Source organism: Aythya fuligula, chromosome 1 (assembly GCF_009819795.1).
Source record: "Aythya fuligula isolate bAytFul2 chromosome 1, bAytFul2.pri, whole genome shotgun sequence".
NCBI lineage: Eukaryota > Metazoa > Chordata > Aves > Anseriformes > Anatidae > Aythya > Aythya fuligula.
The window spans coordinates 149,833,273-149,905,361 of record NC_045559.1 but is presented as its reverse complement, the minus strand read 5'-3'; the positions used below and the strand labels follow the sequence as shown (position 1 = coordinate 149,905,361).

Genomic DNA, 72,089 nt, shown 5'->3' with positions numbered 1-72,089 from the left:
AATAGCATGTATGAGTTTAATCTCTTAAAGCTGTTCCATTTTTACACTTTATTAAGTAAATTTACATGTAGAGTGGGGTCTGGGATAAATTTCATGATATGTGCATTCAAATCTTTCTCCAGGAGCCATGTGACCAAAAAAAAGTATAAAAAAGCATGTTTAACTAATGGTCTGTAGATACCCATGGAAAGGGTTAAAGCAATAAAGAGCTGGTCTTTTTGATTCCTTGTAAACTTAAAGAGGTCTGGCAAGGAGATACTCTATGCTGGTAAAGCAGACTGCTGCTTTGCTCTCTTCTCTTTGTTTGGTCCCTGCAGTCCACAGCAGAGGCCCAGGCTTTCTCCTTTCATATGCCCCGAAGCTCCTCAAAACCCTGAGCTTTCAAGCAACACTGGGTTGGTACAGACACAAGACACACTCACATCAAAAAGGATGTGGAACCATGCTTAAACACAACATAGACTTAATTGTCATCTCATAGGAGCTCAGGGTTATACTTCATTTGACAATTTTAAGCAAGTTTTTTAATGAGCACTAGCATGAAGCTCACCCCTATATGGAAGCTTTTGAGACAACCATAGGAATTGCCATCTGTATGAGAGAAACTCTCCTTCTCCTGCATATTAGGGGTCAGGAGCTGTCATCAGGGGCCAGTAATAATTAGATCAGCACCTGCCACTGGACACCTTCTCAGACACAACCGTATCACATTTGGCTTTAAGGGTTCATCTGTTATATTATGCTGTGGCAGTTGCTCTGAGTTAATGACTTGTCGCCACCAGAAAGGAGAGGAGTCACTTCCCTGTCCTGCTCCCTTCCCAACAGAAAATAAATAAATAAATAGATAGATAAAATAAAAATGGTTGGCTTTGTGCTGGATTAAGACACTGAATTTATTTCCAAAAGCTCAGCAGGAGGACCATGCATGACAGAGAAGGAAGCAATACAGACAGAAAAGGGAGCAAGGCCTCTTAACAGTGGTGGATGTTAAAAACATTCACCCCATCCTGTGAAAACTAAGTTTTGAATGCAGAGAAATGAGTGTCTTCTAGCCTAGCAATTTTAAAATGGATCTCGCCCAACTGCAATCCAGGGCAATTTAACCAAAAATTCAGTGCATTCATTTAAAAAGCTAATTGCAGAGAGATACTAAATTTATTGAGATCGCTAAAGGCGAAGTGCATCAGTGCATTAGGATTGCTTTGTCAGTGCCTAACCCTATCTGTATGAGGAACACACCCTAAAACCCATTTCTCTGAAAAGGATGCTTTTAACTTTCCCTTTTTGCCTTTGAAATAAAAATCTTTATTGATTCTGGTTATCACCTGGAAGACATAATTTCACTTAATGGACTTGAGCTGTTCCCACAACTCCCCTAAGCAGTTTTTATAAAGATACCTCATCTTTGTTTTGCTCACTGTCCTCTTTCTCCTGATACTTTTCTTCAATGCTGTATAGTCAGGCAGAATACTACCAGTTAGTCAAATTGCAGTGCAGATGACATTCCATCGGCCAGAAGGAAGAAGACGAATCACAGTCTGGTATAGACGCATACCAATATCTAATTAGTTGACATTTTGAGAAATCCTGAGAGATTTCGGAAGATGGGGATAGGAAGTAGAATAAGGGAGGGTGCTAATAGATTTTTATTTAATTATTTATTTATTGGCAAAAGACTCCAAAGAAAGCAACTGATGGCCCCATCTTTGAGTATTTTGAAAACAGGCACGGGTAGAGCATTTTTCTATCTCTAAGCATTTTCCATCTCTACTCTCTGTGATGCTGCCAAGGAACACTTCAAAGTTAATTAGAGAATATTTGTAAAGCACTTTGAATATTCAAGTGCTGTGTAAGTACCAAGGTATTATTAACTATGATTCAAATGAATTAGGGAAGAACTTAAGAATCCAGTAGCACTGAGCAGGTAGTGTTGCTAGGCTGGCTTAGAGGAGAGAAGTGCTGGGGGGAAGAAAAGGGCTTCAGAGGTGTTCTGCAAACTTACCTGAGACACGTGTAGCAACATAAGGATCTGGCCATCCTAGACAGGTTCAATCATTAGTCACTGGATTAGCTCATAGGTATAATTCTCCGTTACTACACATTCTTAAACAGAAACCTCTGCAGCTCTTTGGCAGCTACCAGCTCCTAGCTGGGAAGGATCAGCCATCCCTCTTTGGTGCTCTGTTCCAGTCCCTGTTCCTATAGTGGTTAAAGAAGCTGGGCTTCTTTTTGAATAACAATTTTTGTGTTGATTCTGATGGTATATACAGAGCACCCCATATAGTCCCATCCAAAGGGAACTTCACTTCTCCTGGGGCTCCTGCGTAGCTGTGCTGAGGACCTCATCTCTCACCCACCTGAGAACACAGGACTAGAAGTAGCAAGAACTCCATGACACTTTCTGTGTTTGTTTGTCTTATTTTGTTTGTAACTCCCCATCACCCTACTGACTTACAAAACTCAGCAGTGGGCTGCAGTTCACTGAGGGAAAGAATCCAGAAGACTTCTAAGTACATGTAAGGAAGGAGCAGAACTTGAGGCCCAGCAAAAAGCACTTTGTTACAGCAGTCTGCTTCTCCATAAATGTTTGGGAAGTTCACTCTTTTGAATAGATTTGGTTCCTTTGAAATCCCTCCAGCCTGGTATGGTCTTGAATGCCTGGTGACCTGCAACATTTAATTTTGAAAAACTGTTGGTTTCTGTAGTTTCTTGGAGTCATGGAGGCACAGGTAAGCCATTTTACACTACCTTACTCTTCAGAGAAACATGGAGATCCTCACGAGATGGATTATTCATCTCCTGCCTGTGTAAATGTGCCTTCCTGTGAGCACAAAGATTTTATGATCCGTGAAATAGCTAGCAATATTTAAAATAAGACCTTTTATGCTTAATGAAAATAAAGTGCCTAACTTTAGGTACCCAGTATAAGTACGTAGAAATATGCTTTTGTGCATAGCCTGTTGTAATTTTCTGTTCTTTTTTATACTCTGCTATTGCTGTCAGTAATTTGGGGTAAATTCAAGGGAGAAGGGATAATAGCGTTAATCGAACAAGCAAAGAAACATCCCTGGAAGCACATTAAAGTCATTAGACAAAATTTTGTTTTATGTAAACAATGAGACAAGAGAAAGGTGATGGGCAAGACTGAATACTGTTAACATCAAGATGATTGCCACTGATTTTAACAGTATGTAAAGTTACCTAGGCTCCTGCAGGTGATGAGCACTGCCAACATTTTCATGCTTAATATTAAAAGACAAGAAATTGAATTTTATATATATAAGACTGGATGAAAATGAACTGTACATGAAGTCTCAGGGTTAAGAAATGTGCTCGTATAGCTGCTAATTCGTTTTACGTCTTTTCTCAGAGAGCAGGCAAGCGGTGTGCCCACACAGGTTGCTGGCGGACTACACTTGACGAAGGAGTGTCATGCCTGCATGGTGCGAGCTGGAAGGCTGCCACGTGCCTGTGCGTCAGCTTCGAGCCATGAGGCAGCAGGCGGAGATCTGAGCGCGTTTCTGCCAGAAGGTGACAGTCCTCAGCCTCTGTCACACGGCCGGCTGGTGCCTTGCAATTCTTTCTGAGCCTCTCCAACTGACAGCCCAGGTTTCACTGCTCCAGGTGATGAGCCCTGGATATTTTAAACATCCAGCAGTGCTTAAATAATTCATTCAAGCCTTTTAACACTGTTAACACTGATGGAAAGTTGCCCTGGGTTGTGAATCACTTCAGTTCTGGTAGGGCTTCAAAGGGCCTGGTCTGCAGGACTGAGAAATGCTATATTATTTTCCTGCTGGCAGAAAAGGCAAAAAGTCTTGACCTGATGACAGAGCAGACCTCACTGCGCACAAGGTTGGGAGATCCTCAGTGTAACCCTTGAAAAAGCAGTTGTAAGTGAACCCATAAAACGGAGAGAGGAATTATTGATGTTATCAATGGGAAAACAACACTACCTTTTCTTTTTGCCCACATTTCTGAATGGCAGTGGACACTGGAGCCTACATGATGTGGAAAGAAGAGACTCCTGCATCTTTTGGGTATGGCTGTTCCAATGTAATGCCTATTAAGGACGCTATTAAACCGTATGAAAGTCAGGGTTTGAGTTTTAGATGTCTTCTAAGAATACCAGCATAACAGTAGCTAAAGCTGTGGCAAGCTTTACCTGAAGAACTATTAACAAGTTGATCTCTCTATATATTTATTTATGACAAAACTACCATAATGATTCATATTTCCGGCATGCTAATAATGGCTTTGCCATTTGATTGCGCTCCATTTCGTATTAAATATTAGTGTAATATTTAACAGGAACAAAAAACAACAGCTTAGCATTATGCAAAAGCTGGAGACAAACATGGGTATTTCTCCTGAGAAAAACTGGTTCTGGTGTTGACAGTTCTTCACTGGCTAGGCAAACTAAAATACAAGAAGATTATGAGATAAAGAAATGTAATAACACTGTATTTTAAAAATCTGACTAATGTGTATAAAGAAGTGACTCCCTTAGGACAGTAGACAATGTAAGTTCTCATACGCCAGAGTGCATACAGAGGTAAGTATTGCTAAATACTGCAAAAAATTATGAGCAAATAAACATTGATGTGAACAGGTATTATATTGCCTTGTTTAAAGGACAAATTAAATTTTCAAAGGCAATATATTAAAAAAAAAAAAAAAAAACAAAAAAAACTTTGGCTTCATTTAAAACACCAGAAGAATGAAACACTGGAAGGAAGAAGAAGGGAAAATTGGATCAAGCAGTCACTTCCAACTGAAAGAGCAAACAGCATTTTTGGTGGAGAACCAGAATTACTTATTTTCCTGTAAGGAGCCTTGGAAGGGGTCTCAGAAGCCACCTTCTTGTATGTAGTCTGTGACATCTCTAATACTCCATCACAATCTTCCTTTAACCATATGACTACACAAATCTTAATTCTAAGGCAGCTAAGTGATCTGCATGTAGTTCTTTGAAAATTATTAAGACTTTTTTTTACTAGATTAGTAGTTACTTGTCCTTATGATGTTAATATTATACTTTTAAAACAAATTTTTATTTTAAAATTTGGTTATGATTTTGTTTTCTTCTAATGACACTTTATGGGGTCTTCAGTATTCAGGTAAGTAAAACACTTCAAATTTTACTGAAGTAGGCTATATCTACACAGCTCCCTCTTCATTAACTTCATATTATCCATATTGGTTAAAATTATGAAATAAGAGTGGCCATATTGTCTCAGACTGGAGGCCCCTTCAGCCTGTATCCTGTCCTTGGCATGAACCAGAAGGGGATGGCCAAGGAAGTACCTAAGAGCAGGACAAACATGTAGGATGCTTCCTCCATATACTCTCCAACTTTTTGTGACCTGTAGATTTGGTATGTTTAGTACCTATCAATAGTATATATTGAATAAGCACGTAATAACAGTCACTTGTCAGAACTACAAGGTCTCTCTGAACCCATAAATTGTTAGTGGTTACGAAATCCCATCAAAAAAAAAAAAAAAAAAAAAAAAAAAAAAAAAAAAAAAGATCCTGCAGCTTAATTATACTGTGTGCCAGGTTTTGTACTGGAAGAGAAGAACTGAATCCTATTCACCTTCAGCACACACCTGTTTATAGACTTCTGCCTTAACCCCCTCATTTCTCTTTCAGAGACTGCCAGAGTCCCATTTTACAAAGAAATCTTTGAAAGAAAACTTCCTCAGGCTTGTAGCTCTTCTCTGAACTTGTTCCAGTTCCAGTTTCTCATTTCTTCTGTCTGAACATTTTTTGCATTCTTCCCTATTTGAGATGAAGCAGATGAAACATGAAGCAGATGAAGCAGAACTGTATGTAGATGAACCATGGAGCAGGGCATAATGATGTTCTATCTTATTCTCTGCTTCTTCCGCTAGAAATTGTTGATATTTTACTTGGTTTTTGAGCCCTATCATGCATTGATTTGATGTTTTCATCAATAATCCAACATGGAATCTTTGGGTATATATATATACAGAGATATATATAGATATATATAAATATATATAAATAGATACATATATATAAATATATTTTATAGAGAAAATGTATTCATTCTAATAAAATGTCTAATTGTTAGACTTCAGAATGATGAAATTATTGCTCTGAAATTTCTAAGGTGTAATTTTTAAAATAAATAGTGAAGATTCAATTTATAGAATTAAGGACAATGGTAGAAGATACAGAGTTATCCCACATAATGTTTTCAAAGGACATAGCAATGAATGATGCTTCAGCTGTGTTTACACAGAGCAACAGTCACATCTAGTGGCCACAAAGTTAATTATTTCTATATATTTTGCATAGCTAATCTAAAAGACATTTTGTATATTAGCAGATGTTATTTTCTATTTAAATGGTATTCATCTTAATACTATTTGAAATACCCATCTAAGAAAGATGCACATATATCTGAGTACAAATACCTACTTTACAATTCTGAATTATGTTAGGGCAAAAAATGCTACAATTGTAAAGGATAGAAGAAGCAATTCAGAAGGCATTTAAAGATGTCATATGGGCAAAGTGAACCTGATTTTGTATGGGAGCAATGGGTGATGCTATTTATGAACCCACTCAGATAGGACAGGTAAAATGGTCAGATATACAGAAATATTAAAAATTTGGGGTTTAAGAACTTTGAAAGAAAAAGCACCACCCTAAGGCTTGCGTTATATGACAGCAAGCAAATATGTACAATGTTTTATTGATCACATAAGAGCACATAAGAGCATATGGACAAAAAACTTTCCTCTCTTTTGTTAGAACAAGTTGCTCTTCTGGTGGAGTACAAATCTGACTGGGAAAAGAGAGGAAACCTTTCCATAGGTCGGACAGGAAGGAGTTATGTGGCTACAACTCCAGTGGATTTTTTCAAAGCACAACAAAGGCAGGAGGGGGTTCCACATGATCCAACAGCAGAGCCTTACAGACAGGCACGAAAGAAGTTGAAATGCCTACTAGTAAGAGTCACCATTGCAGAAAGTGATAGGACTAAGTCCAGCCATGCAGACGGATGCAGTGTTAAATCTCATGCTCTTTCACCAACCTGCATGTAGTTTACCCTGCACACCACAGAAAACAACCTGCATGGTCAGGTCTCCTCCATAAGCCTGTACTGGGTTTACACAGCAAGGTTTTGGTAGCAGGGGGCTGCAGGGGCAACTTCTGTGAATACAGACCCATGTGGGAGCAGTTCTTGAAGAGCTTCTGCCTATGGGCAGCTCCCGCAGGCTCAGTTTTGGAAGGATGACATCCCATGGGAGGGATCCCACGTGGAGCAGGGGCAGAGAGGGACCACGAAGGAGTGGCGGAGATGAAGCATTAGGGACTGACTGCAGCCCCCATTCCCTGTTCCCATCTGCTGCTTTGGGGGAGGACATACAAGAGGTGGATGGGGGGAAGGTGTTTTTAGTTTACTTTTAGTTTCTTACTACTCTAGTCCATAGTAGCTGATAAATTGCATGAGACTCCCTTATGCTGAGTTTGTTTTACCCATGGTGGTAACTGGTGAACAACCTCCCCGTCATTATCTCAAGCCTTGAGCCCTTTTCATCGCATTTTCTCCCCCTGTTACCTTGTGGAGGGGGAATGAGAGAGTGGTTGTGGTAGAGTTGAGCTAGCCATCAGTGTGAAACCACCATAAGCCTCTGGACAGCCTTTCCAGGAAAGGCATGCAACATTCACCACTGTTCACATCAGCATGAGTTTCATTCTTTTGGACTACGTGACATTCCATGAGGATGACTTTCCCAAATTTTCTCTGCCTTATGACAAACTGATCAATATCACCAAAAATGCAGTACATGTAAACTACTCGGGGATTTCAGATATAGGATTTGGGTAACACATCTAGACTCTTGTTCTTGTTATAGGACTGTAAGTACTCCTGTAGTGTGTAGTTCGGTGTAAAACAGCTATACCACACAGGGAATAATATTCAGCTTTTCTGGGAACTGGAATTAAGCCACAAAAAGAACAGAAGGCAGTCAAACTCTTTCCATTGTTCCTGTGAGCTCTGGTTTGAGGGTATTATGTTTTCTAGCACATGAAATAAGTTCAAGGAAAGCAGGTCATTTCTGGGTCAGGCTTACTTTCTGGGTCAAAAGCAAAGAAAAAAGTTCTGAATCACAGTGGCTATTAATAAGATCAATGTAACTGTGAAATGAGATATGCCAATGTACATTTGTAGCATTGGCAGCATGAAACGTTACACTTAGATTTGTCTAATTTACTCCTTTGTCTAGCTTCATTTAGTGATTACAAAAAAGTCACAGTTGTCTGAAGTAGTAAATACAGCACTAGTTCAAACATTTCTTGATTTATTTTTTTTTTTTTACTTATCACATAAATGAGGAAAGGAAACTTATTCCTTGCACTGAACTTGGTATGACATTTAAGAGAGTCTGCCCATCACTGGTGCAGTGCAGGGCACTAGCACAAGAAGTAGCAAGAGCAGGTGTTGCACTGAGGTTCAGAAATATTTCCTGAAACATGTAACAGACCTATTAATCCCTGCAATCATTTGCATTTACTTCTTTTGCAGCATGAAACTGTAGCAAAGGATGAAGCCATGTGGGAGACACAAACAATACACAGGCAGGCCCAGCACGTCAGTAGTTTTTACTATTTTGTCTGTAGTTCTTTCCTTTTCTCCATTTTAAGGCATTGCACTATGTTCATGATAAAGACACACTAGATAGAATACAGCCAGAGATGTAATTTATGAATGTCTGAACATTTGAACATGTTCATAAATCACCAGTGCTGCCAAAGGCTGGCCCCTGAGCTTCTCACACAATGTCTGGTTGAATTCTATGATTACAAAGCCATATTTTAAAAGCTCATTTTAAACTTTACCACATGCAACTGGCCATGAGTGGCAACAATACGTAGAAAAATAAAACTGCTTAATTTTAAGTAGATTTTTTTTTTTTCTCCTGGCCTTACTAACAATGGGCGTGTTTCTTCTTCTCTGTTACTCTGTTCGCAGTTGGTTTATAAGGTCAAGCCTTGGTTTCATAGGCTGTATTTTTCACTTAAACTTTCAGGTTTTGTCCTTTAACATAAGAGCTGTAAAGCTGCTGGCAGAGCCTTTGTGCTGTTTTTGTCTTGCATAGAGTTAATTTTCTTCGTGTAGGCTCATGAGGTGCTGTTTTGTATTTACAATGAAAATAGTATTGATAACACTGATGTTGTTGCAGAGCAGTGCTTACACAGAGCCAAGAACTTTTCAGCTTCTTGTGCTGCCTTGCCAGAGAGGGGGCTGAGGGTGCACCAGGAGCTCGGAGGGGACACAGCCAGGACAGCTGGCCCAGGCTGGTCAGAGGGATGTCCCATACTAAATGGATGGCAACATAAAACTTGGGGGAGTTGTCTAGGGGGGCTGCTATTGCTCATGGACTGGCTGGCCATCTGTTGATTGGTGGCGAGCAATTCTGTTCTGTATCACTTTTTTTTTTTTTTTGTCTTTTTTTTTTTTTTCCTTTATTTCCTGTTAACCTGTTAATCCACAAATTGTCACACATTTACCTTTCTGATTCTCTCCCTCATCCCACTGCGGGGGAGTGAGCAAGTGGCTGTGTGGGGCTGAACTGCCTGCCAGTTTAAACCACAGCAGATCTACTCAGCCATGTGACCAATGACCAAACTAAACCTGATGTATCTCAAATTCAGGATATTCTTTATCCCACCAGTAAGAAACATGAACAAGTTTTAGTTCTGAATGTTTGCTGCCCTCAAGAGGAGAACTTTAATAAATATATGATTTGTGATACTACTCTGTTAGAACTAATAACTGAGGGGTGGTTTTTATATTTTGCAAAACAAAAGTGCATCCCAGTCACTACATCACTGGCAGAATATGTCTTTTCTGAGTTTTCAGAGCCTGAAACAAGTAGCTTTGGAGTTATTCTTATTTTTAAGCCAGATAAAAAAAAAAAAATCCATATGCCATGTAGCTGAAACCCCACCACCGCCACCATAGACTTTCAGGTGGAGCCTAAACAAGCATGTGGAAGGCATATCCATGCAGGGTTACTTAATAGACAAGCCTCGTCATGTTTAGGAAATAACCTGAACTGAAAATAGTAAAGGGTTCAGAGAATATTCACAAACATCACTTATGTTTGTCTGGGATACTGATCAGATGGACACATTAACCACCCTTAGGTTCTGAAATATATTCTTCAGGCATAGGGTAAATAACCCAGGAAATGACCCTGAGGAGCCATGTTCTTACTATCTTCTGGAAAGAGCTCTATGCTCTTCAAAAAAGATATTTCCTGGAAGTAGTCAAAATCTTTCCTGGGATTCTCGGCGTTTTGTTCTTTTAGCAACATTCTACCAGTGGATTTCTAAATTTCTTTTAGGTTCCTATTTAGTGACATCATTGTCTTTCCAAGAAAATGGAAGAGTAATAAACAAAAAATGGAATCATAGAGAAACTTAAGAAAAACAATCAAACAAACAAAACAAACAAACAAAAAAGTATTAGTTTGAAGATTTAAGCTCATCTATTCATTTATTTACTGGAGGCAGTGGCAAGTCTTACATGTTTTAGTTCATGGGGGACCTCAGCAGAAAATGTATCTGACATGTGCATCTGTAAAACATGGAGATTAAGTGAACAGTACCATAAAAGTCAAGAACAGCATAGATTATGCTGCTCTTTGTCACCCACTGGAAAAGGGGGGGGGGGGGGAATCAATTACCTTGTGCAGGACCTTATAGTTTTCTCCTATGCTTCCTTTTCTCTTATGCCATGACTTTCTTCATGTCCTTGAAGAGAGCCAGTGAAATCCCTGCTGAGGGCTACTAATTGTGTTCAGGCATTCATTAAAAAAAAAAAAAAAAAAAAGGAAATTACTTACAAGATGTTAAAAGTTGCTACCTGCTGTGACTAGTTTGTATGAGGTTGTAGTTGCCTCCATTTGTAAATGGAGGTAAACTCCCACTGAGTTTGCCACTGCATGTGGCAAAACAAAAAAAAAAGAAGGATTTAAATGGGGGAATGGACAGCACTATCCTCACGGTAAGAGCTGCTGCTATTTGGGAGACTTCTCACAAGACACCTTTGTATTAAAGGAAATTCACTGTGACTTTTCTTACCTTGATGCAGTTCTCTTTTTATTTCTTTCAAGACCAGCTTTACTTTAAGCAAATTCCTCAGTCCTGACTACTGGAATCCAATAGCTGCTCCCCATTTCCTATTCACATAAGCCAAATAAGATTTGTCTCAGATTTGTCCCTTATGGAGACAAAAGCTAGAACTTTAGAGTTCAGAATATCTACACTTTAGTTAAGGTTCATCTATAATAAAAAGCACTGTCAATAATGTTGTAAAAGTAGTTATGAGAAATTTTCTATATACTCTTTGTTGGCTTACTGCACGGTTTCTGTCTAAGAAAATAGTTTCAGATGTCTCATGTATTTACATCTAAATAAATAAAGCATTTATAAATCAGAATCTCTTAAGTTCCATCATAAGATATATGAAAATATTTCATATACGTATGCAGACACATGATATATTTTTCAGCCTTTCCAAGATGGGGCTTTAGAATTTAAGCATTTATGGGAAAGCTTTGAAAACAGCTTGTAAGGATGTGTGCTTTACATTTCAGCATAAATAGGCTTGAATTGCTATACTTAATTCTGTAAAATTGTAACTTGCACAAGAGTATTTACCTTCATAAATTTGAAAGGAAACAAAGCTTTGGTGTCTTACAAAATCCAAATAATTAAAAGCATAAAAACACACAAATGACTCTCATTTAACAGAGTATGTGCTGCTGCAATGCTGGCTGCTTGGGCAATCACCCTGTTAATATAATATTCCTGTGATTGCAGAAATTTAATATAGCAGAAATCAATGTGAAACTGCAGGGATGAAGATGTCTTATGTCACACAAAACCAATTTGGGTCATTATGTTCATTATCTCAGAGATTTTACTCTCCTACACCCACACATCCACCTGCAGCAAAATGTGTGTGTCTTAGTGGTCTGGCCAATTCCATTTAGACATGACACAGGGGACAAGGGACATCAGCTCCTAACTACACCTCTTGGATTCCTCTTGCTGACAATAAGTGTTGGACATCATTTTATGCTCTTTAGGAGGTAGTTACCACAGCATCAAGTTTCGCTTGAGAATCTTGCTTACTTTACCAGAAACCTTAGGGAAGGTCACCACCCATGGTCTGGTTTCCTCATTTGGGTACCCTTGTGGCTACGGCATTGCTGTAACCTTGCTGCCATCCTCCTGTTATGAGTTCAAGTCTTCTGCCGAAAAGTCACCATGCTGTAGCCTCATCAGAGCTCAGGCCATCTGGTCCTGATGTAAACAACCCATTCCTTGGCGTTTACCCTTTTGACTGATATTAGTCATGTCCTTAGTTATCGGCATAACATGTTCTTCAATGTTTGGTTGGTATTGTTGCTTCTGGTGCTTTTACATATATGAATTTCCATCACAATCCACTCTACTAATCTTTATATTTCAGTTACAAATCTCTACATAGTATGCAAGACCAAGTGTGGGAAAAAGGCTTAATTCTGTTTCCAGGTTTATAGATACCTGAAAAATCAATCTGCATGCTCACCTCTAGGAAAAGCAAGTACATATTCATATCCAACAGTTTCTTTGCTCAGTTCTGCAAAGAAGTTAAAGACCCCACAGTTCTTCTTGCATCTTTCCTATACTGGTGAAGGCATGGTTCTCTCAGTTTCATTTATGTTCTTAAACAGAATATAATAATTTGGCTTTGAATGCTCTCCAGCTAGAAAACTGATCATGGAGGCCGCATTTGCCAGATCCTCATTATTCTGTGTTACACCATTTCAAACCTCAGCCATAAGTAATTCTCTCTAATTCCTTGGAAGGTCTTCTTCACATGCGAGACAAAAAATGCATGTCTAATTTTCTTATGAAAGATAAATTTCAAGAAAGTCACTTTGAGATTGGAATACAACCTCCAATGATTTGGATAATTACTTGGAAGGAATGCTCGCTATAAGTGTCAACCGCCAGCTGTGTTTGGCTGAGGCCCCTCAAGCCTCTTGTGGCTGGAGGGGTGCCAGAGCCTAATATGCTCTGAGAAATTCTTTGAGATTCTCCCCATTAGGAGAGCTTCATGTTTAATACCAAATTTCCTTATTTGTAGATATTTGATGTTACTTTGGATTTGGAATATTTCAGAGTGACACAGCAATGTACTGAAATCACGAGCACAATATAGCAATTGCAATATATTGTTGAAACACAACACAAATGTAATTACCATTATATGGTCTCTATATGGTCATTATTACAACACTGGGCGTCCCTATCACAGAGGATTAATATGTGGGTTGAAACCAGATCAAGCCAGTTGCTGTCTTCAAAATTCATTTTGTTGGTTATTCAGCTTTTATACTTTATAGGTTTGTCTGACTTGCCTACACCCTTCTCCACCCATGCTGTTTTTCTCTACTAATTATCTCAGGGAAGGCTGTTTACACAACCCAAAAACCCACTGGTACAGCTGGATATCTAAAACAAAATCACTCTCAACACCCTTCATACTAAGGTAAGTTCAGCTTTCTTTATGATAATTGGTGATCATCCCTTAAATTTGTCCCTGAGCCTTGCACACCTCTTCTGAGTCTTCTTCCGTTGCAGGGGTTTGTTGTCACAAGTTGCAATTCTCTTCTTTCCTTCTTTTTCTAAAACAAAAGAAAACAAAAATTTCATTTTGTTGGTAAGGGGTTGGCTCTGGTGAGGCCGCACCTCGAGTACTGTGTTCAGTTTTGGGCCCCTCACTACAAGAAGGACATCGAGGTGCTCAAGCGAGTCCAGAGAAGGGCAACGAAGCTGGTGAGGGGTCTGGAGAACAAGTCCTACGAGGAGCGGCTGAGGGAGCTGAGCTTGTTCAGCCTGGAGAAAAGGAGGCTCAGGGGTGACCTTATCGCTCTCTACAGGTACCTCAAAGGAGGCTGTAGCGAGGTGGGGGTTGGTCTGTTCTCCCACGTGCCTGGTGACAGGACAAGGGGGAATGGGCTTAAGTTGCGCCAGGGGAGTTTTAGGTTGGATGTTAGGAAGAACTTCTTTACCGAAAGGGTTGTTAGACATTGGAACAGGCTGCCCAGGGAAGTGGTGGAGTCACCATCCCTGGAAGTCTTTAAAAGACATTTAGATGTAGAGCTTAGGGATATGGATAAGTGGAGGACTGTTAGTGTTAGGTCAGAGGTTGGACTCGATGATCTAGAGGTCTCTGCCAACCTAGATATTCTGTGATTCTGTGAAAACAAACAAACAAACAACAAAGAAAAACTCATTAGTTACAATGAAAATAAAAGGTGTTCTCAAAGAAATGTTTAAAATCAAACAAAAAACAACCATACCTGTAATTTTGTACCAAAAGGCACCTTAGAAGACCATCAGATGTTTGAGGTTGAATCAGTACGGAACATCAGTTGCAGATTTTTGCTGAGGCCAGTGCCTTGGTAAATGAACCCTATCTTAGTTTTTCAGCATTAATCAGTTATTTTAAATCACATTATTGAGAAATTGTTTAAAGCAATATATGAACAGTTCTCCATATGAATATAATTATAGACAACTTTTAACAACTTTGTGAATGAGAGCATAGCCTAAAACCATTAGCTGGGCCTCAAGAGTCTGTGGCAAAGAACAATAAGAATTCGTTAATTTTAGCTTCTGATAACTCTAGCAGGCATATCTGAAGTAGGATTATGTGGGAGAGAAACAGCCAGCTGTTGTGACTAATGACCTCATCATTCAAGATGTATACAATGATATTATTATTTTATACTTATCAAGGAACAAACTTGGCAAACTGACCCGATTAGGTAAATAACTTCATGAAGACAAAGCTGAGGATACATTTTCCAGGAAGGAAAGATTTGCTATCAGAAAGCTCTGCACCAGCACAACCATGCCAGAAGTGTCACAGGAACCTGTCCCTGCAGCTCCTGACTGCTTTTGTGGGATAGTTTTCAGCCAGGTTCATTCCCTGATATACTCCACCACAAAGCCCCACAACCACAAGAGACTGAGGAAGCAGAATGAGAGCAAATGGCCACAGAAAGGCCAAGAACAGATGGGAACCTCTTCCTTCTGAAAGACCCATGTTGATTTGCACTTACATAGGACTCATGAGAGCCAGCGTAAAGGGAAGATGGCCAAAAGGAAATGATAGGAGTTAGGTACACCTTGATTTTCACCTCTCACAAGGACCATCTATTCCCATTGTAACCTCAGAATTAAATACCAAAGCTAACTCACCAACATGAAGTGGGAGTGAGGAGGGACCTTTACTGAACACCTCAGTAATTAATGAACTCACTTGGAATATTGAAGTCCCTCCCTTGCCTAATGTATTTTGATTAACAGCCTTTGCCCCTGGTCTAACTAGTAGGCTCATTCGTCCTTCCAACATGTTGCAACTGAGGCAAGGTTGAAAGATGATATAAGTGGGTGAAATCTGTAACCCAGAGATCAAGGTAGTTGCTTGCAAGTGAATTTTAAGAGTTCTTGTGCTCAGCTCCAATTGATACTTTGCATAGAATAATTCAGTGTTAATTAGAGAAAGAATGAAAACCCCAGTATTCCTGCATCCATGTCAATGCCTGCACTAGCAAGATACTGGGTCATGTTGCCTCTTGTTCACTTTGGGATGCTTCTACGCAAAACAGAAAAGGCTGACTCAGAGAAAACCCTGCAGCATCCAGAGCTTTTAGTCTGCAAGCTCAGACAGAAGAGAGATCAGAACACAAGCATCCAACTTCTGGATGAAACTTCAGGCAGAAGACACAGCAAGTATCCTCAACATCCTTGTCTGAAGCATGTTAGGGCTGCTCATGAAATCAAAGGGGATTGTCTCATTTCTGTGCCCTAGCAGGCCTAGCACTAACAAGGTAGAGAACTGCACAGTGCTGTCAAGACTGAAGCAGCTTTACTGATTCTCAGAAGCAGACACAGAAGCCCACCTACTCTGGTGGGAGTGGCTTTAATGCTGCTGTCCAAATCAGACTGTCCCATCACAGCAGGAAACCTGTAAACAACATCTTTGGCAGTGGTAGCACGTTTTTGCTAAAGCACATGATAGACTCTTTACCCAGTAGTGTTCAGAGAGCATGCTGTCACACATGCTTCTCATCCAGTGACCGGGAAGCCACACTGGATGGAAAATGCTCATGAGGTTTGCCATCCTCAGAGATGAAGCTGGATGGAGTACCACTTGCCTACAGAAATCAAGCTACCTGTAGCTGTTTAGATGTTGTGAGGAGGCCTAAAACTCATTTCACAGTAGAAGAATAATTAGGGAAAATGAGCAGCCATGGCTTTCACTGCTTTCAAAGACATCTGCAAATCATGTGCAACTTTCAAAATCCGGGTCCTGGGACGTGGCAGCTGTTGCTTACTCTTTTGCTTTGGCTCACTCCCCAGATTCACATACAAACAGCCGAAATGGTTCCTAATATGGGGATATGAATCTATTTAATGCAGCGAACCCAGATGAACTGCTGTATAAACTTAGATCCCAAGAGAAGCTAAATCATTATTCTAATGACCAAACCATATTGTTTCAAGAAGCTTTGAGAAAAACTCTTGAGTTTTCAATATGGCAGCTTTACTTTTGCCTTTACTTTTGCAGAACAGCAAGAGTATTACTCATTGCAAAACAAAGCTCTGTTTATTTAATTCAGAACATTAGATACAGTAAGATTAGTCAATGTTGAGAGTATTACTCTTATAAAACAAATGTGCTGCAGACTTATTGTAAAAAGCCATAGAACCAAACCAAACATTAGAAACATGAGAAGCTCAGAATTAAATGTACCATTCAAGAAAAAATCTCTTTTTTTTCAGATCTGCAAAGGCTCAGTAGGATGCACAGCCTTAACCTTAACCCAGTATCACAACACATAGCATTTGTATTAAAACATGGTTATGAGTTTTAAAGACTGTAAATTAAATCTGTTTTTTCTTTCTTCTCTCTTGGTACTGTTTCAATCTGTTAAAAGCTGTTTGGCACACCTTCCTCATATTCTGATTTTTCCTGTAGAACCTGCCTTGCTACTTGGCAGTGCACACCACTGAGTTACAGCTATGTGTACAGTTAATGTGCCCGATAATTAGATGATTTGTTTGTGATATAACTCTGAGATGAAGGCAATAGAACAGTGCAGAAATTTTCATAGTAATAAATGTCTCTGAATTGCAACATACAGCTTGTGTATTGCATGTGATATGAAATATTTTGAGAATTTGATGTACTTGGATGTCTCAAAATGTATTAGAATTGGAAATATTTGACTTCTGATGATCTGAATGTGCTGCCAGAAATGCAAGTATCTCCCATTGATTTGTATTAGCAATGACGCATAGAAGGAAAACTAAACCCAAACAGGCAATAAATTAGATGTAACCCAAGTGAATAATGATATTGTCAGAATAATTGTCTCCCGAAGTAAGATCAGTCAGTGTTTTATATAATCCTAAAAAATCTGAATATGGCTATCACACACCAGCAGTATTCTAAGAAACAGTCAATCATATGATATCTAGACATCAGAATTCAAAATTTTGACTTTTGATTGAAAGCCAAACAGGGAAGCAGATGGAGCTCCACAGTAAGTACATACAGTACAGCTTTGACTCTTATATATATATAAACATATGTATATATATAGTACGCACTTTTAAAGGCAGTGCTTTTCGGGTTTATCTTGGTATTTTATGTGAATAAAAATTCTGTAGATTTCTAAGGCTGGAAGACCTTGATGAGCTGGAAGACATTGCCAATGGCAGCCCAGAAAATAAGGAAAAAGCATAATGTATACCACTGTTTGCTGGGAAAACCAAACCAAACCAGAACTCAGAAAAGCACCAGTCCCCTTTTGTTCATGGGGAGCACAACACCCAGATAAATCCTTTTTTCTCCTCTCCCCTGAGCAGAAACCTGCCTGGGGAAGGCAAACACCAAAAGATTGTGCCCTTGCGGCCTGTTGAAGCAGGTAAGCAGGCTGGGGCCAGGCTCTGTGAGCGGAATGGATTTTCCGTGGGTTTGTCATAGGTTTGGTTTCTGTCCCTCTGCAGCTGATTTTGTTTGTTTGCAGGTTTATTAACAATCAGGAAGGCTTGGAGCGCAGCTTTAAAGACCCTCTTGGAAGCGGGCGTTTTCCCTTGGCAACCCCACCTAAAATTTTATTTTGGCGTTTCGGGTAGTCAAGGGGGGCGGGTATGAAAAGACTGGGAAGGAAGGAAGGAATGAATAAATAAATAAATAAACGAAACACACAAAGCATCTCCACATCCCCTTTATTAACAACCAGGCGGCGGCGGGCGCTGCCCCAGGCCGCGCTATCCCCGCGTCCCCTCAGCGGGGCGCATGCGCAGGGCCCGGCTCCGCCTCCCCGCCCCAGCGCGGCCCGGCCTGGGCCTGCCCTCGCGTGATGGCGGCCGCCGCCGAGGAGCCGTTCCCTTTCCACGGCCTCCTGCCCAAGAAGGAGACCGGCGCCGCCGCCTTCCTCGCCCGCTTCCCGGACTTCGACGGCCGGGGTGTGCTGCTGGCCGTGCTCGACACCGGCGTGGACCCGGGGGCGCCGGGCATGCAGGTAACGGCCGGCGGAGCGCCCTGAGTCAGCGCCGGCAGCCGGGCAGGGCAGGGCCGGGCCGCCCTCGGGTCGGGGTGGGCTGCTGGGGGGGGCGGGGGAGGTGATATTTCTTTATCGTTTGTTTATTAACGCTTCTTTATCGTGGAGCTTCTCCGTGGGTTTTTATGTCACCGCTGCTCGTGGGTTCTTGCCAGCGTGTTTCCGAGCAGAGGTGGCGAGGGAAGCCTCGAGAAATGGCCCGCACGCGACCCGCCTGGGTGTCGGGGCCTTTGTGTGAGCCGAGCGGCGCTGGGCTCTGTCCTTTGTTTGGCACGGGTTTTGTCTCAAGTGCCCTGGGGCAGGGACCTGGCCCTGGCGTGGGTTTAGTCCAGCATTCCTAACTGATGCACTTCTGAGGAATAACAGGGTTAGCGAGGAGGGTGTCTGGGGTGGGACTGAGCAGCTGCTGTGACTTAGTTCAGTGAAGCTGGAGTAAAGCTAGCCAAAAGCTAAACAAAAAGCAAACGAGGTACTCCCTGGTCTGTCCATGTCATTAATAAAAGGCAGGCTTGTTGAAGTGTATATAGATGGGATGTGCATAGTTGTGAAGTTAAACGTGAAAGCAAAATGCCTCAGAGGTCGTAAATAGGAGTGGTGAACCAAAAAAGCATGAGTTCGTGGGCAATAAGGGGATGCTTTACTTTGGCATGGATTAAAGAAAATAGGTATGGTCAAGGCTGGGATCATGAGGGTTCATAATAATCCCTTAAAGTCTGAGGTTATCTCATTTCTTTATCTGGAAGATAAAATATTAGGGAGTGAAGCAAAAGATTTGTAGAGAACTTTGGAAAAAGAAATACAACTTCCAGTGGATGAAAGTGAATTTCAGGGGGTGTTAGCTGGATGCACATTGCTGATCTACACAACGTGGCAGCTTATTGCACGGGGTGTGGGGAATTATAAGGGAAATGCAGGCAGTGCATACTCTGAAACATAGCTTCGTAAATGTTGCTTCAGAAGGAGGATGTCCTCGCTCTTCAGTGAACCAGGCAATTTACGTTCTGCCTCCCCAGAATAAGGCGGTATCCTGGGGCGAGACAGCATGCTGCACAGTAGGAGCAGCCATGTGGTGGCATGTGGTTTCCAGCCTTGGGATGACTTTTCCCTCCTGCCCTCTTCTCTGCTGCTGCTTTTTCTTGCTGTCTGACTTGCTGCTGGTTGTCAGTGTGGTATGGTGTTAGAACTTGGAGAATTGAGTCGATTGTTTAAAGCAAAAAGAGGGCACTATATGCAGCACGGTTAATAGGCATTGCATCTTTTAGTGGAAGTTACTGTCAATAATAATTAAAGGCCAAAATGAGCTGTCCTGTTTTGAGTGTAGTGGGGTTCTTAGTCAAAACAAAAACAAAGGTCATGTTTTGCTGCTCCACGGTGTCTCATTCTTAGGTAGGTTTCCTTTGCTTGTTTCCTTTGCTTGTTCATACTTCGGTTTGTCAACACCAGTAATGTAAATGCAAAGCATGCAGTCAGTTGCCGAGGGACAGAATGATTTAGGGTATGACAGAGAAGCACCTTTATGTTTACAATCTTCCCTGGACATTTGCTGCTATACAGATTTTAGTTACTGGGCTTAACAAACCTACTTGCATCAGCTGTATTTTTCTGTTGGTTTTCTTGCTTCGCTACGTAAAATGTTAATCCAACTTGTACTTATTTTCCTTTCCTTTCTGAATGTCTAGTAGCCAGTGTCCTCAAGTGAACTTTCTCACTAGACTTCCATTGCTTTGCACTCTGCGTGTTGCCACCAACTCACAGTTCAGTTTGTCGGCTTCTTACATGCTGTTTTCTTCCCCTCTCAGCAGAATCTGTTTCCTAGCATTATCTGCCAAATCCTGGCTCTTGATTCCTCATTAAGGCACAGTACCTGATGAAATTTTGTGTGGGCGCGGAAGTTTAATGGAGAGTTGTGGTTGTATATGTGTTGTCTTTGTTCATCCCCACCCTGTCATTTCCCTGTTGCTGCTGTTGCTTCTTGCTATATTTCACGATAGATAAGTTGTATGGTTGGATAAAAGTATGCTCGAATGCATCTGGCTTTGCCTTTTTCATGCAGCATCATCACAGGGAGTGGTATTCCTGTACTTTTCTTATATGCATCAGCTGCCAGGATTATACATATGCTTTATTTTTGAAGTGTTCAACTTACTTCTTCGTGTGTTTTAGAGTCAGAGTTAACATGAAACCACATTTTTGAAACTTCAATAAAAATGTATAAACAACAAAATCATTCTGTAATTAACAAGTAGATTTTTTTTTTCAAATGATTGTGGCAAAACCATGATAGTAAAAGTACAATTGTGGGTTTTTTTATGGATACTTTTTTTTTAATTTCATTGCATAGAAATTTTCAGTTTTTTGAATTTTATTGCAAGATGTATTGAAATATACCTCGTCTGTAATACATTCAGTACTTCAGGATTCTCTGATCAGACAAGGAAATTGACCAAGTTCACATTGATTTAATTTTTACCCTCAGAAACACAGGACCTGAAAAAACAGTTGAAATCTGAGTTTCACTGTAGCATTGCTATTGGTGGGCAGTATGCCAAGCAGCAGCTCATGTCCGCAGAAGAACCCGTATCAGTTGCTTGCGGTGAATGACTGACTGTCTGGATCGCTGCCACTAGGAGTTGAACCTTGGACCTTTGCAACTGAAATGCTCACTTCTCTGTGGCTGACTGAAAGACTCCGATTTGTTGATTGTAATGGCGCAAGCACACGTGTGTGTTTGGATCTGCTATTCAGCGGGAAGACAAAGAGCTGCATAGCGTAGAAATTGCACGTAGCGTTTCTGGAGTGGCTGCGAAACAACCTTCAAAACTACCCAAGCTCACTATGGCATAAATTGGTGTTCGGGCCACCTGTTGCGGTATAACTTGTCTGCTTCGCACACGTCACCTCGGATTATGTTTTCGTACTTGTTTTCTTGTGCTTTGATCACTGAACAGCTTATCTTTCAACACGCCTCTAACTAAAGTGTCTGATTCGAATAATCTGTTGCTTTATTAGTGAAGCAGCTCTTGACTTCCCTGTGAGTGGAGGCAGGCATCTGAAGGCATTAATTACAAACACAAGAAAATTTTACTTTGTGTGAAAGCCTGTGCACTGAATTGCCCAAGTGTGTTTTCCCTGCTGCGTAATGCCTGTTCAGCAGATGTTTTAGAAGGTTAACGTGGTTTTAGTGGTTTTTGTAACTCAACGTGAATTTCTACGAACAGACTAGCAGTGGTGGTTTCTGCAATGAGAGCTGTTCTGTTTGTTACCTTCTGGGAAATAGGAATCAATGCCCTGTTTGTACTTGTTGCAGTTGTTTTCAACAACTATTAAACCTGTTTTTTACTGGGGGGGGGGGTGAGGGACCATTGTTTGCTGCTTTGTGTTGATTTAAACCACAGGAGTTTGAGACTTTGGAGTACTTGTCCGTATTTGTTGAGGTGTGATAAAAGCCTGATAATTGTCTTTTTGACAGCAGGGTTGACTTATGAAATTCTTTGATCGTGTTGTTCATTTCTGGTGGCTGGAATCCACAATTCCAGAGCATGATTTGTGCAAAACTACCTGCCGTGTGCATTATGTATAGGATCAAGACTATTCATAGAGCATGAAAGCAAAAATACCAAATATTTAAGCAGTGGAAAACAGCAAGTGGTGCCACAGTCCTGAACAGGAAGCTTTTTTTTCCCCCTGCTTTTGGTACAGTTATTATATAGGAGATGTTTGTTTTATTTATCAATCTTTAATGCAGACCTGTAAAACTAGGTGCTTATGGCCAATTCCAGTTATCCTTCAAGCAGCTACTTCTGCATATGGACCAGTTTATTTGCTCAGTAAATTGATCTAATAGGCGAAGTATGTTATTACAAGAAGATAGCGTTGAATATTTTTGCCAAACGTGTAAGGGTCTTAGTCTTACTCGTGGTAACAACAGTGTAGTAGGTTCCTCTAGGTGGACAGGGCTATAGGTGTGTCAGTGGTTTCTTTATTTTGCTGTATATCTTGTAAAAAACTGTTTGCCCTGCTAACTATATTCTTTCTCAGAAGTCATTAGAAGTCAAATGGTGTGTCATTCTTCAATGCCATGTGGTATTTTCCTTCACTTCTGAAGCTCCTTGTATTGCTACTCTCTGATCCGTTTGATTCTTTCCCCTTAAAAACACATCATCGTGTCTCCCTGTGGTTGGGTAGACTTGGACTCTTTCCCAGTAGGAAAACTGGACCTGCCGTAATGTCCATTGGGGCTAGTTTTCATTTAACTGGAGAAGGCTTTGAAGCTGTGTTCCTAAATTCTGCCTAGCAAGTCAGTTCTCCTTTCTCCTCACTCCGGTAAAACTATACCTTATACAGTGTTAGGTATATATAGCTTTAGCTCTTAGCACTTCACATTTAATAAAATATGAGACAGAGTCCTTGTTACAGAAAAATAAGATGATTATAGTCTGAGTTCATGCTAGATTTATGCTCAGTTAAGACTCCAGCTTGTAACTGCATGTAGTTCAGTACCTTTCATCTTGCTAGGTTTGTGCTGTCATTACTGTAAAACTTGGCTGGAGCAGTAGGATGAAAGCAATATTGCCAATCACTGGAACATAAATGGTGGTTTTTGCAAATAGCAGTTTTGCAAATCAAGGGAAGATTTATAAGCCAGGAAGATAGGCGTGTTACTCTTAGCTCGAGATTTCACTGCTTTCAAGCTGTTTTTAAGTCCTTCTGTTAAAGATTAGGTGGTTAATAAAGTTACTTGATATTCTTATTAACAAAAAATAAAACAAAAATAATGATTTGTATGCTAGAGGCTAATTAACTGAACTTTCAATTTTTCTGTGCTTTCATTTTCAGATTACAACTGATGGGAAGCCCAAGATAGTTGATATAATTGATACAACAGGCAGTGGTGATGTAACTACATGTACCATTGTAGAACCTAAAGATGGGGAAATTATTGGTCTTTCCGGAAGATCCTTAAAGGTGAGAATTTGTGTGGTGGTACAGAGAGGCATCTACCAGCTTTTCTCTGAATTCTACGTGGAATTGATTGTAAGAGTGAATCTGTTGGTCTCTTTTCCTGTTGTTATCAAGGATAATGGTTCTGGTCTGCTGAGGGCCTAAGCTACACCAAGATTAGAAGTTAAACACTCAGATGTTTGTCCCTGTCAAACTCTAGTAACTCTTGATGACAGTGTTTCTCCTTGTTGATAGTACTATTAGTGCCCTAGATCTCTACCTAAAATGGGGAGCTGTGTTTTGAAAGTACAGTGGGCAGCAGATAAAGATGTTTTGACTGCAGTGCCACATTAATTGATAATGATTTATGATATACATAAAGTATAGTCTGTTCTGCTAAGCTCCCTTACACAGTAGTGGTTTGGTTGTTGTTTGCTTATGGTTTTTTGTTTGTTTGTAATGCCATTAGTTAACCTGTTTCTGCATTAATTTTTTTTTTAGATTCCAGCAAACTGGGTAAATCCTTCAGGCAAATATCACATTGGCATAAAAAACGGTTATGACATCTATCCTAAAGCTCTTAAAGAGAGGATTCAGGTAAGAAAGCACATTCTGCTTTTGGTGTATAGTCATACTTCACTGTTCTGATGTGGAAATTTTTCAGAAAACTACAACATGTGCCAGAGGTTGAGAGGTGTTCTTAACCTGATTTCTGTGAAGTTCGTCACATCAGGTGGTCAAGTGGTCCTCCTTAAATAGGTCCATTGAGGCAAAAAGTCTAGAAATTACTGATACCTGTTTTTCCTGTGTAGCAATTGTTTACTTCCAATATTACACTGAACCTTTTAGACATTGTGTCTCAAATCAGAACTTGCAAATGGCTTTGTAGTCTTCATACTTTGATATATGTATTGAGGAACAGAGTTTTATATTACAGAAGGAACGCAAGGAAAAGCTCTGGGATCCTCTTCACAGGCTGGCTCTAGCAGAGGCCTGCAGGAAACAAGAGGAATTTGATGCTGCTCATAGTTCTCCCTCCCAGGTTAGTATGCTTCTAAATAAGTTTGTAAACGTGTTGTTTATGATTTGTTCCCGGTTGAGAGGATTCAAATATTTTTATTACATGAGTGAAAGAAAGACACTTGTGATAATTTACAAGTACATCTTCTGGCTGATTTTAAAATAAATGGATGGGTGGTTTGATTTGCGTAAAGTTGTTGACTTGCTAAACTTGTCGTCAAATATGAAAAGAGTATTAGTTCAAATACGTAGTACCATATTTTATTAAGTTTTATTTTTAATTCTAGATGGTAGCCTCAAAAAAAAAAGTTGTTCTTAAAGTTGGAATCTTCTAAACACGCTTTCTTTTGTAAGCTAAATACTTTTTCGTTGAAGTATCAGACATTCTTTCAGGCAGTTCCATATCATTTAACAATCTGTAGAAAAAATAATGGCATTAAATATGATAGTTAGAGAAGTTGGAAATAACTATACATGCCATGCCAAGAATAAATAGTGCATTGGTGGAGACCACTGAGCTTCTAGATGTTTGTGACTTCTGTGATAGTCCTGCATTTTTGTTGAAGTAGTGGAACAAATGCATAGTGTTACAGTGATAAGCCATATTCCTTTCTGATTTATACCTGCACAGTAATGATTTTAGAAAGATTTTAGAAATATTCTTAACTGTGTTTTTATTGTCTTGTTAGGTAAATAAGCTAATAAAGGAGGAACTTCAAAATCAAGTGGAACTGTTAAATTCTTTTGAGAAAAAATATAGTGATCCTGGCCCAGTATATGATTGTTTAGTATGGAATGATGGTGAGACCTGGAGGTAAATATCTCAGCTTGTCTAAAATGTCTTGATTCACATATAAAGCAACAGGTTGCATTAAGGAGTGTGTTGATTTTTACATCCGTCTTTGTAGAGGGCTTAAAATTTGCTTTAAAGTAACCCTACTATATCATGATAAAGTTTTGATCTTAAATGAAGATAGAATTAAGTCTTACTAAAATCAATACAGTTCTGTGTTTAAACTTGAGGGATTTTCCTCTGAGGCAAAGAATAAAATTGCTTTGAGCATCCATTGGAAGTAGGAAATAAATAATTTAAAAAGGCATAAATTTCCCTGCACAAGCTTCAGAATGTATTATGTCATTTTTCTTGACGATTAGTGTATCATACAAACCAGTAGCTAAGACTTAAAATATTTGTGTACTGGTACTGAACAGCTAGCTTTCCTAAAATTTCCTCAAAAAAAAATCCATATGCTGGCTTCACTTAGAGATGTATTTTGAATTTAGTAGCATCTGAAAATCAGTTTAGAGAACTTTGTTTCTGGATCGGTGAAAGGCTGGGTTTACAGTGATCCTTATGGGTCCCTTCCAACTCATTCTATGATTCTAGGTAAGATTCCATAAACACAGGACCAGGCCTGTTCAAGCATTTGTGTTGCTCCTGTATGAAGAAGAATACCTGGAAGTATTTAGCAGATGGAAAATTACCTTTTTTGTTGTTGTTGTCAACAGAGCCTGCATAGATACAACTGAGAGTGGTGATTTAAGCAGCTGTACGGTACTGAGAACCTACAAAGAGGCTCAGGAATATGGATCTTTTGGAACATCTGAAATGTTGAATTATTCCGTGAATATATATGATGATGGAAACCTTCTTTCCATTGTGACAAGTGGAGGTAACTGAAAATAATGTTAAGAAAACTTTGTTGCAATGACTTAAGGCGGTTTATTAATATAGCACTCACTACTAAGGAATTAAAAATCGGTATTCAGATTTCCTGTGGTAAACCCATAAGGACATCATGTTACTAAACTTGCTTGCATTTTTGTTTCTGAAAGTCTTTTTATCCATATGTTTGTATACATAGTGTATTTATAGTTAGTTACACTAAGGTGTTCATGTATCTTACTGGCGTACAATTAAAGTAGTGAACTGTATTTCAAATAAGTTTTTTTTGTTTTGTTCTTAAATATAGGGTGGTTACTGAATTTCATTGCTGTCCTTTGTGCTTTTATAATTTAAGAATCTTAATTAAAACATCTGTGATGTGCACCTTAGTTTTTATTTCAGTTTATCTGAACTTCTATGTGATGGCAGATGTCACTAGCTGTAGCTCCAACTGCTCTCATCCCATGTTTGTACGTTCTGTGTACAATCCTATTTTGTTTTGGAAATATCCTGAGTGGTTAAGGTAGTATGGATGTATTTGATTTTAAAAACATTCTAATTTCTTATGAAACTGTCTTATCTTAGTAGAACTACAGAAACAGTTCTGGTTTCTAAATAAGTAATAATGTTGTGAAATTCCTTTTTATAGTTACGTGCAGTTTTAATTCTAATTCTTTTTTTAAGCCCTACTACCTGGGTATTTTAGATAAAATTTTTGTAACTTTTGAGTAGGAAAAGTTGGGCCTGTCAGGTAACTTCTGTTAGTGGAGTTAATTAGTTAATATTTCCTTCTCTTATCCTGTCTCCCTCAAAAGCTGTTTTTGTTTTGCAAATTGCTGTTCTTTACTGGCCTCTTGTCTCTTAGTATAATGCAACTCTATTTAAATGTAATTTGTATTATAGTTCAGTAAATGAAAATGGATTGAGCAACAGTGTATTAAATTAATATAAATAAAGTTCAATAAACACAGAGTGCTATGGCTTCTCATTTGCTCAGGAGCACATGGAACACACGTGGCTAGTATCGCAGCTGGATACTTTCCAGAAGAACCAGAAAGAAATGGTGTGGCTCCTGGGGCTCAGATTCTTGCAATCAAGATTGGTGATACAAGACTAAGTACAATGGAAACTGGCACTGGTCTAATAAGAGCTGTGGGTATTTAACTGGATAAATTATTAATCTCAGCAGTTTAACTTAATTGTAGAATACTGTGGAACGCTTTCTGCTTCAGTTGTTTATAGGTTGTTTTTTATTGTCCTATTTTATTACCAGCTTTAAAAAAAAATAAGTTTTCAGACATATCTTGAGACTAGAGTATAGAAGGTTGTTCAAGGACTGGGGTTTTTGTTCTTTTTGGTTATATGGAAAATGACTTTTTAATGTAATTTACTTCAGTCACTATGTTTTGTAGAGTCAAAAGAAATAATTCCTTTTCTGTAGATCGGTTTAAGGAAACATTCTTTGCTTTTCCATAACTGACTTATTCTAGATTAATATGTATTTTCATTTTTCTTTTTACTTTATTAGATGATAGAAGCAATAAAATACAAATGTGATCTTGTCAACTATAGCTATGGAGAGGCAACACATTGGCCAAATTCTGGGTAAGTGCTGCAGTGGTTAGTATAAAAAGCGTTAACAATATGGAAGTGGAATTCAAAGGTTTGGTTTTGTGTAAACGTTCTGTCATTAAGAATGAATTGTGCAGGCCCAATTGATTTACTCTTCTAAATATCTTCAAAAATTAACTAAACATATTGAAAGTGCTATGGGTTTGTAATACAAGGAGTATTTTAGAATACTAAAGAATTCTTTTGGTGGAAACACCACACAATCTGTGTTGTTTTTTTGTTCGGTGTGCTTTTTGTTTGTTTGGGTTTCGTATTTCATACTTTGGGTTTTCATATTTTAAACTTAATGTTGCTACATGATTGTTACTCCCTTTTAAAATAGAATGTATTTTTTGTGGATGACTTCAGTACTGGAAACAGCTTTGCCTGATACGGGAAGCAGAGAAAAATATTCCTCTGACTGGTCCTGCAGAGATTCTGCTTAGGAATTGTGGTGGTTTTCCTATGTAGGGGGGAAAAAACCCATATTGTTGATTAAAGACTTTTCTCTTACTTTAGGAGAATTTGTGAAGTAATTAATGAAGCAGTGTGGAAACACAACGTAATCTATGTTTCAAGTGCAGGAAATAATGGTCCTTGCCTTTCTACAGTCGGATGTCCTGGTGGCACTACATCTAGTGTAATAGGTACGTCACCACCACCTCCTCCCCAACCCATCTCGCCTCCTACACCCCACCCCCACCCCCCAAAAAAAAAAAAAAAAAAAGAAAAGACGGGATTCAGCTTCTGTCCGGTCAATCTGTGTACTTCTGTTACATGTTTGGGATCACAAATTGATTGCTATACTAAATCTAAAAAAATTCTCAAATACTACTGGCCTACAAGATTAATCTTAAGGGAGGCATTTACAGTATGGTTAGGTATAGAAATTTTAGATTATCTTCTTACACTTCAAGAACTTAGCTATGCAGAAAACAGGTGGTGGAGGCAGATGATGTAGATTTGATATGTCTTTGTGTAAAATTTGGAAAATAAATCTTTGTGGTCTGATCTATCTGAAGAGCACAGAATGTTTCTTTTTAACTGTAACGGTCTAATCACATCGCTTGCACCTTTAGTTGTTTGTAAATGTAACTAGTAAAAATATTAACAAGTTTGATTGTCATTTGTCTCCTGAAAAGTCCTGTAATACATCCTGAATTGTCAGAAATGCAGTTTTAGATGGTCTGTCTGCCTTCATCAGATATCCTGGTACGCTCTCCTTCTATTTGGAGTGAAGTGTATCTTTTTATTTTGGTTATCAGATAACCCTGTGAAATGACCTAGACAAATCCTTTTCAGAGAATAATTCTTTCAGTTGCAGTGCCACTTCTGTGACAGGCTATTACTGGCTTGGCTTTTAAAGACTTGGCTTTTCAGATGGGCTAGTATGTGTTCTTGGTATTTCAGTAGAAGAGTGAGGTACGATACTTAACTAAACCATGTAACTCTCAAGGGTAACTTTTCCTGGTTGTAATCTTGTATAAATGCTCTGGTGCAGCATTACTGCAGTACTCAAGGTACTTGTTAAATCTCTCGTGCAGGCAGTACAGCAGGTATACTTGAAGGTTTGAGAGAGACTATTTCAGGACATCTAGTAGAATTAACACTTATTGCTTCCTAAAATCTGATTTGCAATTGCTCTGCCAGTGAGCTTAGACAGCTGGGAACTGCATTGGCTTTGCTCTTACGGCACATCAACTCTGTCAATCCAGCTTCTTTGTTGTATAACTCCAGAGACTGGATTTCTTGATCTACAGTTTGCTCCTTGTCCTCCATCTGGAGTGAACAAGATGGGTTTGTTTGAGGGGAAAAACAAAATACAGTTGGCTGGATGGCTTAGTTCATGCAGCATGGATGTGGACCATGTCAAATGTGGTTCAGTTAGCCTGGTGTGGTGGTTTCCTACAGTGGTGATAGCGCTTCAGTCGTAACAAGAACAGAGTGTACGATTTGGAACAGTCACCCTGAAAGGATGTAATGTGTTTGCTTGACACTGTTTTAAGAATAAAATTTAGCGGGCTTTCAACTTAGTCATTGACATGTGTTAGGCTCTTTGGACTGATAAACAGGAATATAGTTACTGTCTCATTGCCATGGTAGTTGAGCTGTGTGGATGTGGCCATCTGTTTGAGGTGGAGTGGCTCTGAGCTGTGTGAACATGTGTGAATGATTTCATACAGATTGCTTTGAGGCAGCCTTGTAGTTTGTAACAGTATGAACAGCCAAAATTATTCTTCCCCTCCACCCCAAAAAGGGGGCGGGCATGTTAGTGATCTGTTGTGAAATAACTGCAGAAGGTGAATATGTACTGTTTTAGTTGAGTAAAAATGAAACTTTGAAATTATCTGTATTATGTAAGATTTTCTTATTGCACAGCATGGTTATCAGCGTGGCCTTTACACTTGCTTTGTAAAAAAAAAATATTTGGACTTAGTGAGATGCAAAAATGTGTGTTTGTCCATTTTAAACATTAAAAAAGTGTTTGGTAATAAACTTAAAACATTTTGTTTTTTTATTACAGCTTCAGCATACATCTAAAATGTTTTTTTTAATAGGTGTTGGTGCCTATGTGTCACCTGATATGATGGTTGCTGAATATTCTTTGAGAGAAAAACTACCAGCAAATCAATATACTTGGTCATCCAGAGGGCCTAGGTAGGTTATGCTAAAAGAAGAAATTAATTACCTTGGGGTTCATATTAGGTTATTCAAAATCTAAAAATTGGTCATTAATACCAGAATGACAATATGTCTTTCCCACAGGAAGAGCGTAGGTAACCTGCTGTTCTTGGAAAGTCTGAACATGTAGGGGGCTGCAGTCAGTCCCTAATGGCTCATCTGTGCCACTCCTTCATGGCACTCTCTGCCCCTGCTCCACATGAGGTCCCTCCCATGGGATGCCAGCTTTCCCGAACTGATCCTGTGGGGGCTGCCCACAGGCAGCAGCTCTTCAAGCACTGCTCCCACACGGCTCCGTACCACGGGTTCCATCCATCCCCCAGGAGCAAACTGCTCCAGCACGGGTCCCCCACGGGTGGGCGGCAGCTTCCCCCAGACCCCTGCTCCTGTGTGGGCTCCTCTCCACGGGCTGCAGCTCTAGCCCGGGGCCTGCTCCTGTGGGGGCAGTTTCAGAAAATTTTGACTGAGAAAACAAGCATAGCTGATGATTAAGTTGACATTTTAAGTTGCAGTTTATGTCATGCTTTGTCTTGGTTTTAATGGGTTAATGTTTTAGTGAATTAATATACTAGATGTTACCTAAACTAAATGTTACCTAAAGCTAAAATTATCTTAAGTGCATGTATAACTTGAAAATAAAGTATGCAGAAAAAATGTTTTTCAACAATTCTGTTTTTACTCCAGCACTGATGGAGCCCTTGGAGTAAGTATCAGTGCCCCTGGAGGTGCTATTGCTTCTGTTCCAAACTGGACTCTGCGAGGAACACAACTCATGAACGGCACATCCATGTCTTCTCCTAATGCATGTGGAGGCATTGCATTAGTACTGTCAGGTAATAGGCTATAATCTTTAATACAGCTGCATAATGTAAAGAGATTATAGCTTTTTTTTTTTATTATTTTTTTTTTTAGAGAAAAAGAATCTTACTTGCAAGTTTTTAATTCTTTTCCAGTAATAGCCTTATTTTTAATTTCAGGACTCAAAGCTAATGATATTCATTACACTGTTCATTCTGTCAGAAGAGCCTTAGAAAATACTGCAGTGAAAGCTGAAAACATAGAAGTATTTGCACAAGGACATGGTATTATTCAGGTACTTGCCAGCCAAAAAAAAGGAGGGGGGGAGATGAAGACCAGCATAACAGCCAGTGGAAAAGTGACAAAAAAAACAAAGTTTTCTAGATGAGCTCAGACAGCTTGCTCCCATGCTACTTGATTAGCAGATTTGATTCAGAGTGAAGAAGGGAATGTAGTGGGAGGGGAGGAGGAATCAAATATTCCTCTCACTTCTGCATGCAGTTGGTTTCTTTAGAATATGTGTTAACTAGACACATTCCTAGACTGACCAAAAGGGTGTGTGGACATAAAAGTAGGTTGTGGGTTTTTGTCACCCACATACAGATGTGGATGCCTAAATTCTGTCTTAATGTCTGAAAATGTCTTTATGCTGTTGTCAGAGAGCTGAACTTGTTTTTTATAGGCAGAAGCTGGAACTGTAAGTTCTAGGCAATGCAAATAGATACCCACGCTGGTTCACAAAGTGGTACAGCTGCAGTTTTGCAATGACCTTGCTGTGAGTGGGCCTGTAGAAAAATCTGGGCATTCATTGTATCCTGTGGTCTTTTAAGTAGCTTGGAAATCTGCAGTGTAAACCTTTTTATGATAAAGGCATTGTGAATGACACTGTCCCTGTGCATAAGCTGAGGCTCTTAAAGAGCTGCTGCTATGTTTGCCTGCAGTCACTTCTATCCTAGCCAGACAGAGGTACTGAGATTTTTCTGTCATGCTTAACGATGCCAGATATTAAGAGCTTAACCCTAAACTCATGTTCTTCTGATGCTAGAACCCAGTAGCTGATGCCTTCTAAATATATCTGTAATGCTGAGTTTTGTACAGAAGGCAGCATATTGGTGGCCATATCAAATAAAAACATTGCCAAAGAAAAATGAAATGCAGCAGTTGCATCTTATGATTTACTAATCTGTGGTAAAAGCATGTGTTAAAATGTGGTTAAAACTCTGACCTGGGAGACTGAGGCTATACTGCATCTGCTTGTTTCAGAGGAGAGTCCCCTAATCTGATGAAGGTAGCTTGCTGAAGTATAAGAGTGTAAGATTTTTGGAGTTGGTAGAATAGAAAGCGAGGTATAGAAGGGTCTCTTTTCAAAACAGAAAGATGACCTTGTCATCTGAGTTTAAGAGAATAAACAGTCAAATGCTTATTTCACATCATTATATAAATCTTACATGGGCGTCCCATCTTGTTTGTATGTTCAAGTGTTTAACTTACAGTACTGTATAAAAGGTTTAAATGCTTGACTAGTTTTTGCTCCATGTATGAGAAGGAGTGCTGAAGTGGTATTGTAGAACTGGACCTATGTCTTCAGAGTCATCTCTGGAAACCTTTGCTGTGCATCTTCTGATGAATTTATTGCAAAGGGAATTTGTCATATTGTTCCTTTAAATGTTCTCAACTATTTCAGTGTTCCATATGGCAGCTGCATGCTGAAAGTTTTGTCTCATTTTAGTATTGAATATCATGTAATGTAGAGTTAGTATGAGCCTAATAGACAGTGTGTTAGTTATTTCACTGCTTGTTGCTACATCTGATGAATGCTGCATGTAGCAGATAATATGCAATCAAGTTGAAATGCGTTAATTTAGAATGTGTTCTAACAGGTTGATAAAGCCTATGACTACCTCATTCAGAATTCATCATTCACAAGTAACATAGGCTTTACTGTTACTGTTGGAAGCAATCGTGGAATCTACCTCAGAGACCCTGCCCAGATAGCTGCACCTTCTGATCATGGGGTTGGCATAGAACCTGTCTTTCCTGAGAATACAGGTAAGAAAGAGCTTGTTTTGTATGAGGAAAAAATGGAATGTAATCTTTAAACGAAGAAAGCCATGACAGCGAGGAGCGGTAGAAGTCTCGTACTATAGAAGGAAAAAATGCAATTCTAAATTTGTTGGTAAATAAAGGCAAGCAAGTAAACAACTTTCCCATTTAATCTTAGGAGTGTTACAAATAAATATCTATGTTTCTGGTGAGTCTGTTGCTTCAAGCTTCCTGTCACTGAAAAAAAGTGTCTCTGCTCTAAAAAAAGTTTGAAGTGAAATTGTGGGACACTGGAAAAATACAGAAAAATCATCAAATATCATTAATGTTTCCTGAAATTGTAGAACTTGGGAGATACTTTTGCAGATAACTCTTGACAAAGAATTTACAAAAGAACTTAAGTAATCTCTGGATATTTAAAGACCACAAATTCTAGCTTTGCATTTCGTTCACTAGCTATTAGTGGATCAGCATACATATACCTAAAGGTAATACAGGAATTGATACACGTTTTAGTTATTTATTGATAGGGTAAGGAACTTGTGCCAGTCAAAATAGGTTTGACATCTTTTTTCCATAAACTGGTTTACCACGCTATATTTTACTAAATAACACCTGAGACTCACCTCCATGAGAAATGGAGTTGTATCTTATTCAAAAAATGAACCATATGAGAGCTTGTTACTGAGGTTAGTTCTTTTCCTGTAAACCAGTGATCCAGAAGAAGGTTGGCATGTGACAGTGTGGTGAATTTATTTAGGAGAAGAGATAATGTGAATAAGACAGGTTACTGACTCCGAGTACCATAGTTGTTTGATCCGTTGCATTGCAATCAATATTTTTTTTAAATTGACAATATGACACTGAGAAATAAACTAGTTATATACTATAATGTGTAAATATACACATCATGCTCTTCTGTAGGAAGCAAATCTGAAAACATAGATATTTGTAACGGGTGACTGGCTTGCAGCATGATATTGTTTCCCTTGTACTTGTCCTTTTGGCCATTTATGTGCTGTCTGGTGTCTTCAAGGAGACTAAGTTTGAGAGGGTTTAAGGAAGGACATAAAGGAAGACTCATGTACTCAGTTTGTCTGTTGAAGTTCTCTTTGAGCTCTTACTGCTTCTGAGGTACCTCTGTGGAAGGCACATCTGATAATAGAGAACTCTTTTCTGTACCTCACAAAGACGCAATGAAGTTAAATATGAAGTTAAATATCTGAATGTTAAGCTAAGGTCAATTAAATCTAGAAAGCATTTAATTTTTTTTTAAACATCATTAATCTTCAGAGCAGGATAAAGGTGACTTCAATAAAACACCTAAACTCCAGGGCCACGTGTTTTTATAGAAGCTATGCTTTAACCCATGTTTTTTTCAACACAGAAGCTGATTCACAAAATCAGCTAAATTGACTGTTTGCAAAGTCAGTCTATATTATGGCAGTAATTCTTTTAATAAGCATAAACCCTCACTTAGGTTGCTCTGTAATGTAATTTGATAATTAGTGTAACGTTTAGAATGAGTGTAGTTGGTTTTTATTTTATTTCTGTACATTAGGCAAGACTTTGCATCTACATAAGAATACTTACACCTGTTTCCAGGCTATGTTATAGGCAACTGAAGCATTGCTTACTAGCTTACTGACTGAGGTTTGACTGTTTTGTTAAGGGATGATAATCAGTGTTCTTTTTTGGAGAATCTGACTTCAGGGGACTAAGGAATTTGTTTGAGATGGGTACATTTTAATGGCAAATATTGTTACAGTAGAGTATGAGTACATAACTTGTTAATGAATTGTTCTTAATTTGTTTCTTGGCAGAAAACACTGAAAGAATATCTCTCCAGCTTCATTTAGCTTTAACTTCAAATGCACCATGGGTCCAGTGCCCTACTCATTTAGAGCTTATGAACCAGTGTCGACACATTAATATTCGTGTGGATCCACGTGGACTGAGAGAAGGAGTACATTATACGGAGGTATTAAAATATTGGTATTCTATTTAAGACTGTATGCTCTTCCATTTTCACATTGCCTCTATCAACTTTTTTTTAGAAGTAATTTTAAGGAAATAAAAGCTTTATGCTTCATGGAACAGAAATGCTGCCACACTCCATATTATACAGGCTGAATTCAGGGTTCAGCAGCAGTTACTTTATACAGCTTCTTACGGCAGATGTGAAGAAGATTTTAAGTATCTCTGTTTGGAAAATAAAAGTGTATACATGGAAATAAATTATTAAGTTGTTCTCTATGTATAGTTTCATCTCTGACAATTCAAAACACCCTGCAACTAAGTCAAGTAGTTCAATATTGTCTCCTGTAATTTCATTTTGACCAAAGACTTTAAGTGGCTGTATCTTATTTTGTCAGGTGTGTGGATATGATACAGCAACGCCTAATGCAGGTCCTCTGTTCAGAGTTCCAATAACAGTTGTCATACCAACAAGGTCAGTAAATCTAAGCTTTACTTTTTTTTTTTTTTTTTTAAGTTTAGTTTTGTGTACCCAGTTTACTTTTGTCATTTATTTCACCTTCTTCCTCTAGGAGTTCTTGAATTTACTACTGACACTGATAGGGAAGGGAGCAGAGCTCTGGAAAGTTTCTTGCAACAGGCTTGGACACCAGTAGTGTTCGCGTTTTGTTCTGGTCTTGGCAACCAGAAGGCAGCATGTTCTTGGTCACAATAGCAGGAGTTTTCTCATCAATCAGAATAATTTCTGACTTTTTCAAAAGAATATTCTTTGGTGTTCATCAGTCGGAGCTTGTTTTTTCACTTCTAGCTGACGGACTAGAGTCTGTAAAGGCAGTGGACGTTATTTGGCAGGTGGAAATTGGGATGAACTTCCACCATAACATTAATACAGGAAATTTAGAGTTAGTATTGTGTTATGGCCTTAACTGTTTTAAACACATCAAAGATTGTGATTATTGAATTTACTCAGTGAACAATCTGCTCAGAGGAAGAAATAAAAACTTTTCTCTAACTCATTCACAAAAATATTACTACTCACATGCCTTTGCTCCCTTCAGTGGAAAGTCACTCAACCATGAAATTCAATTTCATTGAAAACCTTTGGTTTTTATGCTTAAGTACAGCTGTGTTTCTGGCTGGGGAGACCAGGGGAGAAAGTATCTACATAATGTGGTGGAACAGGTGTTTTAAATTGTTTAGGTGCATTGTGCTGTTAGATCCTGTACTGGTACAGTTCTTGTACGCTTAACAGAAAGAATAGGGGCAATTACTACATTCTGGACACTGAACAAATAGAAGCTAGAAAAACAAATATCATAAATAATGTCTGAGGAGAAATTTAAAAACACTTTGGGACCTCGCTAACTTGCTAACATGTCTCTGTGAAGCTGTGAGTGGGCAGTATTCCATTTCTTAAGTTATTAAGATGAGTGATACTCACTATTCTGTGGAGTGTAGTAATATACCCAGCGCTGTGCTGCTGTGGCCTTGCCCCTAAGTACTGTGTGCAGTTTTGGGTGCCACAAAATAAGAAAGACATGAAACCATTAGCATCCTAAGGAGGGCTGTAAAGATGGTGAAGGGTCTAGAGGGGAAAAGAGGTATGAGGAGCAGTTTGAAGTCCTTTGGTTTGTTCAGCCCAGAGAAGAGGAGGCTAAGGGGAGGCCTCATGGTGGCCTGCAGCTCCCTCACGAGGGGAGTGGAGGGGCAGGCGCTGAGCTTTGCTCTCTGGAGACAGCGACAGGGACCTGAGGGAACAGTATGGGGCTGGGACAGGGGAGGGTCAGGTTCTGCACCCAGAGGGTGATCGGGCACTGGGACAGGCTCCCCAGGGCAGTGGTCACAGCACTGAGTGAGTCAGAGTTGAAGAAGCATTTGGACAGTGCTCTCAGAGACATGGTGTGATTTTTGGGTGGTCTTGTGTGGAGCCAGGAACAGGACTTGGTGATCCTTTTGGTCCCTTCCAATTCGGGATATTCTATGCTTCTATGAGTATCAGTGATAGCCTCAAAAGGAGTGTCACCTAACATTGACCACAGGCTCAATTTTTTCACCTTTCTAAATCTGTTTTGCTTAAATTCAGCTTTTTTTTTTTTTTTTTTTTTTTTCTGGGGGGGAGCTGGGGACTGAATATCCTCAATTATAGTCTGTTTGGAGAGTTTTTTATTTAAAACTACTTTTTTAGAAAAAAATGCTTCACAGCTTGTTTAATTACTACTGTTTTCTTTTTGATGTACAGAGTAGATGAATCATCAAGCTATGACCTTGTATATACAGACGTTCATTTTAAACCTGGTCAAATCCGAAGGCACTTCATTGATGTTCCCCAGGGAGCTACATGGGCTGGTAAGGAAAACAAGCATATTGATTAAATAAGAAATCACATCTGTCACAGTTGACAGAGTTCTCCAATCATTCCAATTTCTGCCTAAGAACTTAAGCATTTGATCCATGAGTACGTAAAATCTGTATTTGATTCTAAGCTCTTACAGGAGTGGTTTTTTGGGGAGGGTTATCTCATGGTTTCTGTTATGGTGGAATACAGTCTTCATCTTTTAGAAACGAGCAAATGCAATCTGTGTGCCTGGTTTTTAGTGTTTATGGCCATAGTATTGAAAGATAGCTTAATGTAAGGTGATGGGCAAGGAGCTCGTAATTCTGCAAGGAGAAAAAAGAATCTTTCATTTGGACCGAAGTTTACTGATAAAACTTAATTTGAAATGTAGCAGCCGTCTGTGCTATACAGTTTTATAACTTGTACTATCTGCTTAGTTCATAACATCTAGTTGAGTAATGTTTCTTTTAACTGATCTCTCTGAACTTAGTTTTCCTTAATCTGAAGGGGTCTTAGTAAATAACTGGTAGATAAACATAATTCACGTATGAATATTTTGTATGTTATGCAGTATATACTTTGGTACTGCATAACTTCTAAAACCATGAATACCTTGTGAATTTTATGTTGAATCTCCATTTCCCATCTAAAATTCATGGATGTTGAAGCAAAACTTTTCTTTTTCATCTAGAAGTGACAGTATGTTCGTGTTCATCTGATGTGACTGCAAAGTTTGTGCTTCATGCTGTTCAGCTAGTGAAACAAAAAGCATATAGAAGTCATGAGTTCTATAAATTTTCATCCTTACCTGAAAAAGGATCAGTGACTGAAGCATTTCCTGTCTTAGTAAGTTACATTGGTGGGGTGGGAGGAAGAGAGTGTTTTGTTTTTTTTGTTGTTGTTTGGTTGATGCTGATGATTAAGAAAAAAGACCAAGTCGTACATTTCTTATAGTAGTGAATGTATCTGTTTCTTCATTTTGAAAAGGTCTCTAACAGCTCCCTGACATTTTTTAATTATCCTGTGTTGCCATTCATTCTCTCTTCAGTTTTACTGCTTGTTTATACAGACTAGTTTTTTCCTTTCAAACAGGGGCTGTAACTTCTTGAAGAAAGAGAGTTCAGCATATGCTGAACTCTAGTGGTTATGGGGATAATCTCCTTAATGTTGAGGTCAAGTAATACTGGGTAACATTTATTGCTTAGATACAGTAGACTTACCTTGCTAGTTCAAGAGTCTAAAACAAAAACTGGCTGTTCAGTTATGTGAATGATCAAGTCCAGTGCTCAAGCTTGTCCCCCCTTTCACTGCTTAATTGAGAGGTGTAGCTCTAAACCCTAAGAGAGGTTGTAATTTCTGTTCAGTCCTGTACTGTGAAAAAGTCAAGAGGAAGGCACTAAGCTTCATTCATCCCACTGACTGATTGTGAATTAATTTATTGTGTTTAAAACAACCAGAAAAACAGCGCCAACAAAAAAACATTCCAAGCTTCACGTCTTCTCGAGATAGAGAGCACTATCTCTTTTTCTGATATGCATTGACATCATCTATAAACTAACTTGTCTGCCTAATTTTAAGAGTAGGAAAGGAAGATGTTACATATAAAAGCTGCATACCTTCCTTTGTAGCATATTGGGAGTAATTGGACATACTCTTTTGTTAGAACTGTCTTGTATTTTCTGGATCAAGTGTAATGTCTGGTTTGCTACCATACAAACCAATATAATTGGTGTAAATTGGGCGTGATAGGGTCATCTTTGAGTCATATTCCATTTTTTTTTTTGGTTTGGGCAGAGGGAGGCTGGGGTGAATAGAAGGAGAAGAGACTTTGTGTCTAACCTTGCATTTTTGTTACACAGGCTGGAAAAACCATTGAATTTTGTGTTGCTCGGTGGTGGGCAAGCCTTAGTGAAGTCAGCATTAATTACACAATTTCTTTTCATGGTGTACTTTGTGCTACTCCGCAGCTAAACATGGTAAGTTTTCCAGACTGTTTATTTAAAATTATTCTGAAGTCTCTGACAGAATGTTAAAAAAAAAAAAAAAAAAAAAAAGTTTTTCCTCGTTCTTGCCTCTATTTAAGTAGACTAAAAGCATGGTTATACATGAGATGCATGTTTTCTCTTAAAATTAGGTAAATAGGAGCTTAGGCCCCCACAAATGCCCAGTACCATTAGTTATGAATCTTTTATGCTTTTTCGTTATGAATCACTGGAGAGAAGATTAGAGAGGGGGAAAAAAAACAAACACCAGTAGAAAGGACGTACTAAAATGTTCTTATTGCAACTATTGCAAATGTTGTGTGAAGAAACTTTGCAGGGATCACAGTTCTTGTATTTGATTGTCTAGACCACCATTGCTAAAGCACAATACTCTGAATAATATTTTCAGAATAAAATGTCATTAAAAGTTATTTTCCACTCTGTTTGGTGTTGTATCAAGATGTGCCAGTTGGTTTGAGATTCGTTTTTTAGGGCACTTAAAGGTACAGTGGATGGACAGTATCATGACTCCATGGTTCTGTGATACCAAAGAACTAAAAAATTGTGAGAAACATCAGTATCATGTTACTTACAGTACTTTGTCTCACTGCTGTGTTGTTTGCTGTCTTGTGCAGTGTTTTTTGGCTTGACTTTCTCTCCCTTAAGAGAGGGCCACTCTGAGAGCTGAGCTGTACGACCTGCAGGAAGCAGCACCATGCATATTTCTCCTTGCTACTTTTTTTTTTATCTAAGGGTCAGAGCAAATTAGACCTGTACCACAGGTGAGGTTGAATGTATTCATGCTCTAAGAGCTGAGTAACTTGGGGGGTGGGGGGGAAAGGTTGCATTGTGCTAAGGTACCAGATCTTGAATTAGAGCAGGAGGAAGAAGAGGTGGTGTTGGTGTCGTACATGACAGCCTTTTTACTAAAGCAGGTTCAAGCTCCTCCTATGCCAGCAGTATCAGACCAGCTGAAAAGTGGCTAATAGATAGTCTTGGACCAAAAGTCTGTTATATTTTTTTTTCCTACTGATGTGTTGCTTTTTATGTCCTAGTGAATCTGTTTTTGTAAAATAGAGATAGGGTTGTGACACTTTCAAACTCAAGCACTATTACTTCTAATGTTGGTAAATAGATCTTGTATTATGTTTTCAAAGGATATATTGAATGGTCCACATCTGATGCTACAGATGCATAAAAGAATAACTGTTATGTATTTTTTCTTTAGCATGCTTCAGAAGGCATCGTACGATTTGATGTTCAGTCCATGTTGAAGTATGAAGATATTGCTCCATGCATAAATCTGAAAAGCTGGGTTCAAACTCTCAGGTACGGTTTCTGGGGAAAGTGGGAAAGCTGTTAGAATGTGGCTAAAATAGTCACAAATTAACAGTGACAGCTAGAATAACAAGAATATTCTTACAAAGTTTGGAACCATCAGTTTGGAAATTTTATTAAATATTTCAGCACTTTCTTTTTTCGGTTCCTTTTAGCTGTGAAAAAATGGACAACTATGGTAACTTCTTCCATATAAATTATTTTTCTTTAGCCAAATTTAAAAGAAATTACAGAAACTTTATGGTGCTTCTAAAGGAGAGACAGAGGTAAAAGGCATATTAAGATCTAAAGAAACAAATCCTACTGAGTTATTTGGTGTCATTTTGTTGGTGTTTTTTTTTAAGCAGGTATTTCAGATCCTGCCTAAGTTTGACCTGGGAAGATTGTCTTCTCTCTTTTTTGTTTGATTGGAAGTGTTTTTTGTAGGCAATGATAACAGTATTTATTTTGTGTTTCTTCTGTTATCAGTTGTGGCAGTTTGACACATGCTGATTTTGAGGAAAAGGTGTTTTGTTTTGTTTTTTTAATTACTAACAATTGGAAAATTACTAACAACAGCATTAACCAAAGTTGGTAGTTTCAGAAGGAGAAAGAAATGCCATACTTTTGAGTATGGCTTAAAGTAAGGGGATAGTGGATGCTGAATGGCTTCTTATGAGGTTTCTGAATTTCAAGTGCTTGGAAGCAGGGTTGCACACAAAGAGCTGACAGTATCCAAGAGAAATTTCATTAATGTCATTAAAGGTTGTCAGAATAGTATATATGAAATGTAGTTTTATATGATGTATAGGCCACCTTAATTCTCCAGTTCCTTTATTTCCAAACCAGTGGTTTTCTTATTTTTAGCTGGTGTTCTTCAGTGCTCATTATCTGAGGTGTTTGTGCTTTTTTGAACAGTAGCTTGTCCCAACTGTTTCTGAGTTTCTACGTAGACAATATGCATTAATGTTTTTCCTTTGTGGTATTACTAGGATTTCTTGTATAACTTCTCTTTTGACAAAAATTTCTGTAGCAAACAAGTATCAACCACTTACTGTGTCTTCTAATTACGATGACGCTGATCTTGCAATCTGTGAATAAATGTGCTGATTGCAACACAGATACTGGAGTTGTATAGCAACCTGTTTTTTTTTTTTTTGTCTTAATCCTGAAGTCTCTCTTTTCCTAACTGTTTCTTAAGGCTTTTAATTTTGGACTTAGATGTGCTTGCTGAGTTCTGTTCATTTCTTTTTTGGCGGTGTCCATAATGTTTCTAAGTCATCTTTTTGAATTGACATTCATTTTAACTGGAAAATTTATAGTGCTTAGGTAGTTAACATTTCTTAAAATACTGTTACCACATATGCTGTGCTATGTACTATTAGATGTGCTTCAGAATCTATTTCTGCTTAAGCAATACAGATTTTGACAACAGATACACATTGTTTAATAGTGTCTTCTGTTTTTTTATTTTAACTACAGACCAGTGAGTGCAAAAATAAAACCTTTAGGATCCAGAGATATTTTACCAAATAATCGCCAACTGTACGAGATGATTTTGACCTATAACTTCCATCAGGTAAAGTTTATGCTTGTTTTTTTCAAGTTGTTAACGAACACATAATGAACAAGTTGTTAATGAACACATAATGAACACATTTTTGCTTTCCAAAAGCAAGTTTTAACTTCACCTTTCAGTCGGAAATGAAGTCGAGATTTAAGCTCTAGAGTCCCTGCATTAGTAACTTTAACTCAGTTGTCTTTAGAATCTAGCGTGTCTTGAAGTGACTTCAGGTCAACTCTGTTCTTGAATATGTGTAATAATTATACTTGTGTTATTCAATAGTGGATGAAGTATTTTGAACTTTCTTTTCATAGCCAAAGAGTGGAGAAGTAACTCCAAGCTGTCCACTTCTTTGTGAATTGCTGTATGAATCTGAATTTGACAGTCAATTGTGGATTATTTTTGACCAGAACAAAAGACAGATGGGTTCAGGAGATGCCTATCCGCACCAGGTACGGAGTTATATATTTATTTTACCTTTTGTTTTCTGCACAGTGTGAAAGCTTCATTTTTTTCTGCTTTTCAAGCTGTTAGCTCCTAACAGTTTCTAATATTTCATTTCTCTTCACAAGAAGACATTATGACAAGTCATTGTACCTTTCAATGGTGATATTTGTATGAAAAAAAAAAAAAAAAACAATTGACAGATTTGTTACCATGAAATAGAACATTATGATTTTTCTTCCCTATTCCTCAGTTTGTCTTCTAAACAGCCTTCTAAGTGCTGAAGCTCAGTTGATTCTGTTGCTGTCTTTCAAAGACATTTTCAAAGGAAGGATTAGTCATACTGGAAGTCTACAATAGATTGATTTTTAAAGCATGACTTCTGAATTTTACGAAGTTCAGGAATTGCTTTATTTGAGCTTATATCCCTTACCCTGTATTTTTAAAGTGCTGTAAAATTAAAAAAAAAAAAAAAAAAAAAAAAAAGTCCGTTACCTGTACCTAGTGGACTACCACACCGTGCCTCTCTGGTGTTCTGCATAACAGAACAATTCTAAAGTAATTAAAAATTTACTAATCCAGGAAATAGAATCAAGCTTCCTGTTGATACTAACCTTGAAGAAGGAGATTCTGGGAGCAGGCTAGTCCTGAACAACTGTCCTTCTCAGGGATGCCTTTTGTATTATAGCATCATCAGCAGAAACATCCTAAAGGAAGCTTAGCATGCTAGCACTAAAAAAATCCATAAGGCAACTTTTTAAATTAGTAGAAATTAAAGAACATTTTCATAACTAAGAATCTGTGGAGTTTTTGTTTGTTATATAAATAGAGATGATGTTATCCACCTATTCTTAACTGCATGTATGAAAAGCTTTGTAGAATCAGGTCTGAGAGCCTGCTGGCTCTTTAAACTGCAGCCTTAGACCGTCATAGGAATGTTGGATCCCTCAGTGTGAAAGTGGTATAGAATCATATAGAATGGTTTGGGTTGATAGGGAACTTAAAGATCAATTAGTTCCAGCCCCCCTGCCATGAGCATGGACACCTCCTACTGTGTCAGATTGCTCAAAGCCCCATAGTATTAGAGATAGTAGGAAATATACTGTGATCTCAACCACGCAACACCTGAAGTTGCATAGTAACTTGAAAATGTATCAAGGCAAACCTGCAAGAGGTTTTGAGTTGAAAGCTTGAAAGTTTAGCAAGTTGTCTGATTTCTATTTGAGCAGTTAATACAGTATTATAGTAGGAATGAATGATATAATCCTATTTTGTGGTCTGAAAACAATTTTTTTTTTTCAGTTAATCCAAAATGCTGCTCTTGTCTTGATAGTGCTCTATTCTCAGGAGGTTCCAAAACTAAGCTACTTAGCATGTTTTAAATGGTTCGAGCTATTTGGATCAAGAAAAACATGACAGTTTTATTTCTGGGTTTCTGTGTGTGCATGGTGAGTGAAATATTTAATTTTGATATTTACAGTAACTTCTTTCTTTCAGTATTCTGTGAAACTGGAAAAAGGAGACTACACTATTCGGTTACAAATTCGTCATGAACAGAACAGTGAACTAGATCGCATCAAGGACCTTCCATTTATTGTTTCTCACAGATTGTCTAGTACCTTGAGCTTAGATATTTATGAAAACCATAGCCTTGCTCTCTTAGGGAAGAAGAAATCCAACAGTTTGACATTACCACCAAAACACAGTCAGCCATTTTTTGTTACGTCTCTGCCTGATGACAAGTAAGTTAACTGAGGTCCTGTTTTCTTGTCTACATCTAACCAATTGCCTCTACACCTAACTAAAATCATGCTGTGTCTGCCTGTCTGGGTTTGGTATTCCTCTTGTCTTGCTCTTTCACTGATTGGATTCTTTATTGTAGCCTCAATGGCATGTTAATGGACCTAGTTTTTAACACAGAGTTTTCTTTCTTTGAACAGAATACCAAAAGGAGCAGGACCAGGATGTTATCTTGCAGGAGCTCTGACATTGTCTAAAACAGAACTTGGAAAGAAAGCTGTGAGTATTTTAAATGGATGATGGCCTCTTTCTGAAACTTCTGAAGTGGGTAAATGGCATGCCAAGGAAGCACTTTGTTTTATGGTTTTAGTACTTGAAAGAGCAACAGTTTTAGTGACATAACACATTTTAGAAGCAGTTGTTTCATTATGAGGTCAGAATAACTTCTTAGTTTTGTTTTCATCTTACAATTCAAGTTAATTGCACCTTCTAATTTTTGATTTCTCACTCCTTGACTCTGAATCCCTATATTTCTAGAAGCAACTTTTTTGTTGGTGTGGCAGTCTTTAAGAGTGGTTTTGTTCAGTCTCCTAATCAGTATCCTTTTTGAATGAAAAATGTACATGTATTTTGTGCATGTTGGTTGTCTAATAAACAGCTATACTCTTCCTTGCATGCATACAGTTTTCAGCGAAAATATAAGTGCTTCCTTAACACCTACATGTTACTTTTACAAAGGAGGAGGCATTTTGCTGACTCAAATGCTTAAGCAGATTTTCTTAACTGCTGCACACCGATGTTGTCAACCACTAATATGACTATGCTCCAACATAATGACATAAAATCTCTGTATGTCACAGTGGGAAAAAGCAATAGGGTTTTTTTTTTTTGACTTAGAGTGCAGCTTCCTGCAAAAAAACAGTTTGCTAACTTGAATGAATCTGTAGTGCAGCAATGATTATAATAACCAGGTCACTCGTGCGTGTATCTGGTGCTAAGGTATCTAGAAGATTCCCCTAGCTCTTAAAATATTTTTCAAATACTTGGCAAAGCTGAAAATAAGCTTGAATGCTGGTGAGCTGGTATTTAGAAGTAATCCATCATATATTTCACTACTTGGAGGTGGGCACATGCTGTTAGATTTTGTTGAGTAGACAAGTTTAGTTATTCAGTCTGATTTGGTTGCAGGTAGAACTTTTGGGGAAAATTGCATGTATTAATCTTAGGTATAACTGCAAGTTAGATAATGTCTGCTAAGTATGAATGAATGAGGGGTTAAAAATACAGTGAAGTACTTTGAAATTAGGTTTAGATTTCTTGTGATTCATGCAAAGCTGCAAGTATACTTCTAATAAAAACCATGTTAAATCCATTATAGGAGTGTAGTATAGTTTACCTAACTTGAATTCTGTGCTTCCTTGAACTGTTGTTTGTAATTCTTTTCTATCTTATTTTAAAACTAGATAAAGTGTTTTTATACAGTGATTTTTGGGATGGGAAGTAGGAGGTAGTAGGTATTGCCTATCAAATTTAATTTCTTCATGAAGAGTATGAAAGAGCTTACATTGAGAGAAATTCTAGGTGAGGCCTGTTGTGCATCATACTCTGAGGCTTTACTGTTATGGTCATATTTCTTTGGAAAAAGGATGATACCAGGTAACATCAGATTCTTTCCACTGCCTTTAATAAATCTGTAGTGTGCCAGCAGACAAAAAGAGAGGAATAGGTAGCAATGTTCTCTCTATTTTAGCAAGTAGGGTGCAATTTGAGGGAAAATACACCTAATTTCTGTATATTTATAGAGAAATACAGAACAATGCCACTAAACAGTCAAAATCTGAAATTTGTATTTTTGAAGTGAATTTCTGTAACTTCATTAATTTAAGCTAAGTGGTTAACAACACTTGCTTGTTTTACAGGAATAACAGACTATACAAAACAATGCATTGTTAATTTTAAAAAGAAAGCATGCTTTAAGAGCATGTTTGGTCATAGATGTGACTTAACAGTTTAAAAATATGTAGGTTGAAAGTGTAACTATAATTGTACAGAGAAGGTGTCTCCATCCTGTGTGGTGTGTGCATGTTTTCTTACAGTATGTTATTCTAACTCCCAGGGGCAGTCTGCAGCAAAGCGACAAGGAAAATTTAAAAAGGTACTGAATGTTAGTTTTTGAAAAAGATATACTTAAGTCTTTTTTCATATGACTTAAAGAATTTGTCTACCAGTATTGATTTTTAATTTCTCTCCCTCATCTACCTCCTTAGTTCTGGGTTATTTGCTTCAGCATCTTAAATACATCTACTGGTAGAATGGCAAAACACTACTGTAATACAAGGCTAAATGAGAGGCATGTGAGCATCTGAATACTTCTGCAATAAGTGCCATAAAAATGCATGTGATGACTAGTGGTCTGAAATGATTCTTTTTGTAAGATACTCAGGAATCTTCAGTATTTGTAGTCAGGTGGCAAGTGTTTCTGCCTGCTGTATTGTGTCTGCAGGTGGGGAACTCAATACAAACGTAACACTTCACATAGAACTGAATACCTAACTGTATACCAAAACAGCTGTTTACAATGGCTTTGGTACAGTCATAGAAAAAAATATTCCAATAAGCAATCTTTCTTAGGAGGGATGAAGTTGACTGAAAAGTCTCTCAGTTCAAGATTTAGATGTATTGAAATGTAACTTGTTTTAAGTTAGTTTGTACGCTGATGTAGCAGGTAGTGGAATTCAGGAAGAAAATGTGAGTAAGATGTATTTCAGGGAGGTGGAGGGAGGAGTGAGTGATTAACACAGCAGTGTTTAGTTTTGTGCTTTCTCATACTTTTACGTTAGGTAGTACAATGTATTCCCAGCAGACAAAAGACTGCTTGTCTTTTTTTTTTTTTTCCCCTAAGATCTATTTTAACAATCTACCTTTATAGAACTAGTGGTTAGTTTTTTTTTTTTTTTCTTGTTTTGTTCTTCTGAAGTTGTGAAGCTATTTGTATTCTTTTGTTTTCATGGTACCATCTTGTGGAGTTCAGGATTCTTGTTAGAAATGAGGTGTGAGAACCACAAATGCCACAATTGATTGCAGTAACATGTTTTTTGTTGTTGTATTCTTGTTACTGCTGAGCTGGAGAACTGAGCCTGTTTACCTAATCTGGTATTGGTGTAACAACTGTGAGGGAATGTGATTAGGCTTTACAAGAAGGATTTTAACATACATTGATGTACACTGCTACAATTTTATTTTAATATGCATCTAAAAATTATGAAGATGAGTTTTGGAAAGGCGATTTAAAAACCCATGTGAACGCCTGGTTTCAAATGGATAGGAAATAAAAACTTCACTAAGTGGATCCATAAAAAGGTGGTTAATCTCTAATCATAATTTAATTTCTTTAACAAAACGTATTAAACAGATCCAGAAGGCTACATGTTCTGTTTTATTTTTTGCTTCTAGAGTAGACTTACGTTCAGATCTGAGTAGTGTACCCACCCAAACCAAAATTAAAACTGTTCTTTTTCTGGATACTTCCACCTATTATTTGCAAGAGGCATCAGCATACTGGCAGTCAATACATAAAAGCACGCTGTGTTTCAGTGCATTGATCCATGAGAGCTCCATTAATGAATAGGGTTTTTATCCAAGAATACAAGTCTTTGGGCTTCAGAGTTGACAAGTTTTGAATGTTTACCCTGTCATGTCTAAGTGTACATGCAACACAGATTTTTTTCTGCATGCTCAAAAACTTGCTTCTATATTTCTTATGTGGCCTGGCAAGTCAAAAAGGTACATCTAGATTTTTATTTTATTTTGCAGAGATATGTCCAGGCCCTCTTGTAAGATTAGGAGTGTTTATTAACAAATCTCATTTTTATTTTATGCATAGTCCTGCTCCAATGACCAATGAGTATTCTGCAGAAATGGTTTTGATTTTTGGGGTGTGGAGGGGTGTTAGCTTGCCCCTATGTGCATGATACTACCAGAAACCCAGGGTGGGCATTTCTTGCAGTTGTAAAGTGCTTCTGTTTTGCATGAAAGCAGCCTGAGGTTATGCCAGAAAATATTACCCTGATTTTCCAAAGAAGGCATTTAATTCTTTCATACTAGACAAAAACATCAATGGGTTCTTTTCACGTAATAAGCAACAGTTTTTGTCTTACTGGACACAAATTGCAGAATGGTACACCTAGTCCCTGATATTCTGCATTGAGGACTCGATTTTGTCTGAATACAACAGTAGAATCATAGAGGTATGGGTTTTTGCAAAGTATCTTTCTGTCTTCACAAAGTGCAAAACTTCTTTTATTTAAAAAAAAAAAATCCTTTCTGACAACTGAACTTTAGATAAGTGTAAAGTTCAGAATTCACAGATGTTTTTCTTTGAACTGGTCCCCACTGAGAACCCCGCTGTCTTGGCATGGGAAGCTGATTTACCCCTATTAGTACTTGTTTTCTGATGGAGCAGCACATGCTCCATTAGAAACAGCCATATGGGGAAAAAGCAGTGGTTGTGTACCTTACTTCTTTCACAACCGAACTTCTGCTATGCAGTTAAAATCTGACTCTTCCTTTTCTCCAGTTGTTGTCCTGAATGTGGTCAGAGTGGAAACAGATGATTGACTTTTTCTGGTCTGCAGGAAGCAAGTTTTTTGTTACTTTACATAATGCATCTTTTGAACAATATCATAGGATCACAAAATAATTTGGGTCAGAAGCCCATCCAGTTCCATCTCTCCTGTTGTGGGCAGGGATGCCTCCCACCAGACCAGGTTGCCTGAAGCCCTATCCAGCCTGGCCTTGAACACCTGGGGCATCCACAACTTCTCCAGGGAGTCTGTGATCTCCAACTTGAACAACCCCAACTCCCTTAGTCTGTCTTCATAGGAGAGGTTCTCCAGCCTCTTGATCATCTTAATGGCCCTCCTCTGGAGTTGTTCTAATACTTCCAGGTCCTTCTTGTCCTGCATCCAGCTCTGGGGCCCCCAGCACTCCAGGTGGGGTCTCAGGAGTGCAAGCACAATGTCCTCCCTTGCCCTGCTGGTTAAAGGACAGCTTGTACATATTTCTCCCTACTTTGCCATCCTTTCCTATGCTGTTATAGATAAATGGCAGTAGAAGCCTAATAAATATCTGAAGTCAAACGTAAGAAGAAATATGTTGGATGACTTATTTCAGCATTAGAGGTTATTCCTGTCTAACCAGGAGGCCTTCAAAAATACAATGAAGTGAATGTATCTGATCAAATTTTGTGTCAACCTGGCTGGTGACTTAAAGGAACTTCATCAATTTTCAGTTAAACAAGAATACTGCCTTAAAAGTAAGTGGTGTTATGCACACTGTTTGTGTCTTAAAGTAGATACATAAAACATACAAAGCATACAGTTTGTAGTTCTGGTTAAAAGGAAACCCTCTGAGGCTTACCAAATTGTGCACGGAGCACTCTGCCCAAAGTATGCAGTATCATGCATGCTTCCAAAGTTTTTAATGTTGCTTTTTTTTTTTTTTTTTTTTTTTAAGGATAAACAAAGGGTAGCTTCCTTGTTAGTTTTAAAGTTGCCTTCAAGTAATCCTTCAAGTAATCTTTCCAGTGTATAATATGGTTGCTCAATGCCATTCTGTCTGTAGCTCTTGTGAAGAGTTGCCTTTCTCCTTAAGCTCTGACAAGCCTTTCTGTAAAGGCAAGGGCAGTGTCCGGGATGTTCAGGTAACTCAGGGGCTGCACAGTTATCATATAGGCAAGGTGTGAGAATGGACAGGCTGTTTAGATACATAACCCTGAACACGTTGCCAAGTACCGTCAAAGGAAGGAAATCCTGAAATACTAGGAGATTTCTAGGAAGGCAGGTTTCTTTCTTAGGAAAATGTTAGTCTCAGCATAGGATCTATGTTAAAAAAGACGTAAATTACTGATTCAGATTTTCTGACTGATCTAACTTTGTAGACATTTTAAAATGTTTGGTTTGCTTTAATGGAGGACATAGTTTTTACCTTTCTAATTAGATTAGCTAGCCCCTGTACCACTGGGTCCTGACTTCTGTATCCTCTGCTGCATTCTTTTGCCTTTGTGATATGTTTTATCACACTCTGGCCTAGGTACTGTTGAGGTCTTCGTTAGATGCCTGGTCATGTACATCATACTTGAAGTGCACATGTGCAGGGTAGTTCCTGTGAAAACTACACATTAATGTGTACTGGTGATCTAAACTAGGTTTAAAAAATTCTGTAAATGTTAGTGTTGTGCTGTAATTACATTTTAAGTAACTGGAAGGATTGTCTTGGGGGGAGTACTGCAGCTTAGTCTTACCAGTATAGTTTTCAGTAAACCCTAGCAAGCTGCTGATCTGTTTGGACTGTTATTCAGGTAAAATTGCTCTGCCTCAGTATGCTTTCATAGCTTCAGAAGTGTAGTGTTTAAGTCCATTATTCCAAAGTTCTGCATAACAGTTTGTAATAGTCACCTTTATATTCATTAAGTGATTAAAATAAATTGTGACAAGATTTTATTTCATTATGCAACACTGACTTCATTTATGGGAAATGTATTCCAATAAAGCCTGTTTTGGAATAATTGGTTTGAATACCTAAATTGCCACAAGAATTGAGCAGGCAACACAATAGCTTGCATAATATTCAACAGGCTAATGGTATTTGGAGGATTTAAACTTAAGTAAGGTTCTCTGTGAAATATTCTGTATATAGACTATCTGGACATGTGCCCTCAGAGTTTGTAAAAGAAAAAAAAAAATCCTCCCACCAGCTGTAATGTCTTATAAGCAATTAAGCAATGACTGAAGTCTAATGCTGGCTTATTCAGAAACATATGTATAAGTTATCTCAGGAAGTGAGCTTCAGAGCAGTGGCTAAGGTCTGTTAGGATTTTCATTTTAATAGCTGTAGCTATAATATCACAATTATCATGTGATAATTGCTGACTAGTGTAGCATGAACTCAAACTATAGTGATATTTCATTGCTAGCATATACAGTTTTCAAAAATAAAATCTTGCTGTTGTCTGCTTAATGTGAGCACAGCTACAGGTGAAACTGGGAAGAAAGTCTGTAGCATCAAACTGGGAAAGTTAACTGTGGATGCACCAGCTATTCAGTAGGCACAACGGGGAAGAAATACTCTCTCAAAAGGAATAAATTCATGTATCCAATGGCGTCATTCATGTTCATGTTACTGCAGTATTTTTAGAATTCAGTCACCTTCATTTGTTTGTTAATTACCCCATTTGTACGGTAGAATCTCTTGACTCCTTTGCCTTTTAACCAAACTATTTGCTTTCTTTAAAAACAAAAAATTAAACTTCCAGTTCCCTAACTAATAATATGTTAAATTACTGAGTACAAAAATATCAAATTTGTTCAGTCTTAAGCTTTATTTGTCTTATACCAAGTGTGCTGTTCTGATACTTACATCCTTATATATATATATATTTTTTTTTTAAGTTAAAGGAGTTTCTGAATTCTTAGTGACATATACCTTTGCTCTCGGAATCCTTACTCACTATATGTATAGCTCAGAGTAGTTGCTTGCTATGATTTAGCTTTTCTATCGCATCAGAAAGCGTACTGTATCCTTCTCAGTATGTGCCTCTTTTCCCACCTCCAGGATGTCCTTACAGTTCATTATCATCTGATACCATCACCATCAAAGAGTAAAAATGGCGGCAAAGAAAAAGAAAGAGAACAGGAAAAAGAAAAAGATGTAAAAGAAGAATTTGCTGAAGCTTTACGAGATCTAAAAATACAATGGATGACCAAGTACGTCTGCTGTCATTACTACACAAGCATGAAGCAGCTATGCAAAAAAACTACACGCTTAATGCTAGGATAAAAACTCCAGAATCTGTACTTTCATGCTCTGTCCTTCGCTCTTCTAGGCTGGATACCCCTGACATGTACAATGAGTTGAAAGAAGCCTTTCCTAATCATCTTCCACTATATGTTGCAAGACTTCATCAGCTGGATTCTGAAAAGGTTGTTTAACGTTTCAAAACTTTGTTTGTCTCACTGCATCTGTTGTGCCTAAACAACTGAATCTTTATTCCCACGCGTTTGGTCTTGAAGTGACTGCCGTAGCTGTACTTAGTATAATAAAGCAGAAATTTCTAATTAGACTGGCAATAATATAGTAAGCCACCTCCCCAATGTGAATTCCTTAACCCTGCAGTAGAATGAAAGCCTTCGTAAAGTATGTTTGCTTATCATTTGCTCCTTACTCAGTTAAACATATGAAAAACATATAAACATGAGAAAGCAGCTTCTTTACTGCTTCAGGCTACGAGAGTATTGTTCTGAACAGTGGTACCTGAGACAAGCACACTTCCCATTGTGCTCCTTCACTGAATTGGTAATTTCCTGTAGAATTGCCCAGACAACTGGGGACAGTAACCCTTTGAAATAACACCGTTAAAGTCCATCATATGCCATTGTTGCCAAAAATGAGAACCATGAACTATTAAACAGAAGTCTACATATGTTTTTTTTGTTCATCTTGAAGATAAATGGCTTCATCTGTATGTCACTAGTTTTTAGTCAGATTTATTTCTGTTTATTTGATTCTGATTTTGCATTTCTTTCTGAAATGAACAACTGCTGCCATTATTTATTAAGAGGATTAATTTGTACTGGAAGGGGTTTTTCTTCCTGTAAAATCTGCATTTTGCATATATGTACTGTGTATTTTACAATCTATTTTCAGTAACAAATGCAGTACATATGTGTGAAATCTTGATAATGCAGACTTCTCATCGGGAGTTTCTGCATGAGAAGTTGGAAAAAATGAAGAAAAGTTCATATTGAATCACTTCATGTTATTCTGTGTGCCTTTGCAATTATCCTAGTGGTAGTAAAATCAATAATCAAGTAGTGTGATTTCATATTGCTAAATACCTTTTTATTCTTCATTTAGGAACGTATGAAAAGACTTGATGAAATTGTTGAAGCTGCAAATACTGTCATCTCTCATATTGATCAGACGGCGTTAGCAGTTTATTTTGCCATGAAGACTGATCCCAGACCTGATGCAACTACTATAAAAAAGTACCTACCCAGTAAATAATTTTCTTGCATCCTATTTTTCTAATCTGTGTACCTTGTCTCTGCTGTTAAGTAAGAATTGGAATGACTGTAACATTACTAAATAACTTATGGGTTGTTTTTTTTAGGCACAGGTAGTTTCAAGCTTGCTTGCAAGAAGTTTTCATTCTTTATTATATTTCAGGAGTGCAGGAACACTGAAGCCTGCAAATTTTTGCTTTGAAATGTTAAATAAACAAAGGTGCTTTCAGGATGTAAAGACCAAAAAACAGGGTATTGATTTTGTATAAAGCTAAATCTCAAATCAGAGGGAACACTAGGACCTTGCTATGAAGCTGGGTGTTTGGAATGCTACCTGCCTTTTCATAATACCTGGCGACCTTTCAGCTATGTATTAGAGGGCAAAATTGACAGCAGTTTTAGAAATAACCACTTGCCAAAGATTTAATTTGTGAAAGGCATGGTGACCACACTTGTGCTTATGAATATTTTTGAGAATTTTTAGTTTCGTTTTAGATATGTTCCTCTGAATTACCAGTATACATCCTTAGGAAGACAGTAATTGGAACATGACACTGTAGTGTGGAGAATAACTGGTGGATTTTGTAGTGCATGTTGAGGTGTTGTTTTAGTCACAAATACAAAAGCAACAGATTTGAAGATAAATCCCTTAAAAGAGGAGGTGCACATTTGTTTGTTATTTTAGATAAAATACAGATTTCAGTTGTAAAATGAGTCTGTCTGTTCTAACTTGCCTGAATATTTGCATATAATCCTAGAGTTGCTGATATAAAAACAAAGTTATGCCATAATACATTTCATTCTAAACATTTCTCGGGAGGTTGACCCATTAGATCATGTGGTTGAATCTAACTTCTGAAATTGAACACCAAATGCAGTGGTGCTTTAAATGCATGCAATCCCTTTGAAGTCAGCAGAATTGTATCTGCTTATGTTAGTGCTGGATTTGACTCCGTTTATAATGCCAAGAACTGTAAAGCTGTATTTCTAGATTCTGGCTTACTCAGTTTTCAAATCCCAAGTTACCCTTGCCTTAAAACACCAAAAATGTTGGGTTGGGAGAACAATTGAGCTTGTGTAATGCAGAGTATCTCTCTCTTTTCTTAAATTATTTTTATTTTGGTAAATAGCTTTATTTTTTAAATGGTCTGCGTGCTTATTTTCATTTTGTGTATGCTAACTGCTGATTACAGCTAAAGTCAGTACTGATTCTGTTCGTAATGATGTATCTGTGAAAAGTCCTTAATATTTTTTTTCTTGCTGTTTTTTTCTAGTGAAATGGAAAAACAGAAAAGTACTTTAGTGGACGCACTTTGTCGGAAAGGAAGTGCACTGGCTGACCAGCTTCTTCATCTGCAGGCCCAAGATGGGGCTGCTTCCAGTGATGCTGAAGGCAAAGATGAAGATCACGAGAGCTGCTCAGAAGCCTTGACAGAGACGTTCTGGGAAACAACAAAATGGACTGATCTTTTTGACAGCAAGGTAAGAGAGCAGAGCAGACTTTTTCTTTTGCATGTTGTATATTTAGATGATCTCTCCCAGAATTATGCACCACCTTTGTGAGCAGAGCCTCATACATTCTTCTTTTACTTTTTCATGCTGTCCCCATAAGTTGTGCTTCTTTAATGACCTTTTTCCACAGGGGTTTTGTGAAGGCTATCAGAACTGTGGTAAAAGATGGCTGTCTGCATATTAATGTAGAGGTTACAGGAGGGGCATAGAACGGTATCAGATTTCCGTGAAAAAGGTGCTTGTTTTATCAAACTGCTTCTTTCTGTACCTTTCAGGCAGTGTTTTTGGTTAACCTCTGAGCTGTTCTAGCTGTACGCAAGTGTGCAGCATCCCTACTCTGTTCAGTCCTGTATTCTGTAGCCTTCCGCACTATGGACAAGAGAAGTTTTGTGTTTTACTGTCAGTAATGTCTATGGAGGTGAAAGAAGAAACCCTTCGAAATGATTACTCTTAAATTGATTAACACAAAATTCCCTGTTATTTCAAGGTTCCTAATCTTGAGACTTAAGTTTGTCTGCTTCATTGAAGACAGCTATTGCAGAAGAAAAATCCCTTGAGGCATTATAGTGGCATTATAGTTGTACAGTTCTTAGTTTACTGAGTTGATTTTGTGTGTTTAATGGTAGAGCTATTCTGTATTATTTAATTAGTTGTTGTGTGTAACTCTACGTATGGCTGTGTTAGTGGAAGATGAAGTGACCAATGTATTTATTTATACTTCAGTTAAGTTGCCAAAGCACTTCAGCTAGTCACAAAAGAAAAAAATTAATTTCCTCGATAGTAAAGACTCTTCTTGGATAAGAACTTGTGCTTGAGCTGGCAGCCTGAACATAAAGGTTGATGGTGTCTACCTTCACTTCTCTCAGTGTATATATTCTCGTACACATACATCTTCTAAGCATTCATCTTCTTCTAATCTTTAACCAATTACAGTATCCCATGGTAGCAGATTTTATGCTTTAATCATGTTTTGTGTGACATGATTTTCCTGCTGCCTGTCTTTAAATGCAGAATTGTGTTCCAGTGTAGTGAAACCTATCCTACTTTCATCTTTTGGTTGTAAATATTATGGGAATATTTTCAGTGGAAAACTGTCAGTATAGTCATCCTGTCAGAAGCTGATCAAGAAAAGTGTTTTGGTCTGGAGTGAGTAATTCTGGCTTGAATTGGACAGATTAGGGATTTGAACCTCTCTTGGATCCATGTCTAAGTGCATGTTCAAGTTTTGCTCTGAAAATGGATTCTTCTGTATGGTTAAATTAGAACTAAATGGCCAACTTTTTTTTAACCTTGTAGTAGCATTTCATATATAAATTACTTCTGTCATATTATGCAGTTTGCTTGTTTGCTTCCCTCTTGGTATTACCAGTCAAATTGAAATCTAAACTCATTGGGGATGCTTTTAGTGCAGAAATCTTCTAGAGTGCTCAGGGTATTTTGAACCTGGTGGCTTCTGAACATGGAGAAAATGAGTCTATCACGCTACTCCTAATGACACAGGAGGTACGTCGTCCCATGCTCTTCTGCAGCCTGACTGTGTTGGACCCATACGTAGCCTCACTTACCCTACCCGTCTGGCCCATGTACATACAGTTTGTCTTCTGTGATCTCCCACAGCTGAACAAATTGCCCTGTATTGCCAGTTGTGATTACTAGTGTGAGTAATATTACGAGGGCCACAAAATGATTAGGGGACTGGAGCATCTGTTGTATGAGGAGAGGTTGAGACTTCAGCCTAGAGAAGTGGAGCCTGAAGTAGATCTTTTCAACATGAATAGACACGTGGTGCTGGGGCAGCCAGGCTCTTCACAGTGATCTCAGTGACAGGACGGGAGGCCGTGGGCAGGAACAAAGACATGTGAGTTTCTACTCAAGCATAAGAAAAAGCTTTCTACTGTGAAGGCGATCCAATGCTAGCATGAGTTTCCCATGTGGGTGTTGAAGTCTGTCCTTGGAAGTACTCAAAACCTGATAGGACGTGATCTGGGGCAACCTGTTCTAGGTTGACCAGCCCTGCAGCCCCGTGCTACCAAGCCCTTGCTATGAAAACCCAATACGTTTGCGTAGCTTGTTAGTTTCTGCGGTGCTTTTCTTCATCCTTTCTGTGATCTATAAGCCTGTGTGCTGGTCGGTAATTATGCAGTGATAGTTTCGCTATCAGTCTTTCAAAAGACCTCATGATGGATATGTCCTCTCATCTCTCCAATGATAATGTTCCGTAATTCTAACCCGAGCGGTAGCTACAAATAAAATAAGCAAAAGTCTTAAGGGAAAGAAATATATGCTGCTACTTAGTAAACTGTTCATGTGATTATTGGAACTGAGACTTAATTCTTCATGTTTTTACTTTTATATTTTCTCTTTCTGGAAACTGAAAGGGACGAGTAGTGAAAATAGTGTGAAATTACTTCGGTCTTAGTGGGATTGAGAACCTTGGTTTAAAAGGAGATAATAGTGCGCTGTAATAATTTTCACTACTAACAGATCGGGATAAAAGGACCAAGGCTGGAGTAAGGGGAATTATTTTTATAAAGAAAAGTTTGGGGTTTTTTTCTTTATTTTATTAAAGAATTTTTATGCTTGCTGCTGATCATATTCTTTCATTTCCATTTCTAACAGGTGTCGTGTTCATCTGGTAGTTTTCTTGAGATCTAGCTGTAGTTAGCAGTTACACAGTTCAAACCAGATGTTTCAGCTGTTAGCACTGTGGTTTCCAGCCAGTGAAGGAGTGTTACTTATGTTAATGTTTTTGAAATGACCACACATGATGAGTATCCAATTATGCTTTTTTAAGGATCACTATTAATCTCCAAGACTACAGAATTTATTATGGTATGGCCTGATGCAAAAAAGCATAGGGGGAAAAACGCAATTATATTCCTCTTATATTTCATTGTAAACTCTGAGAATAGCAATACATGTGTGTCATGGGCTGTTGCTTTTCTTCAAAAACCGAATTCAACATTCATAGTTCCTCCGTTCTACCCACTTCTGCCAAACTGCATCTGATGTTCAAGCTGGCTTGTCAGTGTTCATTTATTTTTATCATGACTGACAAGTTTCAAAAGTAGGGTTGTACTTAAAACTTTCTCAGCCTTCTGCTTGAACAAATATAAGTGTCTTCTGTCCTATAGACAGGCCAATAGAATGCTTTAAATATCTTCAGTGGCATTTGGTCTTCCTCATTTGTAACTTTTTATCTACACAGAAGAAGCAGTCCTGTAAGCTTCCAGCTCAGTGTTACATGCAATATTCTGCTTTACTTCTGGAGTATTTTGCTATTTTAAAAACAAATTAAGCTGCTTAGTGCATAAGTTTATTTTGAAGACTGGTAGAGGAAAATTTTAAGTTTTGAAAATTCAAGAGGAACCTTACTGTTCATGTAGCTTGCATCCTTTGAGGAGGGGAGTTTAAGAATAGTGTTGAGGACTTAATTTTGTAAAGTAATACTGAAGGCTCAAAACAGATGCAAAGATTGTTAGAATACATAACCAGGTATTGTTGCTCGAGTAAGGGCAAAAGCATCCATTCTGTTGATGAAGATCTCCAGCTGACCCGTGCTTGGCAAAATTCATCTTAATAGTAACCAAGAAAATGACTAATAGTTTTTCTGTAACGATACTCTGGGCAGACTTAGGCAGGAGTGGTAAAATGAAGTGTTTTTGGCTTGGCTGTATTGCCTAGCCTTGGATGACTGCCTTGCCTTTTGAGGAACAGAAGTTTGGAAGAAGGACAGATAAAGTTTGAAGTAATGAGTTAGGATCAGGTATAGGCCTCGTATAAATGTCCTTCAAATGAAGGAGTCCTCAAAAGGCAGCCAAGTTATTCTAATGTATGAGGTTGGAACTGAAAACATGAAGCTCTTTACTGTACATGAACATGGCTTTGGGTCATTGATGCTCAGAAGACAGAACAACTGGGTGCGAACAAATGGAAAAGAAGCACTAGAGTTACTGCAGCAATGATTTGGGTGTTTGTATGGCTTTAGATAGAAATATTGCATTGAGAGAAACATGGTGCTTCTACTTCAAAGCTTCACTTAAGTCAAAGTTCATCCAGATGAAAATAATTGCAAAGCTAAGTGAATTTCTGAAAACTGAAAGAAAATCTTTTCTGTGTTGTTTCTAAAGGTGAGCTGAGAATATCATCACACACAGATGTGTGTTTCTGCTCACCATCTAGTAAATCAAGTGCTATTACTGGTTTCACCTCTTTTCTGCTGTTGAAGCATGTGTTACCACAGAGCATTCTTAAGTTACTTTAATTTCCTCTTTTCCATTGAAGTGTCATGCTTGTCATCATTATAGCAAGTATGCAGGGAAGTTGGTGCTCTCTTGATAGTAAGTATATTGTTCACACTTTCAGCTATTGTAGTTAGATGATTTGTTTCTGAAGCTTAATTTTAAATGACACATGAAAGAAAATACTTAAGTATTCTGTGCACAAAAGCATTTCAAACACACCCAACTTGAAGCAGTTCTATTCAGCCAGTATTTGATTATGGTAACACATTAGTGATAGTGCTTTAGGTGTGCTTAGCATTGGAATGTAAAATCTGCAGTTTTTCTTCTACTCAGAACATAATTTCAAAAATTTTTGGCCCAAATCCCCAGTTTTAAACAAAACTGTTACAGAAGACTAGTAGGATTTGCCTGCTTGTTACTGGGACTGACTCATCTGTAGAATTTAGTGCCTGTTAACCTTTAAATTAGCTGTTTGGGGACAAGGAAAAAGTCATGTTTAAAAATAAGTAAACAAATAAAATACCCAGACCTTTCCATCCTGCCTTTTAAACATCTTTAGCCTGGAGTGTTTTTCATATTACTTTCAGGTGCAGCTGTCTCTTCCAACTGATCATATTCAGTCACTGTCAAAAGCTCGTTGCTGTATAGTCAATTCCATGAACTCCCTTCCCTCTCTAGAAAATGAGTAGATTTTTGTATGAATATTGTTTTTATTTGTAATGAGCCATTTGATAGAGCAGAGAGTCAGCAAAGGTAGCCAAGAAACTTTAGTTTATTGCCATAGATGTGTATGAACCTGAAAAAAATCAATCGCTAGTAATAAGCATGACAACTTCAGCATTCTTACAAGTGGTTGGGGTGTATTATCTATAGGTTATATTGTGGAACCTAGCATTGTCATTATTTGTAAGTGTAGGTATGTTTTAATGAACAGTTCAAATAATGAAGTAACTGATTATATAAGTCTGTTTTCCTTTTCCTATGTATTGGAAATGGTTTTATTAAGGAGTTTAGTATTGATGAATTTAAAACATACTGGTTTCTAAAGAGCATTTTCAGGCTTTAAAATGCTTCAGCCTTTCAGATGTCTTGAGATCATTTCAGAACTTTATAATCTAAAATATACATCTATCTCTATGTAACCATCAGTAATTTAGGCAATTAATGAGGAGCTCTGTATCCAACTACTTTTGCAGGTCAGGCATTTAGTATGCTTATTACAGGCCATTAGCTTGGGGCTAACGTAGTATTTAACAGTGATTTCCCCAAACCCATTATTCTAGAAGTGCACAGTGTTTTGTTTTTTTGTTTTTTTTTTTATTACCCTTTGTCTATAGTTCTTGGCCAATTTCTGGTCCATGTCACTTGTTCTAGGAAAGCTGGCCTTTATATTTATTGAAATTATGAAATAGTATGAAATACTGAGAGTTCATTCCTACTCGTTCATATAGCAACTGCTTTTGTATATAATATATTTATTTGCTGATGTTACATGTTCTGATAGCAGCTGTATGTTATATCTTAATAGCACTCCAGTTTACATTTTGCTTACACATATCAAGGAATCATAACCTCCATTACTGTGATACTATAAAGCTTGTGATATTTTAATTATAAGGTTTACATTAACCAATATATGCACAAGTTATAAAGTATTATTTCTTACCTATATTTTTTTGCTTGTAAATCTATACTGATTTTAAAGCATTTATTACGTTATTCTTAACTTCTGAAGTGCTAACAAACTTTTAATAGTTTTGCTTAACTTGCTTACAGCTGACTTTTTTTTTTTTTTTTTTTTTTTTGTCAAGCACTAAGACAGAAATTATCATCTTTTATCAAAAGGGCTTGGAGCATTGTTTTAAACTTTTGGTCCAGCAGAAGTTTTTTTGTTTTTCATGTAGAAATACCCGAACTTTTATTTGGCCAGAGCAAGGGTGTTTCGTAAAATGCTTTGTTTTCTTGCCACAAAAACTCTAGGAAGCCCTGTTACGAAAGAAATGCTGTCAAGTGGCTTTCCTCCTGCCTTTATCACTGATGTTCAGTAGCCATTCAAAACTTACAGGGTCAGGTAAGAGCTTTCTTAATAGAGCAGTGACATTATTTTTGGTTAGCCTCTAATATGTTATAATTGCTGAGAGCTCCAATGCGTCTTTCACTTGATTTTGGTTTCTTTATTTGTTTCTGTTTTTGTTTTGTGGTTCTATCATCTTTCCAGAAGGGAGTTTTTTTTGTTGTTTAGACCAATTGAGTCTGCTAATGGACCCACTGAGCAGTTACTCAGAAGCGTTTGTGTTTTGCTTTAGGAAAATATTCAAAGTAATTGGATTTAGAATCCAGCATGCAAAATACTTTTCCAATAGTGATATTTGGAAAATCTGTATGTGAATGGTGCTGTAAGCTCATTGTTGCATATATGTCTGTGCTTTAACTAGTAAGTATTGTATTCAAAAGCTGTTGCAGCTTAAGTGAATACTTTAACAGAACAAAATAAGTACTTGAAGATAGAAGAACGAGCAACTTGTGTTATGTTAAAAGTGCTTGGCATATAATTCAGAGCTTGAAAATCACACCTTTTCTTTCATGATAATTAAGCATGTTATTTCTTCTAGTTCAGTCTTTTAAGTGTAGATTCCACAAAGATTGTGTGTGCAATTAACATTCAGTATAAGTGTTCTGGTAGCTAAAACTAGGAAGGGTCTTCAGTCCTTACAGGGTAGGGATGTCCTTATTGCTGGAAAGTATGTACATTTTTGTATTGTAATACAAAATACTTATTTTTTAACATCCTTTGAGTGTTTCTATTAGCTTCTCAATTCTATGTTTTAAGTATACATTGTTGGAAAAATGCGACTTTATTGGAAGAGTCAGAGAGGAAAGGGAAAACTATTATACTAAGAGAGGGGAAATGAATAGTAAACTTTAATACCAGATTTCATAAGAACTTCGCTAACAACACTAACAATCCCATATTCTCCAACTTCGGTGCTGTCACTATTTGAGGGAAAAAAAAAATAATAATAAAACCTACTTACTATGAGTGTTCCAAAGGAAATACGTGAAACTCTGCTTAATTTGGCATTAATTCTTAGTGTTGTAACTGGTGAAGTAGTATGAACTGTCTGGCATCACCCTGAACACCCTGTTTGAGTGTTCAGAACCTGATTTTACGTAACTTTGAAGTAGACACATTCATTTGTATGTGCTGGTTATACCATTGACAGGTATTGTAAACTCTCTCTTTGGAGTTTGCGCTATCAAGAGGAAGCTTTCTTATAATCTGTTCTTAATACAGTATCAATGTTGAGGAGTTGGCCAAAATCTGAGGCTTGTTTTCATGCTTACCTGTCTTCATTGCTTGTTTATAACTATGTGTATACCTCTGTGTGTGTGTGTGTGTATGTATATATGTGTGTATACATATATATACGCACATATATACTCATACATATATACATACATATATCATTCAGTATATATGTTCATACTTGTTTCTGAAGTAAGTTCATTTCCTAGGAATCAAAACTCTCAATTGGGTCTTTGTTTCTGTGGGTCAAAGATAAACCTGACTGGTTCTTGATAATATATTTTTTTCAATTATTTTAGACTGTACAGTTGCCTCTAGCAAATGAAAGTCCAAAGAAGCTAGAAATGTGGTGAATAAAAAATTTGAAGTCTGTATTGTATATGATATTCTAAAGTTGGACATGTTCAGGAAGTCAGAATAGTCTCTAGGAAGTTTTTGTTTATAACTACTACTGTGAATAATCTGTTTTCCTGCAAAGAAAAATGCAAACTATTTTGTGCATATGTTTTACTTTAAGTCATTTCTGCTGCCTGAGCAAAATCATCTATTTTTTGCTAAGCCTTTGTAGGATTCAAATATTGAAATATCTAAATTGTGTTTGTTTTCACATTGTAGGTCTTAACTTTTGCCTATAAGCATGCATTGGTAAACAAAATGTATGGCAGAGGTCTCAAGTTTGCAACAAAACTTGCAGAAGAAAAGCCAACAAAAGACAACTTGAAAAACTGCATTCAGGTAAGGTCTATCTAGTAAAATAATGGGCCATCTTAATAATGAGTAAACGTTTAAAAGTAAGAGAGGTATACTCCCTTAATAAGAGAGGTATAATCCCTTTTATCTTTTAAATTGTAGAACTCGCCAAACTTTAACACTTCAGCTTCATTCAGGTTTTTGTGGTTTGGCCTTTTTTTTTTCCTTCTAGAATATCTCATTTGTGAGTAATTATCACTTTTAGCAGACTTACTTTCTGGAACTTACTGTAGAACATAAAAAAAAAAAGTTGAGATAACAGCAAAAAAGTATGTATATTTAAATCATATTATGTTGGTTTTAACCACTGCTATTGTTAGTAGTATTAATTGCAAATAATGCTAGTAGATTATAGGTGAGGAAGTAATAGGAATTACAATAACTCCTAAAAATTTTGTCCTACAAAATATTTGTGCGTTAAATTGGAAGACTGTAGATCATGTGGAATGGTTTTCCTTTTCCCCCTTCAGCATTAAGTAATTCAAAGATATCCAGGTCTCCAATCTTACCTTTCTAATTGTAGACTACATAAATAAGATGTTGATGTGAATGAGAGTGTTCGTTGGAAGGGTTTAAATAAATCCATCTCACTTTTTCTTCATGTTTGTTTTTGTTTAGCTAATGAAGTTACTTGGATGGACTCATTGTGCAACTTTCACTGAAAACTGGCTTCCTGTCATGTATCCACCTGATTATTGTGTATTCTAGAAAAGTGACAAATGTAAACCTAAAGCGATTCTATATGGGCAGGATATGAAAAGATAAGTTTGACTTTCTATTGGAACGCATGTTTTCATTGCTGAATGCTGATTATTAAATTGTGTGTATTTATCAGTAAAGGCACCTGGGTACAGCTTAATACCTGTTAACCTAACTCCAGTCATTAGGGAGTTTCCTTTTTGTGCATCCCATTGCTGGCAATGGATGTGCCAGAACTGCCAACACGAAGGATTTGGAATTTGGAATTAGGCTGAAAAAGCTTACTGCATGCACGTTAGGTTCTTAACTGTTAATTTTAACTGCAAACCTGTAAAAGCTCTGTATTTTTTACAGTAAAATGAATTTTAACGTTTGATCTTAATTTCATTTCCAATTGTATGAAGGCCTTAAAGCTACTTCAAGAGTAGCTAAAAACTTATTTATTAGACTAAAGTAATGGGACATCATTACCTGTATTGTTTGCAAGAGTTTACATTTGTGGGTTTTTTGTTTGTTTGTTTTATAAGAAAAATTCAACCTCTCAAACTGTTACGACATGTAACTAAGAATTGCTGATTCATAGGTGCTCTTGTAAATTTTCATTTTGGAGTGATTTCAGGCAAACTCAAAAATCCACGTGAAGCTGAGTATCAGGACAGGCTGATACATGTATAAAAGTGCCAGACAGTTAAATCTTAATCAGGTATTGTAAAGCTATACATATATGTTTAATAATGTTAAAAGTGTAAGACAACAGAATAAATGTGCAAGACTGAAGATCAAAAAACACCATGTGCACTCTGATACTTTAAAAGATTATTTTATAATTAATAAAAACAAATAATGAAGCTAAACGTTGTATTGGTTTCTCTGATAAATGAAACTTGCTGAAATAGAAATTCACCATACAAACTGCAGAAGTTCAGTGCAGCCGAGAAGATCAATGCTTTCTGCTAATGCCTTCCTACTAACTTACTACTAATAATGCTGTTCTTTCAATGGAGTGAAATTGGTCTGTTTGAACAAAATTGTGTGTGAACCTGAAACAAATCACTGTATCATTCTCTTGGAAGTTTTTTTTGTAACTCATAATGCAAAACTCAGATACAACTAGAGCTTTACAGACATAAATGCACAGAGTACACCATAATTCTGTATCACATTCCAAACTGCAAGGTGCTGACAATAAATCAAAATCAGTAAATGTTTTTTCTTCAATTCTCTCTTACCGTGGCTTTGATCAGCTTGACATTTGACTCTGGAAATTCTGCTAGGATGGTTGTATCAAATATACTGCTAAGTTTTTCCAAAAATTCATAGTCTGTACTGAATCTGAATTTATTTGCCCATAGTAATACTGTCCCTGGCTGACAAAAATACACCATTGTTTCTAGCAGGGGATCCAGAGCTGTATGGTGGTATACAACATCACTTGCCAGTAGGAAATCATAATGGTAAGTTGATGAAGGGAAGTCTTCACTGAGGCTTTCTCCCCATACCAGTTTTCGCACTTCGGGTTTGTGGATATTCATATTTTGTATATTACTTGAAATATTAAATGAGAGATTTTCAAGAACTTCAGGCAAATCAGTTGCTGTGACATAAGCTCCTAAAGAAAATATTAATTTGTTTTAATTCATAGGTATATAGTTGAACATACAGATACATAACTTTATCTGTATTACTTCTCTCAGCATTAACTAGGGTAGTTACTTTATTTACAAAACAGTATTTGACAATAACTTTCATCTGTAAAAAAAAAAAAAAAAAAAAAAAGTGTCAAACAGGCCTAATTTCAAGTGTTGCTTCATTGCTTTAAACTGACAGGAGCAGATCTAGGTTATATTTCATAAGAAATCCAAAGGAAATAGGAACTTACTAACCTAAGATGCAGGCCACAATGGAAACTAAGCCTGTTCCAGCGCCAATTTCCAGAACTTGCTTGTCTTTGAGGTTGAATCGTTCTTGATTTGATTCCAGATATTGAGATAAAGCCAGTGCCTAAAATATCAGTATCACATATCAGTTAAGCTGCACAACATTTACTTTGATTTTTTTATGCTGTTTTTTATACAGTGGAAAACACTGAAGGCTGTAACATAAAGATAATATGGAAAGAAGCATTGTGTCCTGTTCTTTTATATCAATCTAATTGAACAGTTCCTTTTTAGTTCCAGGTTTTGTGATTTGCTGCACACATCTATACACTTTGTGATTCTTCTCACAGCTCAAGATAAGTAGAGTTCAGGTGTGAACTGTACACAGAACAGCAAAAGAAGTTTAACAATATGCACAAAGTCATGTTATGGTTTATAATACTCTTATGCTTTATTATCATAAAATAGATTTGGGCTTCACCAGAGATTTTTGGAACTTTTTTTGCAAAGGAATTGTTTTTTAAAAAAATTATCCACTCAACACTTGTCTTGATGATACTGTAAATTTCAAAGACAATTTACTGCTGCATAGGAGAACAGAAGTATTGCTGAACAGGTGTCAAAAAAAAATAAACTGCCAATTTATTTGCTAATCATAAATAATATAAACAGATGCGAAAGAAACTAACTTGCCCTTTTGCTTCTCTTCTTTGGAGTGATGTTACTGTTTCAACTACTGTGCTTTTCATAATACAACGCTGACTACCTGCTCTGGGAATGCTGACAACTAATGAATCACCAGGCCACTTTGTGCCACTCTTGGTTTTCTTGGGAAGTTTTACCATCTGCATTCTGACACCTGATTAATTTGAGAATTGATGCTCTGACATAACCAAAATAAGCTACTGTTCCACTTAACCATACGCTTCTTTTTTATTTTGAAATTCTCTACCATTTTTTGTGAGCTTTTTCAATAAATGTTGATCTGGAAAATTCTGAAATCCTAATTTTCATGTCTCCATCAGTTGACCCTCTGTTCCAATTAAAGACACGTTTCTGAGTCTACATAAAATTCTGTTTTTTCCAAGCAGGGAGAGCAAAGACCGGAGCACACCTCTTTGCAAGTATGGTTTTCTATACTGCAAAGGAGTTATTCCAGGCTGTTCTTTAAAAGCAACATATTAAACTCCTTTATTTAATCTCTCACAATTTTCTTCTTTATTTTCCTTCCAGTAATGATGATTGTTTACATCCCAGCAGTGACTGGAAACATGGAAGAAGCTTGAATGCTTCTATCCATCTCTTTCCAAATATTTTTTTTCAATATCTGCATCCAGTTAACAAATTGATGTGTGTGTGTTGGTGTTTTTCTTTTTTTTTTTTTTTTCTCTCCTTTCCACTTAAAGGTGCACATTTTAAACAATTTACCATTTTGTTCATTTATGTGCCACAGTTGTTTTGGTCCAAACTGTATTAAATTAGCCATAATGCAGAGCTTTCTGCTGAAGACACAGCTTGGTTCTGCACAAGGAAGCCTCTGCTGTCATCTAAAGAAACTTCCTTAAGATTTGTATGCCGTTGTCATGACTGACTTTTCTGTCATATCAACCTTCTGGATGCTGTGTCAAATACTTACCCCGGGCCACACCACTGCTCCAAAGTGCTCTATGGATTCCTGGATGACGATCTGGTGGCCTACATAAGTATAGTGCTCTTTGTCAAAGTAGTGGGAAACTCTAGGAACCCAGTTCTGCAGTATTTTAAGAATTACTGGTGAATCTGTGAGAGAGAGATGAAATTTGTATTTTATATGCATGTGTTTATATGCAGCAAATAAAACACCAAATTTTTGCATCTTTCTATCTTTTTATACTAATATACTCAGTTAACTAGATAGGCCTGCTATAGGAAGAGGATGACCAAGAGATCTGGGATGCTAAGCTTCTTTTTACAAATAAAACATCTCCAAGTTCGATTTTACACTGTACATTGAAGAAATTGCAGCATTTTTTAGTGGTATCATTTTTTAATCACATGTCCACAAAAGGAGGCTCGTGAGATACACTTTTTAAGTATGTATTGAAATATATGATGCTGTTCAGTAAATGTCACTACTGCAGTTGTGCTAGCGTATCTCATCAGAGCATGGAGGCTTTTAAAATGGATTTTTAGGAGAGCTCAGCTTAACTACTCCACCTACTCCACCTGCTCTCATCAAAAACAAGGACACTCCATTCTCAATGACTGTGCTGCTGTTGGAAGCCTATTAGCAGGATGTGCTTAGATGATACAAGGATGTGTTTAGATGATAACTTCGGCTGCAGAGAAAAAGTTTGGTTTGGTTTGCATGGATTTTAATTAATGGCAGCCTGGTATCCATGGTAGATGTTCAAGCAATTTAGCCAGTGTTGAAATTTTGCAATACCACAGCTTCAATAGTGCCAACCCAATTAATGCACGTTATAATCATCTCTCTGATGTTAATTGAGAAATAATCCTCAGATACCTAAATAAAATCCAGAGACCTTTTAAAATCTCTCTCTTAATTATGAGAAAGAGTACTTCTTTCTAGATTTAATGTGATAATGGGGGGAAGTGGAAAAATAGACTTCAAAATGAAAAGTGACGGTAACATTTGCTATTTCAAGACTAAGGAAAATGAAACTGTGAGATGCAGTAGCAGTATTTAAAGTGGATTAAACCTGAGTTGGATTCTGTTGATGATGCACATGTGGAGCTGCAAGTGCAGTTTTCAGAGTCATACTGCTCTTCACAGGCTTCTTCCTCCATTACTCTTTGTATTTTGTTTGGGAACGGTAGCTGCTGCGCAGAGATCATGGCACAAGAGCTGAAATAGAGAGGGGAGGGAAAAGCTTGAGGGCACTCCATATAATATATGAAGGAGAAGAAAGTGAGAAGTTTAGGTGTGGTGGGTTTTTTTTGTTTGTTTGTGGGTTTTTTTGTTTGTTTTTTTGTTTTTGTTGTTCTGTTTTGTTTTTATGGCATGATGAGGGGGCAGGAAACCATGATGAGAGGCAGCATCCCCGTTCAGGAGGAGAATGCTGTACACACTTTCTGGTAACGAAGTCAGAGTTTTCATTTTATCATACAAACAACAGCAATTTATCATAATATTGCTAAATTGATACCGCTAATCAGTCTGAATAGTGAGCTCCTTGCACACTGAGCTCCTTGGTGTTCAGACAGGCTGAAGCAACAGCTGGAAAAGGTGAACTGCCTTTCAGTGTCTACGACTTTTTATCAGTGTCATTTCCTATGCCTCAGGACTCGGTATTCCTGTGATAAAACTGGTTAATTTGCTGCAGCCAGTGCTCTTGGTTTTGCCTCCTCATTACCTTCGCCTCTGCCTTCTCCTGCAGAACAGCTAATTGAATTGCAGTGAACGGCTAATTGAGATGCAGTGAACTGCAGTCAGGAAATAATTGCAGTGTGAAGATCGGAAGAGTGAGCTGCTTTGGAGAACAGCACGTGTGTCATGTGGCTCTGCATCTCCAGTGCACGTGGGCAGCACCCAGCATCGTTAAGGAGCTGCTTGATACCAGCTAGAGAGTGGGAATGGGGGTGGATCTAAATCTGCCTGGGGAGAAACGAAACTGCCAAAAAAATTTTTGCTTAATGTGAGTTTTAATCAGTGGTATACACACGCATACATAAATGAAACTGGATCTTGATTTCCTATGGCCAGAAGTTGTACAAATTCACCCTTCCCATGTATTGTGATGGTTGGAGCGTGCTCAGTTCTTATCCATGACTGGCCTCTGCCCATTCTCGAGAAGGCATGCTTGCATGATTTCTCCACCACATGTCCTGCAGACAGGGTTGTGTAATTTGGGTTGCATCACATCGCAGGAAGCTTCTCTGGATATCTTGTCCAGAAGGGGGAGAGGTTTGGCAAGGTCTCGGAGGCTCAGCAGTGCCTGCAGGTAGTTTTTTAAGGGGCAGAGTGACTGCTGACTTGTGTGGGTGCTTTATTTGCACACATGTTACTGACACCATTGCAATTTTTCTGTTACCTGATATATTCCTTATTGCTACTCTGTTTATTCACAAGGACAGGATTTATGTTCTGAGTCCTGTAGCAATGCATTTGCTCAAAAGTCGTGGCAGTGAGTCTGTACTGTTTAAAAAACAGAATGCTTTAAAGCAATTTGACTTCTACAGATATGTTTTTTGGTGTGTTTATTGTTTTTTCTCCCCTCAGAGGGCTTCCATCTAGCTAGCAACAAGTTCTGGCTGCACATCTTTTTTTATATAATTCAAGATGTGTTGGAGATAGGCAGATAGGAGACTGAAGATAATGCTGCAGCTACAGCATTCCCTGGCATTTGAGTGCATGCATCAATGTGTTTGGTTTTTTTCCTCTCACTTTTGATAACATGTCTCCTTAGAAAACAGCAGTGGTTTCTATGCAGCCTTACTTTTCAAAAGTATACTGCCTGTTCTCAGTAATGCCTTTTCATATATATATATATGGAGCTAGAATAAAATCTGATCATGTTATTAATGTTGTAGGAAATTTATGGGAAAATATATTAATGCTTATGTAATTGGCAAAGTATGAAATGAAAATAGAAGGATCTGTAGTAACTGGTGACTGCCGTGGCCGGGAGAAAAACTAGCTTGAAGACAGTCTTCTGAACATTTCACGCTAATGCTGTGGTGAGCCTGGAATGGTCCTTAAGTCCATAAGGAGCCTGAGTTCCTAGAGAACAGTTCTGGAGGAAAAGGATTATTCACTCTGCATTTATATATCACTTATCACAATGGGCTTTGGTTTTTGGCTGAACTTCTAGATGTTACAGCATTTACATCTTTTCATAGGTGTAGCTTTTGCAAATAGAAAGTTATTCTATTATACAGCTCGCTGACATAACTATTAGTGATGCATTTCATGAACTGAAGGAAAAATTTGTTGTTTTCTTTTTAGTTACAAACTATGTGTAGTCTGGACTCAAGTATATTAGTGTCTTGGGCTTAGTGATGAACAGCTTTGTGTTATTATTTTAAATGACAAACTACCTGAAGACAAAGTCAGTGTTGAGTAAGCTCATTGCACGTAGGTGATGTCTGCATTATTACATGCCCTTTGCGTAAGATGGTCGAGTTGCTGCTGTGTGACTAGAACTGACATTTCTTACTATTCTGATCCATATTTCATTGAAAATGATGCATCTTACAAAAAAAAAATAATAATAATATGCCAAGCAAAATCTATTCCCTTAGAAACTGTTGGCGCTCTCTGTTCACAGCTAATTTCTTTGTAAAGTGATTCTGAAGGGAGATCATCTAAGCTTTGTAGTTTCCAAAGTATTTAAACTAGTATTGACTTCATTAATGGACTTTGTCATGAACAAAATGGCTTACAAAATCACATTTGGTTTCTTCAGAACGTGAGGAAGAGAACAATTGAAAAAATTATGTCTATTTATCAATGTTACATGAAATTAACAAGGTAATAAAATAATTAAGGGTGAATTGAACAATGAATATAAACCTTACAGTTATAGTTTACCCTCTATAAGCACAAACTTTCTGCCTCTTAACCTTCATTGCTTGGAAAGAGTTTTAAATCTGACTACATGGAGGAAAAAAAGGGAAGAAAAGATAGGTTACTGAGTAATACTGTGTCACTTCAGCTGTGAACACCGCTTTGCTGAAACATTTATTTCTTTCACAAAGTTATACAGCGTTGTCCATTTTAATCTGAATTATTTGGCAAAAGCCACTTCCATCTGCTCAAATGGGAAATGCAGTTGCACTGCGTTCTCTGTGAGTTAGGGCTTAGCATGCCATGCACAAACATCAGTGTTTCTT

The 72,089-nt window shown here is 37.7% G+C and overlaps 2 protein-coding genes across 3 annotated transcripts; one reads left to right on the top strand and one right to left on the bottom strand.

Annotated features, from left to right (window-relative positions):
* The first annotated feature begins 18,461 nt into the window (after positions 1–18,461).
* On the top strand, positions 18,462–66,153 carry TPP2 (tripeptidyl peptidase 2). 2 transcript variants are annotated; one of them, XM_032208065.1, is made up of 30 exons: positions 18,462–18,644; positions 23,520–23,648; positions 24,126–24,221; positions 24,562–24,666; positions 25,334–25,458; positions 26,154–26,317; positions 27,308–27,462; positions 27,839–27,915; positions 28,441–28,568; positions 30,480–30,579; positions 31,288–31,436; positions 31,581–31,696; positions 33,282–33,450; positions 35,268–35,425; positions 35,820–35,896; positions 37,661–37,767; positions 38,448–38,602; positions 39,616–39,732; positions 40,967–41,067; positions 42,538–42,634; positions 42,934–43,071; positions 44,561–44,805; positions 45,004–45,082; positions 46,920–46,958; positions 52,415–52,566; positions 52,686–52,782; positions 53,717–53,847; positions 55,140–55,347; positions 63,544–63,663; positions 64,297–66,153. In XM_032208065.1, the coding sequence occupies exons 1-30, from the start codon at positions 18,483–18,485 to the stop codon at positions 64,384–64,386; spliced, it is 3,786 nt and encodes a 1,261-aa protein (XP_032063956.1). In that variant the 5' UTR covers positions 18,462–18,482; the 3' UTR covers positions 64,387–66,153. The 2 variants fall into 2 exon arrangements, with proteins under 2 accessions (XP_032063956.1, XP_032063957.1); XM_032208066.1 differs by lacking the exon at positions 46,920–46,958.
* METTL21C (methyltransferase like 21C) lies at positions 65,590–69,044 on the bottom strand. The gene is made up of 4 exons (XM_032202774.1): positions 68,957–69,044; positions 67,891–68,033; positions 66,261–66,378; positions 65,590–65,986 (listed from the first exon to the last, which is right to left on the bottom strand). The coding sequence occupies exons 1-4, from the start codon at positions 69,042–69,044 to the stop codon at positions 65,592–65,594; spliced, it is 744 nt and encodes a 247-aa protein (XP_032058665.1). The 3' UTR covers positions 65,590–65,591.
* Positions 69,045–72,089: the final 3,045 nt, after the last annotated feature.

Coding starts and splice junctions, on each gene's coding strand:
- METTL21C (XM_032202774.1), bottom strand. CDS start 69,044: ATGGAGGAAGAAGCCTGTGAAGAGCAGTATGACTCTGAAAACTGCACT. Junction 68,034..68,956: donor ATCAACAGAATCCAACTCAG/GTTTAATCCACT, acceptor TCTCTCTCACAG/ATTCACCAGTAATTCTTAAA. Junction 66,379..67,890: donor GAGCAGTGGTGTGGCCCGGG/GTAAGTATTTGA, acceptor CTGATATTTTAG/GCACTGGCTTTATCTCAATA.
- TPP2 (XM_032208065.1), top strand. CDS start 18,483: ATGGCGGCCGCCGCCGAGGAGCCGTTCCCTTTCCACGGCCTCCTGCCC. Junction 27,916..28,440: donor ACACATTGGCCAAATTCTGG/GTAAGTGCTGCA, acceptor CTCTTACTTTAG/GAGAATTTGTGAAGTAATTA. Junction 28,569..30,479: donor CACTACATCTAGTGTAATAG/GTACGTCACCAC, acceptor TTTTTTTAATAG/GTGTTGGTGCCTATGTGTCA.